Consider the following 65,900-nt stretch of genomic DNA (forward strand, 5'->3'; position numbering starts at 1 on the left):
TGTTTGTCGTACAATGAATTTACATTTTTCGATTATTTTCAATGTAAGCGTTGTACAAACGTAGTTCTCTCTACGTTTACGGGTATCAATTTAAATGCAATTTTTATAAAGTATATATTTTATTGGTCATCTCTGTATATTATCTTAAGTTAAATTTTAAAGATAAAATTAAAATTATTGTTTAATAGACTTGATATGCACGTCCTATAATAGAAGTTTATGTTGTCACACCCGTCTGCTCAGACGCATACAATTACGAGAATTAAACAAAAAAGAAGGCGCAACAATGCAGGCGTCGTCCTTGGATCCCTAACAAAAGCCGAGAAAGGGCAAAGGAACTCGTTTTGACCAACCTTGGGACTTTCACTGGCTACCTACGCATATTTAGATGTAACTAGAAAAAAAAATCGATGACTTCCTTCCTGATTTGTTCAATTATATGTAAATCGTTAATCTAATATTTGAAGTTCAATTTATGCTTTAACATTAAGAAATACTTTCAGTCTGAATTCAAGTAATGTCGCGTTTAACTTAAAACAAAATAAGCTATTATTCCTCTTTATGATGCATAGCAATCAATCTGAAGTCTGAGTTTGAATTAGCTACTAGGGCGTCAATTATAATAATGCGACACTTACACACACATACAAACATTAGTGTTGTGGGTGTGTAAGCGGAGGCGAGTATTACCGTTATGGAGGCACATACCAGTGACGTCAACGAGGCCTTACGCCTGCGACGCTACACGAATACGTTACAAACGAACAAGAATAGACATTGCTCAGTGACTTGTTTTATATAAAATAATTATTAAAATCTTAGAAAAAATGGTTAATTATAGTTATATTAACGTGTGGTTTATTTTCTGTTTCAGATCGTGACGTATTTGGTGAAAATCAAAGAGAAAAAAATGCTCAAGAGCGACGTACAAAAGAACCTAGGCGATTTATATCGTCAATTTTAGGAGGAGAAATCCCATATGGTAGCCACAGGGGACATGTACTGACGCAAGCAGAACGAAAGCAATACTTACCAGTGTTTCTCGAAGATAAAAAATCGGAAGGCAAACCCTTAATAAAGGAAGAAAAAGATTTATTGGAGAGCGAACCCGTAGTTCTTCCTTCTAGAAACTCGCCATCCCCGGAATCAACACCCTCTCCTGGTATTGACAATAATGTCACCTGCCAAAAAGTTTCCGTTATACAAAGGACACCGTCACAATCACAATTTCGTGATAATAAAAAAGATTTATCGAATGTCACACTCCCAGCCACCTTACCCACTCCTGAACCTGAACAAGATCAACCAATTGATTACGCTATTGCAAAGAAAAGAGGAGAAACTGAAGATGAAGAAACTGAAAAAAAAATTAGAGAGCAAAGAAGAACAAGCAGTTCCAAAATTGCAAATGGAATTTTAGCTAGGCCCGTATTAGTTTTACGAAATCGTCCTGGGAACAAAATTCCGGGAATTATTAATGCAGCAGCTGGTCATGGGCGATCTACTGGTGGAAATGGTTCAAATGGCAACTCACAAAACAGTGGAGGTTCTGGGAGTTTCAGTTCCGGTACCGGTAGTGCAGCCCCATCATCAGGCGGAGGTGGAGCTTTAGGAGGCGGTTCAGGTAGTGGTGGCAACGGCCGTGACGGTAGATCTAATTACGGGCCAAACAGTCCTCCAACTGGCAGTCTTCCTCCATTTTATGAAACCTTAGGACCTTCATCTAAAAATGGTCAAAACACATACAATGCCAATGGTAACTTCTCAAATGAATTTAATATTATCAATGGCTTTAACATGGACTGTGAAAATACTGAGAATACAAATACTACCTTCCCGGAACAGAGTAAACAATATTCTTTAATGCAGAATGCTCATTATGGATTGGCTCTTAAGGACGAAGAGATTGATTATGAAAACAAAATAGAAAATCTCGGTGCAATTGGCAATTATGGTAGTAACTTTGACGATTCTATGGTTGTAGATATGGGGGAAGATGTTATAGATAATAATCAATTTTACACTACATTGACCTTTGCACCAAATGAAGGTATATTGGGAAATCTTTCCGATTCAACGGAAGACTTTGCTAGTTTACTTAATAATCATGTTGAATCAATAACGGATACTGAGTTAAGAGAATCATCATCAATAACACCCGACTCCGTTCATAATGCTGTCGATATTGAATCGTTGGCAGAACATGTTAGTCTTAGCAGACAGTATTATGAAAAAGCGAATTACTTAGCATTCGCAAGTCAAGATCAAAGCTCTACTTACAACTTCGCTAAGGAACGACCAGACTTATTAATGCAGTTAAATCCAGCTCTTCTTCAACACAATGAAGGTCAAATGCAACAGCTTCAAATTCATGTTCAGCTTCAACAAAGGCAACAAATAATTTCACCGGGATTTCCATTTTCAAATCACGCCTTGGATTTGGATTCGCCAACAGGAGTTTCACTACCATCACCGGGAGGAAACAATTCTTTGGATGGAAACAATCACATCGAGAACTCCGCTCTCAGCCCTGCTGCTGCTGTAAGTCTCAAGAATGGCTCTGTCAACGATAGCAAAATTCAAATCTTGCAGCAACGGGTAAGCATTATTTGATTTTAAGGCGAAGCTTCAATTAAATTTGCCTTCAGTGTCATTCGAAAATAACTAAAGAATATTGATGACACTGAAGACAAAACTTACAACGTTATTATGTAACGCTGAGCCTGAATCAACTTTTGCTTTCACCTATTGCAATTTCATGTTCTTGTTCTTTATTTAAATAGATTTATTTATCATTATAAAAATGTCGGAGAGGACAGCTACATTTGATTAAGCTCAGCTTGTCACATAAAATATTTAGTTTTTCTTGCTAATATTATTATGTTTTTCAACTGGCTGTCCTTTATGAGAATGAAATACTTATTTCTTTTTTTTTTTCTTTACAGTTAGGACTGCCAGCTGAACTGCCATTAGAATTTATTAATGGCGGACATGGTGTTAAGAATCCGTTAGCGACTGAAGCAAATGCCAGGCAAAGAGAAGAAGAAAAGAATAAGCAAGTTCTGGTTAGCGAAGACGACCCGACCAAATTTGTTTGTCGAGTATGCTCGAAGAACTTCAGCCTTCAAAGACTTTTAAATAGACATATGAAATGCCACTCTGATGTAAAACGATACCTTTGCACTTTTTGTGGCAAAGGTTTCAATGATACTTTTGATCTTAAGAGGCACACTAGAACACATACCGGAGTTCGACCATATAAATGCAACTTGTGTGAAAAATCTTTTACCCAAAGATGTTCTTTAGAATCCCACTGCTTGAAAGTACACGGAGTTCAACATACCTATGCGTACAAAGAAAGGAGAACTAAGGTAACTATAATATGTATTTTAATGTAATTCAAACACATTGTTGTATGTGTAACGATATATTTCTATAATGACTTCTACGTACATAATTAACATGGGATATTTTTTTTTTTCAGATGTACGTGTGTGAAGAATGCGGTCACACTACATCAGAACCTGAGGAACACTACATGCATCTTAAAAAGCAACACCCTTATTCTCCTGCTTTACTAAAATTTTACGATAAAAGACACTTCAAATTTACAAACGCATCCTTCGCCAATCAACTTTTGGGCCAGTTGCCAATGCCAGTTCATAATTAAGAAAATCAGTTATTGTAACCTATTTTGTACCGTTTCAAAGAGTATTTACTAACCTATTACTGTAACTGATCTTTAGGTACAAAATTTGGAAAAAAAATAATTTATTCCGTCCGCATGAAAAGCAATTTTGAAAGGGTTTTAAATCCCAGTGTGCGTGAAATTTGAACTCACGCAATTAATTTTTATTATTTATCGAATACGCTGTCTTCCAAACTTAATGTAGGTATTAACTCAATTTGTAACCCATCTGCGATTTAGGTTCAAATGAGGAACACCGATCTTACGTTCCATAATAAAATACCTTTTTTTATCAGTCAAGAAAATCCACTAGCCTTAATAAGGAGGCGCGACTGCAATTAGAAATCAAAGTATCGGGTATTATGTGCAATCTTTGGTGATGGTACGGGATTTATTTTAAGTTTAGGCATAATATTAGTAATAACGATTAACTTAAGCGGATAAACATTTGTAATGTTAATAAAATTATTGTGAGTTTCATTTCAAATCAGCGTTAATTTTATTAGATTGGCTTGTCGGATGGTGCTAAATATATGTATTCAAATTATCACTGACTTGAAACGAAACGATTATGATTCGGATGACTGTTTTTGTCCAAATCATAAATAAATCAATGCCAATAAGGTCTTGAAATAACTCAATAAGGAATAAGGAATCTCTTTCCTCGTTTAGTGATATTAGCTTCTAATCGTCTCTCAAAATAATAACACAAATCATGTCACAAGTTTAATGTGTTATGTACTTAATGTTATATTTTGTCTTTGTTGGTACTTACGATGATATTTTTTGTAAACTTTGCGATATCCTCCAAGGGATTGCAACCAAAAGTCGTACCAAGTTTAAATGCATTTTTAGAGTTATTTATATAATTTAAATTATAGAATTGTTTGGATACAGTCTGTGCTGTGAGTGTGTGTGAGAATTATATAATTGTTTAATTAAGTTATTATGTGCGTTGATTGTTACAGCATAACTAAACATCGAGGTAAATATTGTGAATCGCTTTTATTCTGAAAGTAATTTTTATTTTGTGTAATACTACTATGCTCAATTTTTTGATTAAATTGCGCTTTCACAGCGAAGCTTGTGGGTACAATGAGAAATTGTAAATATGTCTAAATTAGTGAGTAGAAGTAAAATTAGTAAAAATAATTTTATCTAAATACTTTAGTAGTACCTAATTAGTGTATATGAGATTTTAAAAAAAGTTAAAATTGTTATAGTATTTTTTACGATTGGATAGGAATTGAGAGATCTGAACGTTTATTTAATATATCGGCTTATCGTATGATTTTGTTCCATGATATTGTGATAGCGCAATGCCTTGGTTTAACCTACACGTCTTTTGCATTTATTAGCATTTTGAGTCCAATCTCAAGTTGTAGTTTCATGTTTTTTGGAAACTCTCTTGTTATTCTGTACTGATAAGCAATATATACAAATTAAAACATTTCTTTTTTGTTTTATTTTACGATTCCAATCAAAATAAATTTGACTAATGTGAATGACGAAATTTAATATGATTAATTATACTTTGTCCGTTGGTCGGATAAGTTTTGTTTAAACATATAAACATTATTAAATAATTAAATCACCTTTATAAAAAAGAGGTCGTTCTTATATGGGATGCTTCATTGGATTGTCCACATATTACTAAATTGATATTCCTTTTAAACTTGTAAAATATTTTACTAATTGCCACAAACGCAATTTTTTGCAGCTACAGTAACAATCTAAATAAATCAGGTAGTACTAACCACCTATACCTTATTACATGTATTGTTACATATCATTTAACATTTTTTTAATGAATAGTACGTTATATTTTTTATTTTAAGGCAATACCTACATTAATTTTAAATGTAAGATTAAAGTACATTATTAAATCATTTCAATCAGTAGCATCGTATACTTATATAACGACCGAGAGAGCCGAGTTTGTAGGGATCAGGAACAACCTCTTGTATATAATTTTATTAATACCTCTCATACTCGGTCGATCTTGTTTCTGATTAAATACGATAATAATATAGGGACTTATACAAATTTATTCCTTATTACATATTATAAAGAATTCCTTATAACCAGAAGCAATAGCAAAAGTCTCAATATCAATGGATAGAATATGAAAAATGAAGATAGATGATTTACGTGTCATAACTACCGATCTTCATATAATTTTACTTACAACTTGAGTTTACAGAGAGAAGTCTACACGTAGAGTATCTAACAACTGTAATTGTACTCCAAAGTTTTAATACAATCACTATTAACCTTAAATTAAACTATTTAATTAAATAATAATTAAAAAAAGTAACTGTTGATTATTTTGTTCACTGTGCCTTAAAAAGTCTAGTGAAAAGTCTGATTCCGCAATGAATAAACCATTGAATCTAATTTGATATGAAGCTCCCTAAATCGTAAGCAAAACCCCGAGGAACAACTAAAGATACATATAAGATAAATTGAATTTAATTATTATTATACAAAAAAAATAAAAAGTAACTACTGAATATCTTGCCAATACTTCTAAGTAGAATTTAAATTTCGACACTGTAGTAACTTTTTTATTTTTTTCTTTCCTCATATATAATACATTTTTAAATATAAAATACAAACATATAAAACATATTTAAAAATATAAAATACAGAGGCCAACCAGTGGCGGGAACAGGGTCCAAGCCACCGGTGGTCAGGGCTCCAGCGATAGGTACTTCCTCACAATACGCGCCGTGCCGAGGAGTACTGCCTTCTGCATCAGGCCCTTGACCCAGCTGCCTAACGAGAGCCTCTTAAGGTGTTGGTCGAGACTCTTGGCCATTAGGCCATTCGCTGAAATGACTATCGGCACAATAACTGCTGTATCCACTTCCCATATGTCGACAACCTCGAGCGCTAAGTCAAGATATTTTCTTTGTTTTTCCTTCTCAGCTTTCACGACATTCTCTTCATGAGGGATGGTGACTGGGACCGATCTATAATCACTGATAGAACTGATATAGTGCTGATAGATCGGTCAGAGCGCCGCTCGATAATTGTTGAAAGAAAGAAAGAAAGAAAGAAAGAAAGAAAGAAAGAAAGAAAGAAAGAATTTTTATTTGTAAGCATCGTTTTGATACATCAGTGACATAAACAATACAACAAAAAAAAAACAAAAACTTAAAATAACAATACAATTAAATAATATCTAAGAAAGATTTTAAAAAGAGGCATAAATAAATAAAAACAAAATGCTGCCTACATAGCAGTACGATGCCACAAAAAGGGAAATCACTCAGCATTTGCTGTCGTCCTAGGAATTTCACACACAGAAAAAAAAAAAAGAATAACAATAAAAAAAAAAATTACGATTTAAATTATATAGTTTTTATTTATTTTTTTCCTATACTTAAATTAAAATACAACACTACTTATAACTTGTAACTACATCTCGGTGCATATCCAAGTCAGTGTGGAGAAAATACTCCCTGAGTTTGTTTACCCCACGGTTATGTAGGGTTTTGGCATTTAAAAAGCCACGGCCACCACATCTCCGTGGGATAAACAATCTCATCACCGAAGACCGAGGATGATGCATTCGATATGCAGTCAGCAGGACACGGACTCTCCTATCCAAGGCGTCTAGTTCTTTTTTAGTCCACTTGAGTATGCCGAAAGAGTACATCATGACCGGCATGACCCAACCAATGAAGGCGCGAACCTTATTGCCACCTGATAAAAGACTTTTGAGTACTTTTTTCAGTTGACCAAAGAAATGCTCCTGCAATGATTGTTTCACGTCGGTCACATTGATGCCTAACGCTTCCGACATACCCAAGTATGTATTTGTATGATTCGTTTGCGGACAGTGATTTAAAATTTATGGAATCTGACATTCCATAATCTCTCCTCGCTTTACATGCATAACCGCGCATTTGTCAACTCTAAATTCCATTCTAATAGAATTACTAAAAGTTTCTGTCACCTATAGTAACTCCACTAGTTGTGAATCTGAAGGTGAAAAGAGCTTTAAGTCATCCATGTCAAGTAGGTGGGATATTACTTTACCTCCACTCCGCAAATGATAGCCCAGCCTTGAACTCTCCAACTTACGAGTACTTAGCGGGTTCAAGGCTAAACAAAACCACAATGGACTCAAACTATCGCCTTGGAATATTCCTCGCTCAATCCTTATCGGTTAGGCCTTCTTGTAATCTATCTAGCATGTCGACAGACTCCTTCGAAAACGACGAACCTATTGGCTAATGGTCATATCAATGAGAAGTAGCTCCTTAGTGCCTCGTGATCCACCCCTACATCGATTCTGAAAGACAGACAAAATACTATTATTTTGTATGTGACTATTAATCTTATCTCTCAGATTGGAGGTATGGAGGTTATAGACCGTCGGTAAACAAGTTATCGGTCTATAATTTTCAGGATTCGTTGAACTACCTGACTTATGGAGCACCTGCTCCATAAGTGAGGGTGACTCCGGTGGTAAGGAAATGTGGTAGCGACGCAGACTCTAGAGCTGACTGGAACTGGAATGTCAAGCATTCATGCGAGCTGCGCAGCCATTTTAGCCAGAAGCTATACAGCCCGTTCAGTCCCGGAAACTTCCAGTTAGGAACGGATCGAACTGCAGCGGCTACATCTTCAGAAGTGATGGAAATTTTTCACTTCCAAAGGCTCGCACCTTTGGAAGTGATGGGAAAAATTTCCACGCTTGACTGACCTCCAGCATCCAATCACCTTCAATGTGGTCGACGGGCACCGACCAGATATTGCGCCAAAATGTATTCGTGGCATCATCATCTGTGCGACACCCATTGCTCACACCCTGGTTGAGTCGCTCCCACGTTCTGTACATCCTTTACACACTGCACACGTTCTTTGCACCTTTGATCGCTCTGGAATATGCGATTCAAGTAATAACGCGGATGCGGCTTGCCCATGCATAAACTTTTTGTTTTAGGAAGTCAATACGCTCCACGACATGGGACGGATATTCTTACGCCTCGAGATTTTCACTGCTCTCGAAATAATCTGCGAGCAGTGAATCCAGAATACACACTAGGTCCCTATTCCGTTTAATCATAGGCAAACGTGGCAACCGTGCCCTAAGCTCAGCGGGAGTGATACGATACTCCCGAATCGCATCGCCAAGTGCGCTCCTCAATTGATCACTGTATTTACTTGTTGTAATAGCCATGCCACCACCGCCCTCATCATCATGTTCTGGGCCCTGTGGTATTGCAGGAAGTGGTTCCTCAACCACGGGCATTGATGGGCCGGAAGTAACACCGCTATTACACGTTTCTGAGTGAATCCGATCAAGCTTGGTGTCACTCAGCCTGTTGTTACGTTGAGCCGAAACGTTGATAGCTGGTTCAAGCGCCTGAAATAGAGAGAGCATCCTAACACCGTACGCCACGAGGTCAGTTCCCCCCTCTATAGCCCCATAGTATGCGCGCATGACATTTTCATTAATGGGTTGTGTCCATCGCATGCGCTGCACACCACCAGTAACTTAAGTAGTAACTTTATATTTAAGTTAAATAAATTACAATACAAAAGCGGTTTTTTATTAGATACACGTTTAAAAAGTATTATAATCATATTTAAACCATATGATTTATTCTATTAAAATATAATATTCATAGTAATAGTTCCCAAGGGACTATTATAGATTCATTAAAATTGATACTTATCAAGAAACTTAACGATACCGAGCAGTATTAATACAGCTTTCAAGTCCGTCACTACGTACGAAAATATGAACCAACAAAAAGAAAAACTTGAAAGGGAGTACGAAAATAAAATGAACAGCGCTTATCTAATGCCGTTGAAAATATCGGGATTATTAAGATTCCACGCCGAAAATGGACATTTCTTTCCAACAAAGATATCGAGCATATCTTGGACAGCCTCATATTTAATTTTATGGAACTTCGTCGGTTTTTATTTGTACTTTAATACAACAAACTTACAGCTTTACAAAGTTTCTGAACGTTTGATTATGTTAGTATTGATATTAACGCAAAACACGGTTTTGATAAATACCTCAGTGCGAAACCGAAAGTTAGGAATTAAAATTTTTGATCGTTTAATAGACATTGATGTTCTTTTGAGCGTAGAGGAAACAAAATTTATGAGAGACATTGTCACGAAAGTATACATTGCCACCTTTTTTATATCAGTGTTTGTTCAAAGTGCAACATTTATGACTTTTATCTGGTTTTTAATAACAGATTGGGTCAATAGACTTACCGCATTTTGTTTTATTTGTTTAACCTCACTTTTTCACTACTTCAGTATATGTATTATGATGATTGTATCTCTATCGATGAGAGTGCGGTATCTCAATGTGGCTATTATAAAATTAGCTAAATTAGACCCTGCTTACTTCCCAAAGCACCTTTTCTTTGATGGATTATTTTGGTTTGAGATGTTTGACAAGAGGGTTAGATTTCACAAAAGAGTTGAAAACAAACATTTCACAGAGGCTTTAAGAAAAATCTTCTTTCAACTACGAATTGCGGAAATATATTACAGATTTCCTGTGAGTATTTTTACTGTTTTCGCGTCAGTTTGTTTTTAGTAATTCAGTTAAGCCTGTAATTCTGAAGCCGTAAGGTGTATATACGAATATATTGAAATTTTATATATATACCTCCCGGCTTCAGTTCTTCACTCAACGCTCATAACTCCTTTATACAATTATAATATTATATAGAGAGTTAATCCAGAGCACGAAGCTATTTTAGTAATATATGTTTTTATTCAATAATATTATTAAAGGTGCTATATAAAACAAAAAGCCAAGTGCCCAGGAATGATTGTCCAGAAAGTGCGATACAATTTAACGCACGCTTAGTTGTGCTTAAAGTTCATTTTGTGTCCAGAATATATTTGATATTGAATCGTTTACTCATAGCTCATCAAACAAGCGCTTCTCCTTAATAAGCTATATGAAAATCCTTAATAAGCTATATGTTGTTTATTTCAAATAATCTGTTTCTTATAGTTACTTGCAAGTGTATTAGCAATAATAACAGCTACATTGATAATGGTGCAGACATTAATTGAACATTATTTATATACGGTAAGTCTTTTTTTTTTCAATTCTGTTTTATTTGACGCTTTATCAGCTTGTTCTAATAAAATAAACAATCATCTTTTGTCGGAACTTTTAAAAGATAAGTCTTGAATTTGTGAATTAAAATCAAAAAGATTTTAAATGAACATGGTTCTTTTTATTACTAAAGGCATTCATTTCGGGATATTTACCATGTCGTGAACAAGACATTCGTACATGTCGAAATATCGAGCTCCACCGAACAAAAATAAAAAACATGGTATATATCCCGAAATTAATGACTTTAATAATAAAATCAAAAAATTGCATAAAACCGTTTAAGACTAATTTGGTGTGCGTGTTTGTGTGAAAGTGTATTTTATTTCATACAATGTGTTTAATTGAACAAACTTTTATAAAATTGTATTTTCACGTTACAGAGTGATAATGAGATGAACGGGTCCAACATATATTCCCCGTATTGGGTCGTTACTTGCTGGTTATATACTTCTTTTGGATTTATACAATTAGACATATTTTATGAAGAGATAGAGAGAACTAAACTTATATGCACATATATATTATTAAAGAATTCGTTACCTCGTAAGTTAATCATATACTTTAATATACATGCCAAAAAACGGCGATTACAATTAGCTCTGTGGACCCTTATTTCCTTAAAATACAATTACTCTTAATAATTCGTATTAATAATTTGCAGCAAAAATCATACAGCTTGCTGAAAGCATTCTCATGACAATAAGTACAAGAAGTCCCACCATTTCTGTTTATGGAATGTTCGAAGCCACGGCCGGGATGTTTATTAAACTTATAGCAGCACTGATGATCTACATCATCATACAGTTGCACATTTCAGTGTCTACGTCGAACAACAACCCGCTAACTTTTAATATTAGTACAATAAATCAGACTACTGATAACTGCTGAACGGCAGTACGATATATTTATTTGTAGTCTATATTCCACTCAGAAATTGTAACTTATTTGCTGCTTTTATTGTCTAATGTGATCTCCGCATGCACAATAACGAAATTATTCGCCAATCTACCAACTAACTATTTTAATAACTAATTGGCTAAGACAGACATATGTATTTCTTTGATCCTTAAAAGTGATATTTTTTTTATATTTATTAGAAATTTTAATACTTTTACGATAAGTTTTTTAATCTTATGTTGTAATACAGACACATTGTCTCAGCCCGTCCCAAGTACAAAGGGTAGTAATGAAAATCAGTGTAAGGCTTTTATACACACTTAGAAGCTGAATGGTACACCTATTTGAGGCACTTGCAATTTTGTTATTGTAATAAAATATTTTCCCTTTATTGTATTTGTTTTTATTTTTAAATAAACTTTTTATATTCCTACCTTTTATTTTGCACAAAAAATAAAGAAGAAACAAACAAACTCACCAAACTTAGTTCAAAGAAGATAGCTCTTAACTATCGATTATAAAGAAGCATGGAAATATGACACTAAATATCTAAAAGTCATCTAAAAAAAGAAAGATAGACAAAATGATCAAATCGTCTTTGTAGATTTTAAATTTAATTAAATAGTAAAGTTACTTTTCAAAGAGGAACAAAAGTATGGTTATGAATAAACAATATACAATATAGACTATAAAGAGGCTTGTTTAGGAAAAATGACGTACAGTATTCATCTACTAATTAAATTCTAATTTACGTACATTTGAACAACTAAGCTAACAGTAAACGTACACAAAAATATTATTGAATTTTATGAATTCCAAGATTAATAAAAATATATGAAGAGATGTTTTTTTTTTATGATCTCTAACTGAAAAGTTCCAGAATAAGTATTTGGATGTTATAATATATAAGCCTTTGCAATTGAACAAAATTTAAATTTATACTTAAGACGTGATGAATGTTATTCTATAAATATATAATATCGTGAAAATGACTACTTAATTTTATATACCAATAACAACTTATTTATTCAAGTAACAGTAACTCATTTACATTGTAACCAAATAAAAGAAATATAAACAGAGAAATTAACATTAACAAATAGATGGTCGCTTCTGCAAATCTGCGTCACTACAAAATTACCAACACTGAGCTGACTCATCCACGTCTCGTAATGTAAATAGCAGCACATTTAAAAATTTAATATTCGATTTACTTCTGATCATATGTATATCGTAGGATACCGAGTAAAATGTCTTACGTAGTCAAGAACGCTCTACAATGCTATTAATATAACTATCTGAATGTTATATTGACGACCTTCATGGTCATGTAGTGTGTACACAGGTTTTCACGGGTACGCCATTCACAAGGTCCCGGGTTCAATTCCCGGCCGAATCGATATAGAAAAAGATCATTAGTTTTCATGTTGTCTTGGGTCTTGGTGTTTGTGGTACCGTCGTTACTTCTGATTATCCATAACACAATGATTTACATTACCATGTTGTCCAATATTTATTTATTAAATATTACTTGACAAGCATAAAGTTCGGTATTAAATAAAAATTTAATGGATTTATTTAAAGAAAATTATCAGAAATCGTCGATCTTGTATTACAATAATTGGACACTTTCGTTATCAAATGACAGATTTCCGATTTTAGATACAAGTAATGAACGTTTATCTACGAACGGGCATCTAAACATGACTTTTAAACACGGTTTAATTGTTTGATTCGACATATAAATCGGCATTTATAAATGATACTCGAGAGAGTCGTAACAATGTCCCATGAGAATAAATCAAGCAAAAACGCTTTTTCAATATAACTATTGTTTTTATCCAATATGCATTACCCCGCAATGTTTTATTCTACGATTATTTGGTATTATATAAAACACAATAATTGGTACCTACTGGGAATTTGTACCTACAAGCTTGTTACGTAGATAATACACGTTAACAACATTATTGTACCTCCCAACAACAATGTGTAGTACTTTTGTGTTTCGGTTTGAATGATGATTAAGCTAACAAATATTTTCAATAAATTATTTAAGAAAATGCAACGATTTAATTCAATGAAATAAATGAATCAGTTTCATGAATGAATGAATCAGTTTCATGAATCAATCCAACGGACAAACATATTTAATTATGCGAAATAAACGCAAGCGTAAAATAGAGTCATATTATTTTTAAATTACATAAAGTAAAGAACTGTTTTTGACTAGATTCCTATAGATCTCTTATAACATAATTAGCCAATAGTTTTGGAAATGCTGCTTTTCTGTATGTTTGTGTGTTAAATATTTTGTAGAAATCGAGATGTATTCAAAGGAAAATTGGGGCCGTAGATAATTTTATAACTAACATTGGCATATGGAGAAAATAAAGTCAGTATGTAAAGATTAGTAATACGAAATATATTTAAAAAAAACGTGATATTAATTTTCAATGTTTACTTAAAGAGTAGAGTTGGAAGGTACGTTTCGAATCTTACAAACACACGTGTATCTTGCGTCCATTAAATAACTATGACGGTTTTTAAATGAAAGATACGTGCTATGTTGACGGCTTAGCATGAATCCAAATAATAATTTCCAATTGTTCAATTTAGACTGTGTATATATTTGCTCAGTTGTACACACAACGGCTTTCCATATAAAGTAACATACAATTTTGAGCTGGTTAGTAGTGTAACAATAATAACCTGTGAAACCGGTAAAGTTTAAACGTAAAATATGAAAATAATCGCGTTATTGGTTTTAGTTGCAGTTTTAAGTGAACAAATAGTAAGAGTTTTTACAGTATTACATTATTGTTATTAATAAACCAATATTATACTAAATATTGATATCTTTTTACAGTTTGCATTTCCAACTGCTGATGCTGATGGTAAGCGATTTACAATACTACAGAGGATTTACTTTAACAACAGATAAAATATTTTTAGGCATAAAAAAACAACTTCAAAGTGCTGTGTTGGGTACTTGTGCTACTAATTAAGTACAAAATATTTAAATTTTTAAAAACGTTAATTGTAGAATATATTGTTGATTTTTTTTTTCACTACCGTTGTATTGTTTTGTTAACATGTAAGACGAACCAAAGGGGTTTTAAAAGGGCTTTTAAGATTTGATCTTTCCATTTCCTTTTCCTCATTAGGAGGTCTGAGGCACAAAAATGTTCGTCGTTATAGGATATGTATTTTTAAAAGTATCAATTATTGGTCAGTGTTATGTTTTATATTATAAGATTAAAATTAAATATTTTTTTCAATTAAAAGCCGCCAAAGATGCCGCCAAAGATGCCGCAAAAGATGCAAGCAAAGCTGCCGATGATGCTGCAAAGGAAAAGAAACCTCTAGACGGTGAGTGAAGAAAAACACGACTCATTTCCCATTATATGTAACGGTACCAGATAGGCTTAGGCCACACGGCGAAATCTCGTCGCCTGATTACTTTTCTGGTGATTTGTCATCCGCGTACTATATCTTAATTTAAACCCAAACACGCGGTCAATAAAATTCGTCCCGATTTTTAAAAGGTTTGTGCACGGTTTAAAGCGCCCGTCTTGTGCCATTTGATTCTTTGCATAAAACATACGTGAAAATTTAACGAGCGCTTTATTCTGGAGCAAAACTTTAATGGGATTGCACGAGGTTTTTTGTCGCAAGTGCTTGCTTTTATCTATAATCAAGCTACAAGCGGTTATAGCTTGATAATAGATAAAAATTAATTATTTAGCGGAATACTACGAGATTAATTACGAGATTCTTAGTCCACACTAAGTGCGGACTAAGAATTTAGTAACTGCCGTTCCAGATTTTAAGTCATATTACTAATAATTTAATGACTAATCAATACACGATAACATTCCGAATAAGATTTAAGTGATATGTTCATAAAAACAGAAATATTACTTTTAGATGCTAACATGATGAGGATTTTTTAAATAATTATAATGTTTTGTTTCTAAAATCTCAAGTATTGTGTTGTTTTAAACCTTTATGTTCGGATATTTACATTGTAACTTATTAACAATGACAAATTTTCTTGATTATCCATCCCATCCTTTTCCTTCGTGTCTTATCCAACTTACGTGACTGTCGACTCATCCAAACACCGCAGCCATTGGTCAATAAACAAAACTTTATACTTCACAACCTAATTCAAATTGCACGAATACTAATTCTAGCCCTAATATGTAAATACAAATAACAATATAATTTTATCGAATCGAAATTTGTTTAAAATTAAATCATTATAATAAATATAAACCTTAAATTCTAGGTATTTCTAATTCTGTTAATATAATAAATGAAGGAACCATATTTATTGAAACCATAATTGCTGCTGTTCATAAATTTGTGAAAGATGTGATGAAGGAATTTAGTAAGTATTGTTACTAAATATTCATTTTCATACATGATTTTTTTTATTACTAAAAGAAAAACAAAAAAATTACGCAAATCAAAAAAAAACAAAAGGAGTTTCAAATGTATTTCTTTTTACTTCACGTCGAAACAAGGCGTTCCTAATATCCTTTTAAGAAAAAAAAAATATCCGATTAAAAATCCCAAGAACCAAACATCCTAAGACTACATACCGTACAAAACTAATAACTTAAAAGCCAGTTAAATGACTACGCACGTTTTGATGAGTACAGTCGTTCAGTATTTATAAAGAAATACTGTAAACCAATTTTAATTTTAAAGACTTTACTCTGTTTGAATGTTTCACACGTTCCTCATTCGAAATAAAAAAAATAAATAAACACAAATATTTTTTTAACTATAATACATATACACATAATACGTTTTTGTTTCGTGCAAGTATAATATTTTTATGCAATGTTTATAAGGTTAGTTTAAGCAACAATAGATTTATAGTTTAATATACATATTTACCAAATAGGTGCTGGTTCATCCGTACCTGGCATGGACAGTTTTTCAAAAATGACTAGTAAGTACATTTTTTTTTAAATTGACCTAACATATAATGCTAAATGTGGACTACCCGTTATTGATGGTGTCCTAAAATATTTTCATATATTCTGATGATAAAAATATCAATTATGTGCAATGTATAGTACGACACAACTTAGATGTCGCATCGGCAAAATTCGTAAAACCGATCACATCCGAATTGAGTACGCTATCCCAAATTATCAATATTTTTTTTCATGCGAATATGATCTTTGCATAAACGTAATAACTTGTAATATCATGTGACCTAATACATATATTCGTCAATTTGACGCGTCGATTAACATGACTTGCTTTCTCTGACGCGTGAATCTATAGCGACGAGTAGCGTCGAATGGCGCGATAGGGAGCTTTTTTTTTATGTTATTGGTTGGCGGACGAGCATATGGGCCACCTGATGGTAAGTGGTCACCATCACCCATAGACAATGACGCTGTAAGAAATATTAACTATTCCTTACATCGTCAATGCGCCACCAACCTTGGGAACTAAGATGTTATGTCCCTTGTGCCTGTAGTTACACTGGCTCACTCACCCTTCAAACCGGAACACAACAATACTGCGTACTGTTGTTTGGCAGTAGAATAACTGATGAGTGGGTGGTAGCTACCCAGACGGACTTGCAAAAAGCCCTACAACCAAGTAAAGCTATTTCTATTGGTTGTGTAAATCGGCAGTAATCGGTTTTATTTTCATTGCATTTTCCGATGCTACATCCAATTTGTGTCGTACTATAATTATCTCTTATTAAAATATTATAATTTCTTAGGTATGTTTAATCCCGCTGGAATGATGGAAAAAGGCAAAGAAGTAATGGGTGCATTTATGAAACCGCTAGGTAAGTAATCTTTCATTTTACATATTTTCTATGGTAAAATTAAGTACATCAGTATTAAATATTCTTAATTCCACTATTCTTTTGAATTACAAAGTTATGGCAGTTCAATGCACAGTTACATTAATAATTTTTCCAAAAAGTCAATAAGTATAAATATTTACTTTTATCGTTTAATATTGAAAATATTTATCACTGGCAAACCAAGATGACGCAGTAATGAATCCGTGAACCTCAACGGCTGACCAATTAACGAACTTTTCGTGTGTAGGTAATACAATAAAATATTAATAAGTTTAAAATAAGAAAAGATCGGATCGGTTTAAGAATTCTGCTTGACTAGTACCAGACTCAGATGAGAACCATATTGGTCCTCATGTGAGTCTTGTCATCACTGTATTTTTTAAATAAGAAATATTTTTTATATAATAACTATATCATTTAAGGTGGCGCAGAGTCAATGTTCAAATCACACGATCCACGTAAGTACTAATAATATAATTACAAAACAAATAAAATGGCATATTTTGTACGAAAATTTAGCAAAAAAATGATATTTGCATTGCAATTATTTATATTTTAAAAATGAAGCATAAGTTATTAAATTTCCTTTCCAGCTAAAAGCGATGAAGGTTCGAAGTTAGCAAGTAAGTTTTTACTATACATTATAATTTAGATTTAATATAATATATAATATGAGGCGAGATGGCCCAGTGGTTAGAATACGTGCATCTTAACCGATGATTACGATTTCAAACCCAGGCAAACACCACCGAAAATTCATGTGCTTAATTTGTGTTTATTATTCATCTCGTTCTCGGCGGTGAAGGAAAACAATTTGGGGAAACCTGCATGTGTAAAATTTCATAGAAGTTTTGCCACATGTGTATTCCACCAACCCGGATTGGAACAGCGTGGTGGAATATGTTCCAAACCTTGTCCTCAAAAGGGAGAGGAGGCCTTAGCCCAGCAGTAAGAAATTTACTGGCTGTTGTTGTTGTAATATATAATTTGATTGGATTTGCATATAAATATTTTTACCTGCTTAAGTGCAACAACAAAAGTTAAGGAAATAACCCTTAACTGCTTATTATACTACATACTGATTATTATTACTCAGTCATTTGGCATAGAGCCTAGTCATACACGCCTTCTGGCTTGCTGTCAATCATAAAATGAATCAAAGGCAATGAGATATAGAAAAAAATATATGTAGTTAGTCTCTTTTGATATGTTTTTCAAAAAATTGAATCTTACTTATATTATTCAAAAATAATTAATAATATTAGTCATAATTATATATATTATAAACTACATTACAAAAAATATAAAAAATGTGATATTTATTTTAGGTAAAGATGACAGTAATAATCCGATGGAAATGGCAATGGATTTTTTCAAAATGGGTATGTTATAAATGTTTTAAACAAGTTTAAAACTATATATGCTAACTAACTTAATTCATAAGTTTTTACGTTCAAACCCAAGCAAACAACGCATGTTCTATATAATTTATCTCATATTCAGCGATAAATGAAAACATCGTGAGGAAACCTCGCATATGTCAAACGGACTGCGACAAGTGTATAAATAACCTAACCAAGCTAGATTAAGGTAGCGTGGTAGAAGAGCCCTCTGGTTGTTTCTTCTTTTTTTTATATAGACTGATAATTTCTGATACGCTTATTATATTTATAAAGGTCAAAATATATTAGTAAATCGTTAAAATACTTAAGGAATTTTATACAGCATTTTTTTTGTAGCCAGGCTAGCTAGAATACAGCATTCTGTGGCCTTGAGGCTAATTACTATACCAACGAATATCATGTCTCTGATTAATTAAGTAACTAGCTAATCTAGTTTTTTGGACAAATAATATGAATCAATAATTATCATCGAACAAATTCCGTTTTACAAAAACTCTGCAAACTCAAAGGCTACAACACTATCTACCGACCATGTAACTAGCCATATAATCTAACCATCTGTAAGATGGTAATAATATTTTTTGTAACTTTAAATTCATATCCCTTGAATATATAAAGTAGTAAAAGTAAAATATATAATTTTTTTACTTTCTCCGCATGAAACGAAATGGTGCGTTCCTTGTATATTTTTCATTTACAATTTTTAGCCAATAGAGTATTAACATTCCCACCTCAACTAATAAATAAGAATTTATTTTTCTTTATTAGTAATATTATGTGCCTTTTGTGTTATTTATGTGAACAAACTTTTTGTTTTCAGGTTAATAACATGAAGACCATATGCACCAACATTTCTATTGACACAATGAATAATTATATATAATAAAACATATACATATCCATTATAGTCACTTATTTATGATACTCAACACACTCATTCTCATACATACACTCACACATGCATTTTGGAGAGGACATTTACAATAAAAGTTTATGTAAATTATTAATATTACTTTTGTTACTCAGACACTGGATTTGATGCTTCTAACTGAAATACAGGTCTCCTAGTTTGGCTACAGATACTTCAATCATTTTATGAAGATATTGTTTTATGGTTAATTATTTTGTAATATTGTTAACATGTTTTGGAAGATCAATTATAATTATTTATTATTTGGAGCAAATAAAAAATTACATAAAAAAAATATGTTTTATTTTTATAAATAAATTTTATAAATATATAGCATTTATTTATTAATTTGTGCATAACAATGTTATTTTTTTAAGACATTACATATCACTTTATATACGAGTATTTTGCACCGGATTACTAAAATTATTGAAATATATAATCTGTACATTAAAATAATAATAAAGTCAACAACAAGGTACTCGTAAAATTCAAATAAAACAATCATTTTATTTTCTAATTATGTGTTAAACTTTACCGAAAATACATACTAGTAAAAATGAAAATCAAGTAAAAAAAGTTTAATAAATCAATAAACAGAAATACCCTTACATATCTACAACCAAATTGAAAGCAATACACTAATAATTATATACTTAATTCCAAACTACTACTACGTAACGTTACTTATTTCAATGACAGGAGTAAACACAAAAATACAATTTTGATATAAAGCAATATCATTGGTCTAAATTTAAAAATAAGTGGAAAAAAAAGTTGACAGTTGAAAAAGTTTTAACTTACCTTGGATGTCAAATTGAAGTGGATATAAATAGTTTTCTATAAAGCATTAAGCATTTTTTAATTAAGAACTATTTGTAGTGAATAATATAGCAGAGAGTCGAGATGGCCCAGTGGTTAGAACGCGTGCATCTTAACCGATGATTGCGGGTTCAAACCCAGGCAAGCACCGCTGATTCATGTGCTTAATTTGTCTTTATAATTCATCTCGTGCTCAGCGGTGAAGGAAAACATCGTAAGGAAACCTGCATGTGAGAAATTGCATAGAAATTCTGCCACATGTGTATTCCATCCACCAATCCGCATTGGAACAGCGTGGTGGAATGTGTTCCAAAACCTTCTCTTCAAAGGGAGAGGAGGCCTTTATCCCAGCAGTGGGAATTTACAGGCTGTTGTTGAATATAGCAGAACTAATTATAAATGTAAGTCTATTTGTATATCTTTACTCCGTCGATTGGTATAGATTATATTATAACTTTTGTATATTGTTACGTGATTATATTCAAATAAGTACTCCCTTCCTGTCTCTTCGCATATTAAAGTGTGCCGCGATATTTGTGTTGGAGCCTGAAACCTCTTGTACTGTGGTAGACTCGTTTAGTTTGATACGTTTGTCTTTAGTCATTTGTGCTACCTGGAATCAGAGAACCATTATGTTATCAATTGCTCTATTGAATATTATTAACTTCAAAAATATACAATGATGGCGAGCATTTTCAACGAAATGTACTAGCCCGTCTTGGTAAGTACTACCACCATTGTATATTCTACCGCCAAGGAGCAATGCGTAATCCAGTGCAACTACAGGCACAAGAGACATTATGTAATATACTACCTCCGTGGTCGAATGGTGTGTACACCGGTTTTCATGGTTACGCCACTCCGAGGTCCTGGGTTCAATTCCCGGCTGAGTGGATGTAGATTATCATTAGTTTTCTATGTTGTTTTTGGTCTGGGTGTTTGTGGTACCGTCGTTACTTCTGATTTTCCATAACACAAGTGCTTTAGCTACTTACATTGGGATCAGAGTAATGTATGTGATGTTGTCTCATATTAGCTTTAGGTGGCACATTGTTGATATAAGATATGGTCACTATTTTTATAGTACTAACGTCCATAGGTGGTGATGATTATTATCAGGTGTTATATTACCGATCTGCTTCTACTTTATAAAAACACGTACGGCATCGTCGATAGTTTTAAACTGCCAGTTCCAGTGCACGCGGTAGAGGAAGGGCCGATGGTCGAAGCGATTGTCGTCGGGACTGTACGTCTCAGCGTGGTATGATGGAGTCAGCACCGTCATTTTATGGCGGTTGATGGCGTAGCAGCGGAAGAAATGTTTTACTTTCTCCGCTACCTGAAATAACAATTTTCACGAATTTATTAATTTATTAATGAGCCGAGATGGCCCAGTGGTTAGAACGCGTGCATCTTAACCGATGATTGCGGGTTCAAACCCAGGCAAGCACCGCTGATTCATGTGCTTAATTTGTCTTTATAATTCATCTCGTGCTCAGCGGTGAAGGCAAACATCGTGAGGAAACCTGCATGTGACAAATTTCATAAAAATTCTGCCACATGTGTCTTCCACCAACCCGCATTGGAACAGCGTGGTGGAATATGTTCCAAACTTTCTGTTCAAAGGGAGAGAAGGCCTTTGGCCCAGCAGTGGGAATTTACAGTTGTTGTTGTTATTAATTGTCTTAAAATATTGTACTAAGTATATAGACTTGATGACTATAATAATCAATGGAATAGCATATAAAATTTCTTGCTGCTGCAAATGGTATTTGGGAAAGCGTATTTGTACAGTTCCAAAAAGTAATTAAAAATGGCAACCAATGATAGATAAACACATAGACTAAGTTCGTCTTCCTTTAGTTGAGTGGGAAATATAACTTTAAGAATATTCATTTTCAGTATCTAACCCAGAACTTTAGGCTTTTTTGTCTCACTATTATCTATCCACTTCATACATTTACTAAGTATTAACCTACTATACTAAGCAACCTAAGCTAGCTTGTAAATTACGCACTAGAAAATCTTACTATTTCTAATGAAAGCTAATATATTTTATAAACATAAGTGTTTGAATATGACTTAAATCGAAACTAGAAAGAATATCCAAATACATTGGTGAGGAGAATAAGTGCTTTTGATATAAATAAACACGAAATATTTTATGCAGTGATATTACGGACGGCCTCCGTGGTCGAGTAGTGTGTACACCGGTTTTCATGGGTCCGCCACTTCGAGGTCTCGAGTTCGATTCCCGGCCAAGTTGATGTAGATTACCATTAGTTTTCTATGTTGTCTTGGGTCTGGGTGTTTGTGGTACCGTCGTTACTTCTGATTTTCCATAACACAAGTGCTTTAGCTGCTTACATTGGGATCAGAGTAATGTATGTGATGTTGTCTCATATTTATTACCTCCTGTGGAGTACACTTGTTACTCCAAACATGTACGAGTTTCTGGAACATACTAAACGGTCCGCAGTGGAACGTTTTTCTAAGACGCCCAAACTCAGATAACTCCGCATACGTCATTCCCATATCCTGTTCGTCGGTCTGAGTGATTTGGCCGTCCGCTAACGGTTCCAACTCAGCTGTCGGTGGCGCTTGTAATATTTCAGACAGCGATGGCAAGAAGAAACTAAAACACACAAACAAAAATTGAAGATTAAAATTTCCCGAATTTAGAGTTATATATTTAAACGAATTAAGTCGCCATTTTTTGGACAGTCGTAATATCTGGTCAATGCCGAGGGTAGCGGGCAAAAGCTTTGTTGATAATGATATTGTCAAAGATTGTATTAACCGCAGTGCACATTCTTTAAAATATATGATATAGGTATACAAATTGTAATTCAAATTACTTTTATCAATAAGTTATTTGTATTGGAATGCATAAGCCACGCGTTACACGGGTGAAATAAGATGTACTTATTTAAATTAAAAATTAAAATGATTAAGACAAAATTGTTTATTCGACTTCGTCTTATTATTAGGGGATAAATAAACATCTAATGAAACATCTCAATAAAGGAAATAAAACAATATCTTCTCCTACATGTTTCTTTTCTGATTTTATAAATCCAACTCCCCCCCCCCCTTTATTCTTCATAAAGTGTAAAGAGGAGTAAATATATAATACACGTTAACGAAAAAATCTCACCGGCTTTTAGCATAATGCAAGAAAGACTTCAAATCGGTTTTAGATATTCCACCAATAGGATTGACGTCCGCACTTGAGCAATCGTACTTGGTCATATATCCTCGTAATGCCTCGTCGACATTCGAAGAGCCCAACACAAGTAAACCACCAGGTCTTCCTCGCACCCATAGCATCAACTGTGCGAACAGATACGATAAAACCATTCGAAGTCGAGCCTGAAAAATGTCAAATTGATAACATTGGTCCCATCGATTCAGCAGCGGCCATCCTTTAGAGACTAATTAAGTATAAGCCTAGACTCAAACACAAATGCGCATACTTTTCCTTTATCTCATAACACCTCTTAACATGACACTGGATTTCGAATGGGAGACCAATCGCTTTACGTGATTACTGTGACATGAATGTTAAAATTCTAAGTCTGATATAATATATAGCATATAGAGATTATATAATTTCCCCAACCTGGGTAATGTAACCCTATTCCTTAGAAAAATCTATATAAATGTATTATTTTCCAAACCGGTGGTAGATTTTCGACTATCAATAAAAAGTGTAAACACTTCCATTTTGAATAAAGGTTTTTGACTTTGACTTTGACTGAGTCACTAGGCAAACGTGTTAGTAGAAAGTAATATGGATAAAATTATAAATAACTAGGTTTCGAATGAGAGACCAAACGCTTTATATATTTACTGTTAACATGAATGTTAAAAATTCTAACCCTGAGATGCTATAGAGAATATGTAATTTCCCCAAGCTGGGGAATGCACCCCTAATCCCTATAAACAAGTCACTAGACAAACGTAGTAGTGGAAAATAAATTGAATAAAATGATTGTAATTATGCACTGGTCATTTGATCCATGATTAAACATTTACTTGGTGGCAGGATTTTGTGCAAGCCCAAAGGTTGATAGCTCATTGGTGATTTTATGAATGCTGACCGCTTACCATCAGGTAGGACATTTGCCGCTATCTGAATATAGGTTATATTATGAAAAAAATAAAAGTCGGTCTAAAATATTATCATCGTCATCTAAACCTACAATAACAAATAACAGTACTCAGTATTGTTGTGTTCCGGTTTGAAGGGTGAGTGAGCCAGTGTAACTACAGGCACAAGGGACATAACATCTTAGTTCCCAAGGTTGGTGGAACATTGACGATGTAAGGAATAGCTAATATTTCTTATAGCGTCATTGTCTATGGGTGATGGTGCCCACTTACTATCAGGTGGCCCATATGATCGTCTGCCAAACTATAACATAAAAAAAAACCATATTATCCCCAATCAATTAGACGCGATTGTACGGTCATTATACTTTTATAACTATAATATATACTCGAAATAAATAATTAAATAAGCCCAAGTGAAGTCAACATCAATCAATAAATATAGCCAGAAGGTTTTCTAGTAAGAATATTACTTTCCAGTTAAATACATTATCACTATACTTTACCTGAATGTTCTGTAGGGCAAGATTTTGTCGTGGGCAGCCTCCCTTACTTCTAAATTTAGGTACAAGGCCCGTTGCAGTTGTGAATATACCAATAACGGCACTTACTGCTGAGTCTATCACGATAGGAAAATGATAACTACCTATTTCATTGGCAAGCTGAAAAATATACAAATTTTAACATTTTAAAAAAAATGTCTTTACTATTGCATCAGTAACGTCCTTAAGAAGAAAACAAATAATTTATGTTAAAATGTTGTTACCTGTGAGGCTCGTTGCTTAGTCTCTTGACTAGAATTCTCTGAAGCCATATAGCAGGTCACTAGTAGTCTGTTGCAAAGCTCCATTGGATCAGATGGCGTGTAGTCAGATTGACAGAGAATCTTTCTTACATCATACAGAACTTGACTCTCTGTGAACAAACATAAATCAGCTCAGTCTTATATTGATACGAAACAATTACACATGTTCAACGAATTTTCTCACGCATACCTCCTTTCTGAACTGCATCACAAATCTGTGTACACATGGAGAAAACTATACAAGCTGTGCTAGTCGAATCAACCCCTCCACTTAGGGGAAGGAAAAATCCTCCCTGACCTGATCTTCGTAAATAATCCCATAGCCAACAAGCTGGACCTAAAATAAAAGATATGTCATTTAAAAACTAAATAAATAACCATCAAACACATTATTAAGATAACTAGAGAATCATTATTAACAAAAAGAGGCTTTATCTTCAACTTGGATTAATAGCAATAGCTAATGCAAATATAAGCAGTTCTAGTAGTACCTAGTTCGATTTCTTCTTCAGGGGTAAGATATTTGCATTCAACGGGTGGACTGATTGTAAGATATATATCTTCGTCATCTGACAAAGCAAAGTCAACAGATATTCGAGGAAATGGAGCATTTGAGGCAGCTAAGTGCGATCGGGAACTAATTTGTGTACGATAGGAACGTATATCTTCAAGATCTATCGTAGCAGTTATCACTTCCTGGAATTTAAAATGTCAGATTAATTTCACGTCAAAAATCTTATACACAAATAAGTCAAAAACCAAAAGTAAAACTCACAACATCGTGTAGTGCAAACTGCTGTCCTCGACTAACGATCTCTCCGTTAACGGCCACACAAGAACATCCATTGAAATAGATTCGTTGTCCGTCGCATCCTCGCAAATTACTAAACAAATAGGCACCTCCACTTTTAAATGTAGCACTTTTAACGAGGTCTACGGTCACATATGCTTTACGCAATTCCATGTAACTACCGGAACCATTCGAAATTATTTCTACACCATCCAAACTTAAAGGAATATGGCGACTGAAAAAAAGTTAACATGAAACCCTATTCTTGTCTAATTAAAAGAACGTTTTAGGTGATTTTAGCAACCTTTGAGGATTCCATAACTCTTCACATATTTCAAATCCAATGCACGTGTCTCTAGTAGAAATAACTGCATCACCAATTGGTACTACTGTCTGATTAGTTATAGATGTGATCATTCGAGGTAAATAATAATCCTCTACCTGTCGTTCCTGTAAAAAATAATATAATACATAAATAGACGGACAAAAAAAACATAATCTAAATATTTAAGTACATTCTAAATAAATCTTTGTTCATCAAATCATTTACTTAAATATCAAAAGACCAAATAGAGTCAGATCAGATCAGATAGACTCAATCAATTGAGTCTAATATTTAATGGTTTTAAAGTTAACATGCTCCCTTACTTTAGTCCAACAAGAAAACCATCGAGTCTCTCTATAGTTTCCATCTTCACATAATATCATCTTTGGTCTAATAAGTAAGATTTTTTTATTAAGAAATGCGACTCGGCAATTATATGATACATTTCGGTGCTGGACTGGCATGCCAACATCTACAAGTATATCCTTGCAAGTTGCAGATTTAAGCAACTCTGCTAGCACTTGCCAGCTATGGAGAAAAGTGTCTGGCTCATGGAAGTGATCCTCGCAACTATATCCACTACGAAACAAAAATCACTTTGAAGTACAATACATTCTCAACAACTTATTATACGATAATACATAAATAATACTACTACTTCTACATCAATATTGTACTACTATTTTTACATCAATATTAAATGTAGTATGCTCTAAATATTGAATGCGTACATTTCAAAACAATACACTTACCATACTTCTAATTCAGGTCCTGTTCTATAGAGTGCGCCCATCTCTTTAGCTTCTTGAATAGACTGTAAGATTCTATTTAAGTTTCCTTCAAAATCTAATGCCCATTGATTTAATGTACATACTGCTACTACAACTTTCCGACCCATTTTTAATGTCTCTAAAACAATACGATATTTAAGCAATTAGCATTTGTAGTAGATTAATTAATTAAAAATATCTATAATTTGCAAACATTATTGTAGGAATATAAAAAATGAGTTTTATTTGACCTTTACATTATTTAAGCAGTCGTTGTATTGGCAATAGACAATTCAAAATATTAATTAAAATTTTGAGGATCCTGTAAATTTCATGGGACATTGAATACAATAGTATTCATATAGAATAGCCAATTAATCTGATAAAGAAGAAATTAAATAATCGTAAAGAAGATCGCTTTAGTTATGTAGTGAGCAACAAAATTCATTTATTACTATATAGCTTGAACCACTTAGTTCATTGATGAGTGACACACGACAAGAGGATAGTCTAACGAAATCGATCCGTACCAGTCCGTAACCAGTTCCGGCCAATCACCCCGCCCTATGCCCTACGACCCCAACAAGAGGTCTACGCACCGAAGGAATGGAATGCGAACGCAACTTAGCACTAGTGAACGATTGAAACGTACTTATCTTTGACACGCACAGGTTTTTGTTTCAAATTTCGTTTTTATTTTCCAAATTTTCGAATCGAAATCAAATTATAAAAAATATATAAATAAAATGCTCAGGGATTGAGGTATTAATTCTATAATAATATATTCTTAAGATGTCAAGATATTCAAATCAAAATCCAAAGCATATACAATTTAAATACATCTACTAAATGTAAATTAAGATGAAATACCAAACAGTAGGAAAATAAAAAGAAAACCAAAATAAACCTTTCCTGCAAACTACTGTTGACAGTCAGTATACCTTAAAAGCTTTGACTTTCTAATTCAACCTCGTGGCAGCACAACAACAGATGTTTTAATCAAAGAAGTGAACAAAAGTTAAATTAAATTGCAACGAAAATCTTTTACCCGTACCAAGAAAGTGGATTTTTCTTTTAAGACACGAATATTACGTAGCACTTATCGACTTACTGGTACTGTTTCCTTGGCAACTCATTTCTATACGTAATAGTGTAAAGTTTGCATGTATAGTAACATTTTAGGGGTGAAAATGGGAACGACATAGTATCAAACAATACCAAGGATTATGGAGAATTATTTAACTTGCTGAAAGTTAAGAATTTAATAACAGAAATTGTATGTTTGTTATCAAAAAACTAATAATTATTATAAATACTTGTAAGTAACTATATATGTTGCTATATCGCAGCCAAATCACTGAATCGAATTTGATGAAATTGGGTATAAAGCAAGGATCAAGTCTCAGGAAGGGCCTAGGCTACTTTTCATGCTTAGCATCAGACGAAGATGCGAGCGACAACTAATTCTACAGAATATTTTTCATTTATTTTTTTTAATATTTTAACTATAGAAACAAATATTGCTTCCATTGTTAATTATGTAATATAAAGTTCCGTTTTATCAATCCATCGTAACCAACGTTAAATCTTATCAAGAATATAATATGTGAATTTGCTATGAATCTGAATAATAAAGGTACATAGTTTACATTATCAGATAATGAATAAATTGAGCATTCATTCATTTATTTCAATTTTAAGGAGAAACTTCATTGCATAATTTATAACTTCAAATCATTAAAGCGTTCGTTATTTCTGTTATAATTACTTCGAAGGATTATTTACCAAAAACCTTTGTTGTAGTGTCACGAAACAGTTTAAGAGCTTTATCGAAGCTACTAGCGAAGTTAGAACGTTTATTCATAAGTTAACACATTACGAGGAAGTGCAGTCACCTTTCAGGCTTTCGTCGAAGCGTAGAAAGTTATAATTTCTCGGAAATGTTAATTTTCAGTCAGATTAAAGCCATGTCTTAAATTAAACAATTTAAAAAGTATGATTATACAGAAAATTATTTTTTGTTAATACTTAAGCGGCTGTAAAAATAAATGTATAATTTTAATTGAAGCTTGAAAACATTAATCAATAAATTTGAAAAAAATATGTACCGAAAATTTTAGTAATCATTTATCTTCTCATAATAAAGGTGTAAATATAAGATAGTTATAGATAAAAGATAGTGGTAATAATGCATCTAGACACTGATAAGATAGACAAAGAGATAACAAGAAGAACTGGTAAAGGTAAGTTTCATGGAATGAATTATTATTGATATTAATTCAGTGCGATGTTATAATAGTCCCTTATCAAAATTTGAAAAACGGATAACAATATTTCTCTAAACAAAACGTTAAGTAATAAAAAGAGCACGAGCAAAAGCTTTAAAGACTCTTAAAAATAAAATACACAAATAATTACTATTACATTTTACTTTAAATGATAAATTTCATTTAGCTATTTCATCGTTCCGTCGTCGCTTCGATTTCCTTATATATCTAAATGAGTATGTATGCATAAAAGGTATCGTTTACTAATGTAACAATATGAGTATTTATAATATTTTTCGTGACTTATATCATATAATGCTTTCGCTACATGGTCGTATAGCCAGACACTCGCTTACTGTATGACGTCAGGGATCACTTGATAAAGCGTTAAACGATCGAAGCATGACATCAGTAAAGCTTTCGTCTCCGAATCACAATAACTTTTGGCCTCAATACGAAAACTTCAGTGTGCTTTCGTGCGCCGGTTCATTCGCTAGTTTACACGCAGTTAAAAATCTGTCGAATCTTATCAATCAATCTAAATAGCTTTGCAGCCATGGAGACAGAATATTTAATATAACTTAGATTTTGATAATCAGTATGCTATATGTAGCTTGGCAACGTCGATACAAAATAAAATTAAAAACTTTTCTAAAATGTTATGGTGGAAACAACTTGAGTGTGCACAAGAAAACGTTATGATGATAGAACAAGAGGAACAGAGAAGAGACTACGTTGATAACACGACGCTCACTTTAACGTTACCTACTAGGGATCCGGTATTGCAAGATAATTTATTGATAGCAAATATAGATCAAGTGAAAACATTGCAAGCTACTCTTTTTCCCATTTGTAACAGAGGTAACATAATTCACCAAAAGTAATATGTGAACTTTTCAAACACGATTCTTTGATAATTATTGAACACACGCACACATAGTTTATTTTTAAAATCGACTTACTTATTGCAGGAACTTTCATATCTAACTTTCTTCAAAATAACATAAAAACAAATCAATTAGAAATAAATACTGACATTAAGACTTTCAAAACAACAGCGAAACTGAAAGAACCACGAGATTTATTCGCGCTTCCAAAAGAACTTGATTGCCCACAGCAGGCACCACGTTGGCCATCTGAATGCCAAGTAAGGAACACAATAATGTTTTCTATGCATCAATATATTTTCATATATTCAATAAATGACTAATGTGTAATAAAGGTTGTAGAGGAAAGAATTCAGCACATTATGTGGAGCCCTGCATCACCAGAGCCATATTACGTATCAACTGGAAAAGAACTTAAGCCTCAACCGGTCGGTGAAGAAGCAGGAACAGTAATTTTTCAATACTATCCTATGAGTGCTGTGAATTATGTAAGTTCGCAAACAAAATATTAAAAATGTTTAAATACATATTAAAATGTTTTGCTGATAGTAAGTGACAGTAAGTTTAACTTTTATTTGTAAATTAAAAACAGATCTATAAACTGACATTAAGAAGAAAACTTATTATCATGTAAAACTATTACAGTTTAGTCGGTCATCTGTGGGAGGATCTCGTCTATATTTATCGGCATGTACAACTGCTGGAGGTGAAGATGAATTGCGATTTGAATCACGTTTTGAAAGTGGAAATTTAGCTAAAGCAATTAAAATAACGTCTGCTTACTACGAACTACACCTCCGTACTGATCTCTATACTAATAGGCATATGCAGTGGTTCTATTTTAGAGTGTCTAACACTAAAAAGCAAATGATGTACAGGTAACAAATTAATACTTATATCATACGTCATTATTTTTAATTTATCTGAAATTCATAATGTTATAATTTCATGTTTTTATAATTACCGTGCGCTGTGCGCTTTTTTTTACTTTACTTTTATGTTTTTATAGGTTTTCAATAGTTAATTTATCAAAGCCCGAAAGTCTGTATAATGAAGGCATGCGACCTTTGCTGTATTCAACGAAGGACGCACAATTGCATTCGATCGGTTGGAGACGTTGCGGAGAAAATATAGCCTATTACAAGAACGATTCCACGTAAGCAATATATTTAGAATAGTTATTTATTGAAAATATTATTATGATTTAAAGGTTTAATATTTATAGGTGCGAAGAAGAAGAACAGAGTCCAAGTTACACGCTGACATTTAATTTAGAATTTCCACATACAGACGATGCTGTATATATTGCACATTGTTACCCATACACATATTCGGATTTACAGGAATATCTTTCTAGATTACAAGCACATCCAGTTAAATCGACGTATTCAAAACTAAGACTTCTGTGTCGAACTCTAGCTGGTAACAATGTATATTATCTGACCATAACTGCACCTAACCTTAACGAAATGGAACCAAAGGTAACTTTTCATTTAAAATTGTAAATAATATCATATGATATTGTAATAATTACATAATTTAATGAATTAGATTATTCAACATTAACGCCATTATAAAATATTTGAAATTAAAGAAATTTAATAATTCTTATTAAAGAAGAAAAAAGCTGTAATTATTACGGCCAGAGTTCATCCCGGCGAATCGCCTTCATCTTGGATGATGAAAGGTTTTATGGACTATTTAACTGGAGATTCAAATCAAGCTCGAGAATTAAGGGAGAAATTTATTTTTAAACTGGTGCCAATGCTTAATCCTGACGGTGTAAGTATTTTTTATTTAACATAATGCTTAATACAATAAATTATAATGTAACGTAAATATATATTTTTGTAAGATACATTAATATTATACAGACAGCAAACATATTTATGGCATCTTGCTATTTCAATAATATGATTTTTAATCTTTTGGGAAACCGATTAGCCTTCCTATCCTTCTTAGAACAACAAAGTATAAGTCTAACTAAGACTTACTTTACCAATACTAATCCGATAATTGTCATGTTAGAAGATTCTTCCTACCCGAAGCCCGATTTAAATATACGCTAATTTTATTTATTATCATTCAGGTTATTGTTGGTAACAATCGATGTTCGCTAACCGGAAAAGACTTAAATAGGCAATACAGAACTGTCATAAGAGAAACATATCCTCCTGTGTGGCACACAAAAGTAATGATACGAAGGTAACAATAAGTTTCAATAAAATCTTTGTAGCAGCGTGTATGTTCTAAACCTAATTTAGTATAGGTTACAGGAAGAATGCGGAGTGGCAATGTATGTAGACTTACATGCACATTCTAGAAAACATAATATCTTTATTTACGGATGTGAAAGCCGAAAAAACTCAGACAAACGTTTACAAGAACAAGTATTCCCTTTAATGCTACATAAGAATGCTGCAGATAAGGTAAATATTAAAGTATTTGAAAATAGACAATGACAATAAATCATTTTTAAATATTTATTCTCAAATTTTATTAGATTGTAAACAATAATTGAAAGAATATAATTTATTGACCACAAATCTATATTTTAGTTCTCATTTGAAAATTGCAAGTTCAGAATACAACGTAGCAAAGAAGGAACTGCTCGAGTTGTAATATGGATGTTAGGAGTGGCAAATAGTTATACCATGGAAGCTTCATTCGGAGGATCAGAATTGGGTAGCAGAATGTCAACACATTTTTCCGCTCAAGACTACGAGAGCCTTGGGCGTACATTTTGCGAAACTTTACTGGACTTTTACGATGAGGATCCCAGCAAAGAAAGATTAAGAACAAAAATTGTTACACGCTTGTTAAAAGAAGGCTCTAACGCGGACGAGCCAACAAATATTGATCTTTCCGACTATTCAAGGTATGTATATCATGTAATCGTAACTAACACGAATATTGAGTTCGCTGGTGCGTTAATCGTACCTCTAAGCCTCAATGGCTAAATCAGAAACTACATATAATAACCAACAGAGTTCTTATTCGACCTCATCGTGAACGCAAGCGACAGCTATTTCAAAATATTTTTTTATATTCCACAACACAGTGACGAAGGCGATACATCCAGCAGTAGTTCTGAAGCTTGTGTTCCGAGAGAAACTTCAACCATTGCACAACTCGCACCACCACCGTCCCCAATTCTGCCCGATATCAATAGAAATACAATTGACGTAAGTTTTGAATGTAAAATAATTTTAATTTTAATGAAGCTGTTAAATTTAATAAAGAAAAATTTGTTTTGACGTAGAAACCTAGGAGACAAAGACAAATATTGGAGAAAATAAACAGAACTGAGAAGAAAAAAACAAAGAGAGAAACATTACAGGTATGAACCCATGAAATGTTGATTGTAAAAAACAGTACTTAGTGACTTTTTGAAAAAACATTTTACAGGTATCAAGGGCTACGATAGACTTAACATCGGATGCGATGACCGATGCATCATCCGATTGTGATTCATTTGAAGAGAATCTCAGTCCTATAAGAAGAGTTCGTAAACATTTACATTCGTCCTCGAAAACGAAACCGAGAAGAAAGAAAAAAATGCCCCCTGAATTAAAAATTTTTCCAGCACCAGTAATCATTTAACTGATATTCACTTCATTTCATTTCATTGAAAAAGACTTAGTGTAATAAAATTTGCTTATTTTACAGACTAGTGATTCAACATTTAATTCTGACCGCGAGAAAAAACCATCAAAATCTAGAAGACCAAGAAGTGTCTCAATGGTAACTGAACCATTTAACAAGTCACGGCTAAATCCTGCTTCATGGCATCAGTTTCAACATTTACCACCCCCTAAGTATAAACACTCTTTAAACATATGATTTGTAGAAGACTATTGGTATGAAAATTAGCAATATATTACAGGTATTTATCTGAAATTAAAGGCAGAAATATGAATCAGTCAGAACTACAAGTAAAATTAAGTACTTTGAGGAAAAATGTTTGGACGGGGGTGCAAGATGAGGAAAAAGGTCCACTGTCATGGGGAATTTCCAGCTTCGCCATGAATTCTTATTTCACAGACAGTGAAGCTTTACTTAGGTATTTACTCATAAGACTTTATTATTTTTACTATTCTTTAGTAATAATATAAAAAGAAAGTATGTAATTCGAGAAGGTTATTTTTTTTTACTTATCATAATTTAGTTGTCAATATATTATAAGCTTACATCAAATTTTTTGAGTAATAACTTAATGTTAGGAGTATGTAATACTATACGGCTAAACACTTAATCAATATGATTTTTGGTAGAATCTTTCATTTGTAATAAAGTTGTATATGAGGTTGTGATAAATTTTATAACACTTTCTATATATATATAAATATTGTCACAGCAGAATACATAAAGGATATAAACTTTATTTAGTATTTACTTTAATAATCACATTTCAATTGTTGTGATCTTTTTTATTTTATATTTAAATTATAATTTTCGTAATAGATCTTGTTCAAAGAAATTGGAAGAATTAGAGGGTGAAAAAAGGAAACACAAAAATGAAAAAAAGAAAAAGAAAATCAAATCTAAAAAGGTTTTAGTCAAAGTGCCAACTTCAGATGAAATAATTGAACCAAATAGTAAAATCACTAAAACAAATAAAAAGAAAGGAAAGTAAGTATTTAGACATCATCTAAAATTACATAATATGTAAAATGTGATAGACCTAACGCAGGTATAAAAAATATTTTTTCAGGTTAAAACATACCAAATCAGATGTCTCCTCACTTATAAACAACACAAGTTTTACAGATATACCCAGGAATGCACCACCATTACCACAAAATAAGGTTCCAAAGTCAACCTTTAGAAAAAGTGCTTTCGTAGCTACGGCTATTCAAACTAAAAAGTCTACCCGAAAAACAATTCAGAATGTAGAATCTGACAACTCTGATTCTGATGAATCTATTCGAACAACAAAAAAAGTCAAGAAAAAGTCCAAATTAAATAAAAATAAATTGCAAAAAAATTTAACAGAGACTAAAATGAAGAATTAACATAAATAATAATATGAAGACTATGATTATATTGTATACCAGTACATACATTAGTAAATTATATATATTGCATTAGTGAATAAAGTAATTTGAAATTATGTTTACTTAAACATTTTATTTTTACATTCTTAACATTTGAAACATTGAATAAAATAAAGAAAATTAATTGAAACATAAGCTATATCAAAACATTTGAAAGTTATAAATCCTTAGCGTGGATATTTTTAAATGAGTACATATATAAAGGCAATGTATCCTAAAGGCCTACCATACCAGTCCCAAAGCAAAAACAAGTTATCTTAAGTAGGTAAATAAACATGGTGAATGTAAGAAAACAAAACTATGCTTAGCGTTTTTAAATAAGAACATATTCAATCATTCATTAAATAAGTCAAAAACAATCGGATCTCTGCAGATATTTAAGAGTAAATATGATGTTAATAAAAATGTTAATTGGATACTCACTCAATAAATTGTCAATAAGTTTAAAGAGTAAAAGGTTTTTGTATATTGATAAACTTGATTTCGTTATAAAATAACATAAGAATTAGATTAATTAATAAAAAAAAGAAACTCAAAACTTTTGTACTTTGCGGTTAGGTCGTTTGTAATTGAAAACTGACATTGACAAATGACATATTATTTCAAAAATCTAAATTTCAAGTTTTTTCAGTAATACTATCAAAACTGTGACGGTATAGTTTATAAAATAGTACTTTCGACAATTAATTAAAGGCTATTTCGCTAAAAAAAATCCATATTTTTGTAAATTCTTGTCTGAAATTGTTTTCATTTATTTATTAATCAATATATTTTTAAATCAAAAATATAAATATACTTTGATATTAAACTGAACTGTAACTACTTTTAGCTTTATGACTTATAGAATACCGAAATATCATAATTATACTTTGCTTACAAATTCAGCTTCTTTCGTTTCGAATTTCATACACTGTTGTTCTAGTCAATAAAGGATTCTTGTAAATAAAAATAAAAAGCTGGACAGTTTTATTTGCATTTGCAAGTAAATAGTTTTATGATTGCAATATAAAATATTATTGACTCTCTTCTTGTTTATAAAAGGATTAGTTCGGGCGCATGGCTTTTCCTTCGAGTTAAAAAGATCCATTCTAATATCACTATAGTTAGTACTTGACAAACACTTCTTCTTCTATATTATCGTATATGGATGGAATTTTACATTTTAATTGAGTTCCGATGACAATTCATTTTATAAAATGCCCTAATTCACAATGCACTCGTGACAACGAAAATAGCGATCAATGGCTTAGAAATTTTGTGTATAAAATGTTGCATTTATTATTTAGTTTAAATATAATAAACAAACATAATTAAATTATTTTTTTTAAAAAAAAGTTAGGCAACTTTTAAAAAGCTTTATAGTCATATGATAAAAACTTAACATAGAAGTTGCTACATAATAGTCATAAACTTAAAAAATTCAATGTAAGAATATAGTAATAGTATAGTTAAGGGATGTAAGGGGGCGCAAACTACACCTTAGTGCCCCAAGCCAACCTCACCTGCCCGTGGTGCATCCTGCCGACCAGCAAACGAGGCTCTGGCGACCGACTGATGGCGGTATAACCATAAACATAATAGGCGTAGCTAAATACCACAGGCCGGTGACGGGCAGCAGCGTCACCGGTGCGAGAAGCTACGCCCTGCGATCGCCAACCCGCCTGCCCAGCGTGGCGATTATGGGCACAACCTCCACATACAGCACACACGCAAGCCACGGCCCCCAGTTCCCGGCAGCCCCGCTATTCCTCGTCATGGTGGCGACGATGGTAACGGCGGGACGGGGGGTGCTAAGAATCACCGGGCTACGGGAGGCCACCACAACCGACTGACCCTTGCGACGTACAACGGACGCACGCTACGGCTTGACTCGCATCTAGCGCAACTTGAGGTAGAACTTGGGAAAATTAGGTGGCACATATTAGGGCTATGTGAAGTCCGTAGAGAGGGAGAGGACACCGTAACCCTCGAATCAGGCCACCTAATGTACTTCCGAGAGGGTGACCAACAATCCCAAGGTGGCGTTGGGTTTCTGGTAAATAAGTCCCTAGTTGACAACGTGGTGGAAATCTCCAGTGTGTCGAACAGGGTAGCGTACCTCATTATAAAGCTCACCGAGAGGTACAGCCTCAAGGTGGTGCAAGCGTACGCACCGACCTCGACACACTCGGACGATGAAGTGGAAGAATTATTCGATGACATATCGAGGGCCCTCCACTTCACCACGAAAACCCACTACAACGTTGTCATGGGGGACTTCAACGCTAAAGTGGGAGTACAGAACTGCAGCGAATCGGTAGTAGGACCCCATGGACTTGGAAGCAGGAATCATAGGGGGCAAATGCTTGTCAACTTCCTCGAACGGGAGGGGCTCTTCTTGATGAACTCCTTCTTCAAGAAGCAGCCGCAAAGGAAGTGGACGTGGCAAAGCCCCGACACTATGACGAAAAACGAGATCGACTTCATAATGACGGACAAGAGGCATATATTCAGAGACGTCTCAGTGATTAACAGGTTCAATACCGGTAGTGATCACCGACTCCTCCGAGGCTCTCTGAATATCAATTTTAAGGCCGAGCGCGCCCGTCTGATGAAGTCCACGCTCCGACCAAAGCTGCTCCAAACCATTGCGGGATCTGAAACATTCCAGTCAATCCTGGAGAACCGATTCGCTGCCGTGGAAACCACAACGGACGTAAACCAGAACCTCGAAAATGTAGTTCGAATTCTCAGGGAAGAAGGCACGAGATATTGTGGCATGCAGCGTAAGGGCAGGAAGTCGAACCTTTCGGAAGAGACTTTGGGGCTCATGAAGAAACGACGTGAAAACCCACCTGTCACTTCGTCAGAGAAACGGCAATTAAACCAAGAGATCAGCAGGCGCGTACGACACGACCTCCGGTGCTCCAATACTCTTGCAATAAAAAGAGCTATTGAGCAGAATCGGGGGTCTAAGGTGTTCGTACAATCTCTTGGAAGGAGCCACCTGACGAAGTTGACCACAGCAAGTGGAGAAGTCGTTTCTTCTAAGCCGGCAGTACTTTCGGAAGTAGAGGACTTCTACGGCCGGTTATACGCATCGCATGCATCTCGACCTGATCCCGAAAATGAGGATCCTAGAGCTACATTAACACGCCATTTCTCCGAAGACCTGCCTGAAGTCAGTATTGGCGAAATCGAGACTGCTCTTGGACAGCTTAAAAATGGAAAAGCCCCTGGAGAGGACGGCGTTACCACAGAGCTATTAAAAGCGGGAGGTAAACCGGTACTTAGGGAACTTCAGACGCTTTTTAACTCTGTCCTCTTCGAAGGGAGAACTCCGGAGGCGTGGAGTAGGAGTGTGGTCGTCCTGTTCTTCAAAAAGGGAGACAAAACCCTGCTGAAGAACTATCGTCCCATATCCCTACTGAGCCATGTCTATAAGCTGTTTTCAAGAGTGATCACGAACCGTCTTGCGCGAAGATTCGACGAATTCCAACCCCCGGAGCAGGCCGGGTTTCGGACCGGATACGGCACCATAGACCACATCCATACAGTGCGGCAGATTATACAGAAGTCCCATGAGTATAATCGGCCCCTGTGTCTTGCATTCGTGGACTATGAGAAGGCCTTTGACTCGGTTGAAATCTGGGCTGTTCTGGAGTCCCTGCAGCGTTGCCAAGTTGATTGGCGATACATCCAAGTGATGAGATGTCTCTACGAAGCTGCCACCATGTCCGTCCGAGTACAAAATCAGCAAACAAATCCCATACCATTGCATCGAGGAGTGAGACAAGGGGACGTTATTTCCCCCAAATTGTTCACTAATGCAATGGAGGATATGTTCAAGACGCTGAACTGGAAAGGACGTGGCATTAACATCAATGGCGAATACATCTCTCACTTGAGATTCGCAGACGACATCGTCATCGTGGCAGAAACGCTGCAGGACCTACAACAAATGCTGAACGAGCTGGCTGATTCTTCTATGCGTATCGGCCTACGGATGAACTTGGATAAAACCAAGGTCATGTTCAATGAACATGTTCTACCGGAACCGACTACGATACACGGTACCGTTCTCGAAGTTGTTCAAAAATATGTCTACCTCGGGCAGACTCTGCGATTAGGTAGAAACAACCTTGAGGACGAGGTGAATAGAAGAATTCAGCTGGGTTGGGCAGCGTTTGGGAAGTTACGTCGAATCCTAACATCGTCGATCCCACAGTGCCTTAAGACGAAAGTCTTCAATCAGTGCGTCCTACCCGTCATGACATACGGAGCCGAAACGTGGACACTCACGACAAGGCTGGTCCACCAACTTAAAGTCGCTCAGCGTGCTATGGAAAGGGCTATGCTCGGCGTTTCTTTGAGGGATCGCATCAGAAATGAGGTTATCCGTCAAAGAACCAAAGTCATCGACATAGCCCACCGGATTAGTAAGCTGAAGTGGCAGTGGGCTGGTCATATTTGTCGTAGAACCGACAACCGTTGGGGAAAACGTGTTCTAGAGTGGAGACCGCGTCTCGGCAAACGTAGTGTAGGACGTCCTCAGGCACGGTGGAGTGACGATATACGCAAGGCGGCAGGCAGGAGCTGGATGCGAGTAGCCGGAGAAAGACCACAGTGGCGTGCACTGGGAGAGGCCTATGTCCAACAGTGGACAAAAATAGGCTGTTGATGATGATGATGATGAATAGTATAGTTTATTAAGTTCGTCTATATAGGAAAAAGGTATCTTACATTAATTAGAGGTAAAAAAATTAAAGAAATATATTTGAACAAATTTTTTATTCAGTTTGCATTGACATTGATATGTAATCTCAATAAGGTCGGACTTCCGGATTTTAGATGAAATTCATTAAAGTAGAAAAATATTGGAAAGTGAAGAGAAAATAAAATAATCAGATTAAAATGTGGTTAAGAAAATATTAACATATATTTGTAAGCCAATTTGTTTGCGTTAAATTAGTTGAAGTTGAGCAAAATGAAGTGGAAACAGGTGTTGCAGTCGAAAATGCTAAAACTCTAAGTTCTCCAGTTTCGGAAAACTGAAGAGCGTTACTGAGTCTTAATCCTGACGAAGTATATCCTGGTGTTTGTGGATCTCCAGTAATAGGATTAAATGTACCACACCTTGTTTTAGCAAGAATGCATGAAGTTACATTTGTGTAAAATCTTACATTATTACTATCGATTGTTATATTTACACCAGTTCTAGCTTCTCTCGTGCATTGAGTTATCTGAAAATAATTATCCAAATATATTTATAAAATTAAATTACATATAAACATAAAAAATATATTTTGTTATTGTACATGCTTACCAAATTAATAGAATTAATTCTTCTCAAGCATCGTGCAAAATCACAATATCCCATATAACAACCTGAAGGCTGAACGTTTAAAGCTGACGTAGATAATGCCTAAAAAAATATTTAATTCAGAGACCAGATGGCTTAGTGGTCAAAATATGTGGTTCCTTACCAAAGTTCACTTGTTCTTGTTTGTGAGTAAACTGTAGTAGCGTATATGTTACAGTACCCGATATACTTTGATGCTCTCATATCTTATGATACGCCTCACGACGTCTTTTTTATATGTTTTTACTAATATTATACAATAGGCTATTTGACAATGCGAAAAATAAATTGTGAATTATTGTAATCAGTGTATATTATGAGTTTAAAATGGTTATTTACTAACGAAAGTTGAAAATAATACTTAATTTATTCAAAAACCCATAAATAAACATGCATTTTTTCAAACGTTTGTCACGTGACACAAAACGCTCTTGATTGGCCGGGCTTATGATGAAGTCACTTTCTTGTAAACTTTGCTTTTCTACTATATGTACCACAGATTAAAATACAGGAAAGTGACGTCACCGACTCCATTGCAGCGCTATATTGTCCAAGTAGCATTTTTGCGCGCTATTTAAATATGGATTTTTTAATGTGATATTTTTCGGCAAACATGTACTAGAAATAAAAAAGGGGACAAGTGCGAGTTGAACTCGCGTGAAGAGGGTTCCGTACGATGTTACCTATCATGTTTTTTTAAATCTGACCTTGTGGTCATTATGGGCTAATTTTTTTCATTAAATAAAAATAATTCATCTACAAACCGATTCAACAAAACTTAACATTGGAGTTGAAAAATATGTTATCCCACTTACATTTGCAGGTGGAATGACCTGCAAATGTAAGTTGGTACGCACAATATTGAGTGATTTACCATGTTATTTTAATATCATGGACTTCTTATAGGTTTTCCTATAATCTATAAGGAGAAAACTAATTTCTGCATTTTTTTCAAAATTTTAGGTTCAGTAGTTTCGGAGATAAGGGGGGGGGAATGGTCAATTTTCGTCTATTTTCTTGAATAACTTGGAAACTATTTAATTTAAAATTACAAAAAAATACATTTAAGATCTTCTCAACAAGACTTTTCATTTGATATGCCACACGATGCAGTTTTCAGAATTTTTTTTTTTAATTTTCCCCTTCCCCCCCAAAAATGACCCCCCATATACAGATTTCATCTGCTCACATCACACCTCTGTATTTGGGTTACAGGAATTGATTTGTGTACCAAATTTCAACTTAATCGGTCTAATAAATTCGGAGATAATTGACTGTAAGCGACGGACGGACAGACACACGAGTGATCCTATAAGGGTTCCGTTTTTGTATTCAGACGTACGGAACCCTAAAAACACAACTTTTACTGGGTTCCTTAACTTCTACTAAATAAAATAAAATGCATTTTAAAAACCAGTCAAATAGCCTATTCTTCAAAGTACATAAAGGGGTTATTTTTACTCGCAGAATAATTTAAAATTAGTTATATTAATTTGAAATACAGTTATCAGAAAGTGGGTCAATATGTGAGGGTAATGTAACGATGATTTTTTCAAGTTTTATAAATAATTTTATAAATTTTAAGTACATCGAATTTTAATAGAATTTGTTTGTTATTCATATTAAAAAATAAGATAACATTCAACATTTAACTATCGCAGGATTTATCTCAACACAAATTTTATAAAAAATTATATTATAAGTATATGCATGATTTACTTACCATTAAATTTGTCGCACAAGTTGCATATGATGTATTCGTAAAATACTGCACAGCACAAACGCTTAAAGCATTTAACTCTTGGGGTCCCTACATTAAAAAAAGGATGTTAGCTTGAATTATTATTTCTTTAAAACTATTTATAATATTTTTTGATTCACCTCTGGCATTGAAGTAACTCTGGAAAAGCATGCTATGCAAGCATCACGTAGGGTTACATTGGTAGGCTGTGCGGTACTACATGCGAGGTTGAGTAAATTTTGCAATCTTACTCTGGAACCAAAAAAATATCAACTTAATATTGATTTTTCACTCTTGTTATTAGATTATGAAAACCTACCCATTTGACGGACAGAGTGCGGCAATTTTTTGAGATTTCCATTGGAGAATTTTGTTTTTCACATCACTTAAATCGAAAATTCCGTTTGTAGACACTCCGACCTATAAAAAGAGAAAACTGGTGGGATTCATAAAATATCCACATTTCTTTGATGTACAAAAGGTAAATTAAAACATCTGACCTCGCTAAAATTTAGCAAGTTATTCTTCCATTGCAAAATATTTTTTTGCACTTCGTTTAGATCTAAAATTGTACCATAAATCCCAATCTGTTGAAAATAATAAAAAAAACCAAAAGAGTATGGTTTTATAACATTTATTTTATTAATATTTCGACAGTGTTATTATAAAGAATACTTACAAGAAGTGTTAATATTATACCGTAATTAAGTGTTTTTATCATTTTATTAAAGATGTTATGCAAGCAATGAAGCTATTTTATGTGACTTATTTTACATAAAATAAAATTTTGAACAGTTGTTAATAATAACATGCAACACGCATAGCATAAGTGGAAAAATATAGAGCACCGATTTGAAATTTTATCCATGTCGCAGTGATTCCGTAGTGATTTTATTTTGTTTATGAATTAAAATACACTAATATTAATAATAATAATCAATGAATTTTTATTCGCCATAATAAGTGACATTGATACTTTCTACTTCAGTGGAGGGGCGATTTATCTATCCAAGTTTCCTTTGTGCAGGAGACGACTACCTCAGCAAGACCGATCGCGACGATCTCGATTACAAATAAGCTATATACTTAACTATATTCTGTAGTCGAGAGTAACGTTGATTTAGAACTTCTTTACTGAATTTTCCAATCTTATTTGTTTACCACGAGTACCTAATCCAACTATTAATACAAAAAGCACTAGATTTTATAGATAACAGTTTGACTTTAAATGCCGGAATGGCTTCGCGTTTACGTTTTTTGTATAACGTGGTGTAATAATATGTTATCCATAATATGATATGGTGGTCACGGGTGTTAAGATTAAGCACATATTTTGCTGTTGTTATTAAAATAGTTATGTTTTATGAGTAAATTTAATAACAGTAGTCAACTAGTATATATTTTTAATGTACTTACGATGTAACTATAAGTTAAATTTCAAAAGTATTGGTTTCTTAGTGATATCAGGGGATTCTAAATTTTACATTCACAAAAATAAAACGTTTATGCTATTATAACACTATCCCATTCATGTTCACTATAGCGTAAAGTGAGAGTGGTAAGTAACAAAGCAACCAAGCAATTTATATAAATACATACATATATCTGATTCGTTTTTGTAAATTTTTGAAGATCTTCCTAATTATAAATGTTTTAGAACACTCTGGAATAATATTCCTAATCGGAAGTTTTAAGTTCACAATTCGATAAAGGACATGAGAATATATTTCAATCATTAAATATGAGCGAGTATCAATGTTACTGTAATAATACTACTACTGTTTTTATAGTAGATTTACATCAATTTCTGTTCTATTGCGATTTGTTCCTGTTTTTTAAAGCTAGGAGCTAAGGTTATGAATTTTGTGGAAGGACAGAATTATCATCAGGCTATCATTTCCAATCAATAAAGCGCGTGATTGACTTTTTTAAGCGGTAAATCTGATAATTAATGCAAAAGGTTTACCAAACATTTGAAATAAACGAACGTTATGCGGTATTTACTCGTTTATAGGTACCGTAACATGATGTTCAAAGTTTAAATAATTTAATTAACTCGCAGTGTTCTCAGGCCAGTCTCAATCCAGGTGCTCGAGGTGCAAATATGGTCAAAAGTTAAATCATCATTAAGCTTTCGGTTTCTATCTACTTAACGGATTTAAATGTGGTTTTTACAAGTAGAAAGACTATCGAGGAATGTTTTTTTTTTAAATAATTAGTTAATATTTTGTAAAAAGAAACTGATTTCGTACGCTTACATAGTTAACGCAGTAACGTTAAAAACATTAGAAGTCACATCAAACGGAAGTACTTTAAAGTTCGAGGTTTTCAAAATGTCTACAGAAAAGTTCGCGCATATTTGTATATGCGTATACATATATAGTTTATTTGCTAAGCAATTTTCGCCAATTTATTATTTCTAATTGTAATAAATATTTCAATTACTTTGGGCATTTAGTATTTGTCTTTTACATTAGTGCGTTCAAGTGAATAAGTACTTCAGAAAATATTATCGTTTTCGAATGATGTGCAATACAAAAATCATTCACTGTAAAATCGATGGCTGAATAATGGCCCTTAACAATAAACCTTGGTAATGAAATGCATCCAAACTTAAGCTTTAATATTGTGGAAATGGGCTTGGTAAAATATAAGCACAAATTTATATTTATATCCCTGATTGGAGACAGTACCTACTTAGATAAAAAATAAATATAAAGTATACTATTATCATTCAACAGTCATTCCCTTGAAACGATAAAAGAATTTTTAACTTAAAGTACTTGTTGACGTTTGTAAAGAACAAGTAAAAGAGCACATTTCTTAAGTAATTGTAAAATCAGCCAGGCAAATTTTTAGTCTTCATTCTTTAGCTCTGATTTTTTCAAGATCTATATGATTGATAATATATTGTTTATTCGCTCTTATTCCTCCTTTGACTCATTCTGAGCATACGACAGTCAGTAGTCGGTAGAATATTAACTAAATTTGTTGCTGGCAATAGACGAAACTTTTAAATAAAAAAGTAAAATTTAGACGTAAATCTAGTCTATGGCAAAGCAAAGACAATTGTTTTAATCATTACCGAACAGGGTTGCCAGATTGGGCGATTTATCGCCATTTGGGCTACCTCGCCGACGAAACGGCGATATAAAAATATGAAAAATCGCTTGTCGCCCAAATGGGCTACATGAGATTTTATTTTGACGATTTTACCAAATATTTTGAGTGGCAAAATTTATAACTATTGTCAAACAGATGATCAGTCGATAAGGAAGCAAGTTACGTTTGTTACGCAAAAAACAATAAAACAGAATTTAGATATTCACGATTTCACACAAAGTTTTTTGAACAATTATTAACAAAATAAAAAGTTCGTTCCAAATTTTAACAAAATCCGATCGAATTCACGTCGATTTTGGGCTACTCTGCATTATCGTATGAGGCAGCGATTTTGGGCTCCTCCCCACCCTGGGTTCTGGCGACTACCAAACGCAGACGTCTGGCAACCCTGTTACCGAAACGAATATCACGCTTAGTCTTTGGATTATTGATGAAAGTGATAGGTCAAATTTCCTCGTTTTAATTTTATTTTTATTTTTGTTTTAACTCTATAATGATTGAAGGAAAAGCTAATGTAAGTATTTAACATTTAGAATCGGTATGCATCAGAATATACCAATATTTCATACACTACTTTCTAAAAAAAAAATTATTAATTTTAACCTATTTTCGTTTTAGGAACTACCCGACTTTCAAGTGTTCCGGACAGTAATAAAATACTGTTTGTTCATTATTATTGTACCAGTGCTATCATTCTTCATAGTCAAGATTTTGCTTTTCGATAGCCTGTTGCGTTTGGAGACTATAACAAGCAGCGTTTACTCGGCTGTAGTAGCAGTAATCGTCTTACATGTTACCTTAGGTCTTTATATTTATAGGGCATATAGTGAAACTGACAAAGTACCAGCTAAACCTGTAAAGAAAGATTAAAAGTACTTATTCCCTTCTAATTAGTTTTAAGTCTAACAAAATGGACAATCTTTACATGAAAGGTGAACTTTTGCAAGTGCACACAAAAAATAGCGAAATCATTGAAGGCCGATTTTATAGTATTACTAATGACAAATCGAAAATATCACTTTATGAAGTAAAAGAGGTACCTGAGGGTGAACAGAACGATGGAGTTTGCCATTATTATGACTCGGAAGTACGAAATATTGTTAAGTTGCAAGAAGATAATCAGCAAGCTTATTTAAAGATACCACTGAAAGAATGTGAAGAAATTATAAAAACCTCGAAAAAGTATATTTATATAAACCAAGTTGATCACGGTTTTCATGAGGCTATTAATGATTTGAATCAAAACAGTTATATTGCTGTTAGTACTGATGGTGCAAATATGGGACGAAAATGTAAGATGCCTTTCTTGGTTATTTCTACACCACAACAAATATATATTTTTGACATACAAGTTCTGCAATATCATGCATTCGAAGCTGGTTTAAAGAAAATACTGGAGAGTGAAAATCCTAAGAAGATTGTCCATGATTGTAGAAAACTTTCTGATTGCTTATACCACAAACATAATGTTAAGCTGAACTCAGTGTTTGATACTCAGGTTTGTTATTAAAATTATATATAGGTTAAAATTTAATAACGCTTATCTAAATTATCTAATTAATTTTTTTGTAGGTTGGTGATCTTATCATATCAAAAAATAAAACAGGACGTTTACCTAATAATGTTAAAACTTTTTCTGAATGTCTTAACAGTCATCTTGGTTTGAAACAAAACAATATCCAAGAGAAAGTAAGTGTACATGGTTTAAAAAAATTCTAAAGTATATTTATAAGGAAACATATTTTATTTTTAATCTATTCTTTTTTCAGTTGGATATAGTACAGTGCACAGAACGCCCTCTATCAACTGGTATTAAAGAAATTCTTGCAAAGAATATATGTTACTTACATCGTCTTTCTGAAATGATACATGATCAAATGATGTTACCTTTCCTACGAGGTGTTGAGTGCTTTGTAGAGAATCTACGCTCATGTGATGATTTCAAAGCTTGGGAGCTTTGTGGCAAGCAATATCAGTTACCAAAGGATTTCAAGAATGCTATAGAGTATTAACATTCCACAAAAATAAAATGTAGTATTAGGCTTTTTTCTTTTTTTTGCCCCTATTTTTATTTTGACATGAGTGAAATATTTATATCACTAAACATATTCACATGCAATTTAAGCTTTTATATTAGATAGCCACTACTTTCGAAGTAAGCTATTTGAATGTACCTTAATGCATCAAATCACAATGGTAGTGCTAAGATTTCATATTTTTGCTAAGAATTGATAATAATTTATATGCTCTTGTAATATCAGTATTCTATTGTAGGTTAAATATTTATACTTCTAAAACTAAGTCTTAAATTATTCAAAAATTATTAAAGTAGTCAAAATTATTAATATAATTTGTATGTATATTTTGAATTGAAATTATACAGTGAAAAAAAAAAAACAATCTATAGTTATATCTGTGATTAAAACAAATATGCTTCTTTCACTAAAAATAGATGTTATTTTTATACAGAATGTAAAATTTCTTACACATTTATTATTGTATTACTATGTGGCTTAAATGTCTTCAAGCTAAGCTTTTGTAGGGTAAGATTGTTCTTGTCTCTGTAAGGATGAGTATTAAGAATGAAATATTTTGGGAAATGGTTTACAGCCTTGATCAATTTTGTGTGAAGAAAGTGTGGCTTTGCATATTGGATAGGCTTCAACAAATATCTTGAAATAGGTTAAGTGTGAACTATGCTTTTGTGGTACAGGTAATTTGCTAACGAAATATATTTGTGCTTGAAAATGAAATGTTTTAATTTATATTATAAAGAAAACAACAACTTTAGATAAAATATGTATATATTAATAGTAATGTTTAATTATACTTTTGTAAGAAACATGTTAGGGTAAAAAGCTAAACCTTCAATTGATTCATCCCGACATGCCAAGCCTAGGCTTTCAGTCGTAAAGAGGCGCTCGCGTGCGAGTAGGACGGAAACATTTGCTATTTGAGACAGCTTCACTGGAGTAAGGAATCCATTTTCTTCAAGCTAAAATGATGTATATATATTGTAGTTTTGAAAAGGCTATAATTCAAATTGATAATTACAATAAAATGTAATGAACAAAACAAATTACCAATTGACTAGTAGCTTTTGCTATTTCTTCATCTCTGTTACTATTAAGCTGTAGTACACAAGCACCACTGGGAAATTTACGTAAAGACATGGGCGAGTCAACATTTTGTAACAACCTTAAAAAATACACATGTTATTTAGTAAATAGCAAATGAGCATTGGAAAACAAGTAACCAATGATGTTCTAGTAAAAAGATATGTCATTAACGCGCAAAAAGTGAAGACTAGAAAACGTCCTAATTGGGACGTTTCTTCATAATTATGCCAGTAATACGTTATAATACATCATAATTATGTAGTAATACGTTTTGCGTAATTAAAACATCTAGTTATCCCTTTTACTTATTGTTTTTATCAAGCTATCCTTTTTACTTGTAACGAAATGTAAAATAAACGGTCCCCGGCGCGGCACACTTTTTTTCTGTTGTTTAGTATGGGTATAACATGTCTGTTTATTAGAATATCATTGCAAGTAACATAATAAGGCAATATTTTTAATAACAAAAGATCTGTTAGGTGAATGATCCTATCATGAGCATCACCTAGGCAAACAATATTTAAATGTAATGAGTATTTGTCTCCCTCATCCTTTCTTTCTGAATCTGCCAAATACTTCTCAGTATCAGCTTGGAGTCTCTAAGTTGGCAGTTTTTACACCTACACGCCTCTGTAAGGGTAGCTGAGGAAATGGGGAGTGCACTTGTCTTTGTGCTGATAATTGTGCGTTATAATGTCTAACAAAGATTTTTAGTTAATTTATGGCAAGAACACTGTTTTGTATATAAATTGCAGGTTATTCATAAAATACCAATATACAAATTAATTCTTACTTGCAAGCATTCAGTAAATCTTCAGGTGATATAAGTTCCAAACCTCTTGCTCTATTTACTCTGCACCATACATCTGCTAATGACATTATACCACCACAGTCCTAAAATAAATGTATAAATAATGTAATATACCAAATCTACTTAAAACACAAGCTGAGTTACAAATAATTTATGCATATATGACTACTATGCTTATGAATGTAATTACATTATTATTAAGATTAGTCTGTTTATTTTATTGTTTTATGGACTTACAATTAAAACTGCCACCATCATATCAGAGATCTGTTGCGCTAGGCCCATATAATATTCCGAATCTGACCTGAATGTATCTCTTGTTACAGGATCATCAATACCTAAGCTCATAAGGTATGATTTAAACCTAACAGTATCATCTTCAGAGATATCTCCTTGTTTTTCCTGGTTAAATATAATTACACATAAAAATGATAATAATATAACAATGTTTTCAAAACATTTACAAGAATATTATCTATACCCTTATTTTTGATGAAATTGTTTTAGATATGGTAACCATTTCCTTAGCCTTTTCCATTAATTTTTTCAAATCCTGAAATGCCACACTTATACTCTGATCAGTAGCTCTGTGTTGTTCTTCTATACTTCTTTCTATACCAACAATGCCTGAGCGGATTTTAGAATTAATTGGTGTTACAGAAGGCTTGGGAGTTGAATCAGATGCAGGCAAGTTACTTGAAGTAGATACTTGCTGGGCTCTCTCCCACGCTTTAGCAGCTACTGCTTCACTCAGGGCTTTATAGAAGGCATTATCAATACCATCCTTAAATGAAAATTTTATAAAATGGTATGGGCTCGCTACTGCTGGGCCTGGCCTCTTACCTTAAATAAAATTATTTTAGAATTATAAGCAATATCTATTGTTATATCTATTGTTAGGGCTATAATATATAGATAATATTCAAAATATTTAATTACCTGGAATTGTAGGTCCTAAATGTAATATAATTCGTTTTGGACCACCTAGACCAAACATTCCACCACTTTCTTCTTCCATACAAAATATGTAATATAAATGTAAAGACAAACACACTAATCCCTTAGGTATGTCACCTGGCTTACCCCAAAGAATTCTGTGCGTCGTAAGCACTACTTCACCATCAACGAATTGTGTCTAAAATGTTAAGGAAAACTGGGTTATTTCTTATTGATATAAAATAAAATTTAACCAAACGTATTGTTACCTTATCATCTCCATCATAGATTTTAACATTTTTATCACGTTTAAGATAGTTTTCGCCCTCAAATAGGCGCGCTTCTATATACTCAAATCTATCCATAGCTTCAAAACAAATAGGTATGTATTTTAGAATTATTCAGGTACTATTAAATGTTTAAGGTTTTCAATGTATACACCAAAATATTACATTATTATAAGAAGCGTTGAAATTTTAGATTTTCGTAAATCTTTTATGATTTTTTTGATTAGATTAAAGAAAAGAATAAGAAATAAGTCCCTAATTTTATTAAAATACTAACTTAAGGTCATCGCCTACATTCATAGTTATTAATATTGACATTGAGATTTTTGATTTTTGACAGCTCTAGTTAGGTTTTGAAATTTACTATAATCCGAATCTAAAGACTATTTTATCATATCGAACTATATTGCCTTTTTATTTTTTATTTATTTTGTATCCAATTTTTGTTTTAATATTTTTAAGAAAAACTAATGTTGAAGTAAAAATAAAGATAGTGGTTTATGTATATAAAGATTTATTAACATAAGAATTAACAACATTAAATGCTTAAATATATATATACAAATATGAACTAAAACTAGTTACTATATACTATAGATAAATCTTGACCGCATATATAAAGTAAGTTTAGCAAAAATAAAAATGTAAATGCTTTTATTAATAAATATACTTTGGTCTACGAAAATAAAATATTTTTAACTCAGAATCTTTAGAAAAACCAGTCGTTCTTAAATAGCCTTGACATTTGACAGTGACACAGTAAGTACTTGACACTCAAAATTTTGTGTCTGCGTCTGACGTTGAAGCAATTTTTTACATAAATGAAAGGATAGACTGTCTTGAGAGGAAAAGTTAACCTGCAATTATTTCACAGTTAGAGCACTCGTAGCATTGCATTTACTTCAGACATAGCCTTGAGTATAGAGTGATTGTTACGTATTAGTTCAAATATTTCTTACTTATAATTATGGCTGATTCTCAAGAAACTCTATTGCTAAAAATTAAAGAACAAGGTGAACTTGTAAGAAAATTAAAAGCTGCCAAGGAATCAAGTGAAAAGGTGAGTTACTAATAGTTTATAGCAGACAGTTGAATTATAGTTTATTGTAAGATACAAATTGCGTCATGTAACTAACGTAGGTAATCATTTTGTAGGTTAAGACGGTTAAAAATTCTTATGGAAATCTCGAAGAAATAAATAAACACCTCTCGCAATTTAGTTACCTAAGTGGCCACATGCCCAGTAAAGTTGACATTGAAATACACAATAGATTAGATTGTAATGTAGACTTTCAAAATTATCCTCATTTAAAGAGATGGTGGTACCATATGCGGAGTTTCAGTGACTCTGAGAGATCTTTATTTCCCGAGAGTTATCACTTAAATTGTATGGTAAAAAACTATAATGGCAATGATAAAAGTGTTGATCAGCAGGTTGGTTGTTTATTATAAAAATTTGATATCAGTATGCACTTATAAATAGAAGCAAGTAGATTAGATTTTGAGATCTATGAACCTCCACATATGGTTGCTTGTTACCACAAAGTCATGTACAAGTATAAAATATGAAATTAATGTATACATTTCTTTTTCGGTCCTAATTTTCGAATAATACAGTGGTGACGAGGAATCATATTGTAGATTATTTGAAGCTGGGAAATATTTCAAAGATGTTGCGTAAAACATTGAGAGTTTTAGAAAATAGAGCAACCAAGCTATGGTTACACAACTTGGTTTATAGAAGCAGTGTCAAAAAAACGATTACAACAACATCTTATTGCAAGGTATTGATAGTGATGGCTTATAAATGTAAAAATTGTTAATATATGTTTAAAATCTATGTTTGTTTATAATATCCTTGTTATTGTTTTGTTTTCATTGTCAATTTGCATAATGGATATACAAATAGTATACTAATGAAAAACATTCATTGTTTTTTTTTATAAACTGAATATTTGCAACATTTTTTTATATGCATATTTTCTATGATTTCATAAAGTAGATCACAGGCACATGTGTTATTTTCTGTACAGTTGTAGATGTGTAGAGAAGATTTCTTTGCATACTAAACTTCACCACAATTGATGCTTTCTTCCTTTAAAACCATGACTATATATTTGTTTATTATTACATCTTACTGTTTTTAGATAAAAGAAGAGGTATCAAAGTTGTTAGCATTGAAAGCTCAGTTAGGGACTGAAGATGCTGCTCCTCAAAAGTTTGTACTCAAGACCGCAAAAGGTACAAGGGATTATAATCCTCAGCAGATGACAATTCGGAATAATGTCTTACAAAAAATCATCACAGTGTTTAAGAGACATGGAGCAGAATGTATTGATACACCAGTTTTTGAATTAAAGGTATGTATATCTTTTAATAAAGATCATTGTTTTATCTAGTTAATTTATTTTGTCAATAAATAAAATTTTATTTCATACTATTAAATATACTAAAAATTTTTACTTTAGTTCCGTCAAAAACTTAATCATAATAAAAAACTATTCTATATGATTCTTTATCCATATATTATGAATAATTTTTGTATTATTCTATATTATTTATGATTAAATTTACAGGAAGTTTTAACTGGAAAGTATGGTGAAGATTCTAAGCTGATCTACGATTTAAAGGACCAGGGTGGTGAGATACTATCTCTAAGATATGACTTAACAGTACCTTTGGCTAGGTACCTGGCAATGAATAAAATAAATACATTGAAAAGGTACCACATTGCAAAAGTGTACAGAAGAGATAATCCAGCCATGACAAGAGGGAGGTACAGGGAATTCTATCAATGTGTAGGTATATTCTATTATTTTACAGTAAAGATTAATTAACGATCTGTAAGCTTCTAAACTATAATTGGGGTATAAAGACATTTAAATAAACTTAAAATATTATTTTAATTAAAAGAAAAAAAATATATATTTTCAAGTTTATTTAACAATTCGATACCAATTATAAAATATTTATATATTTTAAACAATACTTGCAATCTCTTTTATAATGATATACAATCATTGAATTTTGTTTTTTTTTACAGGATTTTGATATTGCTGGCCAATATGACTTGATGGTACCGGATGCTGAATGTCTTAAGGTGGTTACAGAAATATTAGATGCATTAGATATTGGAAAGTATGTCCTTAAAGTTAATCACAGACGGTTACTTGATGGCATGTTCGAAGCTTGTGGCGTATCAGCAGATAAGTTCCGCTCTACTTGTTCCACTATTGACAAACTTGACAAGGTAATTTGTAACTATTTCGTAATTAACTTTGCCATTTGCTGATTTGTTTGCATTTATTTATTAAAAGAGAAAATTAAAATAAGTTTTCATTCTTTTGGAACAATTTACTGTCAATTTTCTTAAGTTGTTTTCTTTAAGTTTTGTTTAAACATTGTTATTTACTATTACAATAGTCTACATGGGATGAAGTCCGCACTGAAATGATAAATGAAAAAGGTGTAACACCAGATGCAGCTGATCGTATAGGAGAATATGTAAGATTAAACGGAGGCATTGAATTAGCAGACAAACTTCTGCAAGATGAAAAGTTGTCTAAATCGAAAGGAGCAGTGGAAGGTCTTGAAGGAATAAAATTGTTGCTCAATTATTGTGAACTCTTTGGTATCAAGGACAAGATATTGTTTGATTTAAGTTTGGCCAGAGGCTTAGATTATTACACTGGTGTTATTTATGAAGCTGTTTTAACGCGTAAGTATTTTAAACTGTAACTTATATAAACTAGTAATTTTTTTATTGCTAAATACTAATATACTAAATATTGACCTATAAACAAATCTGCTTTGACAACAATTTCAAAAGTTTTTTTTTTTTAATTACAGAACCAATCAAAATAGGCAATGAAGATCAAACAGTCGGATCAATAGCCGGTGGGGGAAGATACGATAACCTTGTTGGTATGTTCGACTCGAAAAACAAACAGGTAAAAAAATTGCTTTGAGTTGTTAGCCGTTAATTTAAAAAAAAATTGTCCATGTATTTTAGTTTATCTTGTTGATGTTTTTAACTTTATGCAATGATGTTCTAGTAAACAGATATGTCATTAACGCGCAAAAAGAGAAGACTAGAAAACGTCTTAATTGGGACGTTTGCCTTTAGTCGTTTTCATCATAATTATGCCAGCAATACGTTATAATACATCATAATTATGTAGTAATACGTTTTGCGTAATTAAAACATCTAGTTATCCCTTTTACTTATTGTTTTTATCAAGCTATCATTTTTACTTGTAACGAAATGTAAAATAAACGGTTCCCGGCGCGACACACTTTTTTCTGTTGTTTAGTATGGGTATAACATATCTGTTTATTAGAATATCATTGACTTTATGTCATTAAGACGTAAAAAACAATTGTCAAAATATTTGTATAATTAAAATGCCATAGTAATTATATTACGTAACTCAACGTCTATAACAAAATGAAAGTCATTGAGTTAACGTTTTACTTTCTAAAATAATTACGCGATCATTCATTGTCTATTTTGTCGATATTTGTCGTCGAGAAACGACTGCCATCTTGTTTTTATAAGGAATCAGATAAAAATAGTATAAAAATCATCATATAATTATGACTTATTTTTATAATTTGTAAGAAATATTAAACATTCTATTCACATACCATGCTCAACCCTTTGGATTTAAGATGATACATCTTCGTTTCTGCAGTTACATTGGTTTACTTACTCCCTTAAAACCAAACTCAAACTGAAATGGGTGCTATGTATTAGGGACTTAAAACGTTATATATAACGGATCTTACAACGATCCAATAACGCTGTAATGGTGTCGCTACTTCAACCGCCACATCGTTTTCAATCTTTTGTGTGACGTTTTACGTGTTTGGGAACAAATTTGTGACAGCAATATAATATTTATATAAAAATAAAAACGATATTTTGCAAGCCTATTGATTTGCAAAAAAGCGTAAACCCGCGCGAGTCACAAACTAAGATCCTAATGTCACTAGATAACTTGAACAAGGAGGTTAGTAGGAGAATTAGATGAAAATTCCAAAAACGGACTCATTTTTCTTCTCAACTTCATCGAAATGTGAAATCTAAGTTAGAAAGAAGCCGCGATATATTTCAACCATTATGAAATAAAAATGTAAAGTCATAGGTAAGAGCAGAGATGGCCCAGTGGTTAGAACGCGTGCATCTTAACCGATGATTGCGGGTTCAAGCCCAGGCAAGCACCGCTGATTCATGTGCTTAATTTGTCTTTATAATTCGTCTCGTGCTCAGCGGTGAAGGAAAACATCGTGAGGAAACCTGCATGTGACAAATTTCATAGAAATTCTGCCACATGTGTATTCCACCAAATCGCATTGGAACAGCGTGGTGGAACATGTTCCAAACCTTCTCCTCAAAGGGAGAGGAGGCCTTTAGCCCAGCAGTGGGAATTTACAGGCTGTTGTTGTATGTGAATGATAATGGTGTCAGGTCCCGTGCGTGGGCGTGAGTATCGGCGTGGAGCGCGTGTTCTCCGTGCTGGAGGCGAAGCTGGCGGCCGGCGACATCAGCGTGCGAACCAGCGACGTCGACGTGTACGTCGCCTCAGCGCAGAAGAACTTCCTCGACGAGCGGATGAAGATCTGCGCTGAGCTGTGGAATGCGGGCATTAAGGTAACGCACGGGCTTTACGGATGTACCCAGGATTAGCACGACAGTATGTGAATTAGTCATGCTTATTGAGTTATTGCTACTTAGTATCATGTATAGTAAGACACAAATTAGATGTATCATCTAAAAATGCAATGGAATGAAATTAAAACCGATTACTGCCGATTTACCCAACCAATAGAAATAGCTCCCTATCGCGCCATTCGACGCTATTCGTCGCTATAGAATAACGCGTCAGAGAAAACAAGTGCTTGTAAATCGACGCGTCAAATTGACGTGTTCGTGTTGTGAAATTAATTCGGATGTGATCGGTTTTACGAATTTTGCCGATGCGACATCTAAGTTGTGTCGTACTATAAAGTAGTCATGCTTATTGAGTTATTGCTACTTAGTATCATGTATATATGTAGGTTTTTGGGCTAGTTATCAACGGCTCTATGCTCTGGTATTTTTTAAATAGGTTTTCTTTGTTTTCGTTCACGGTTAGAAATACACATGCCTTTTATATTTCTTTGTTATATTAAAAATTGTAAACAATTATAAAACTAGAGAAAAAAATTGTTGAGTTTGTGTTGTTAGTAGATTTTAATTGAACTTGAAGTTAAAGTGGGTTTCTACGAATAAAGTAATTTCAATTTGAGTGGACTACAACAGCTTATCTCGAAGTTTGTATATTTCCAATACTTTGTGCATAGATTCTAGACAAGAACTTAATATGGAAAACTGTCATATCATAGTTGTCAATAGTATACAAGTGAAATAGCATTGAGATATGTATATTGTGTATATTAGTTTTTTATGAATAGTAGGCATAATAATGATTTTATATGAATAATTTCTTTTCAATGATTTGTTATGTTAAATGAAAATAAAATTTTCTGTACTTTTTTTACAGACCGAGCAATCTTACAAAAAGAACCCCAAAATGTTAAATCAGCTGCAACACTGTGAAGAGAATGGTATACCATTGGCCGTGATTCTCGGCGAATCTGAACTCAAACGTGGCCTAGTCAAAATACGTAATATATCAACTAGACAAGAAGAAGAAGTGCCCAGGGAGAACCTAGTACAAGAACTAAAGTCGAGAATCGAACTTCTAGACATCAAAGAGATGAATGGTCCCCTAGCTAAATAATACATACTATTGAAATATATATTGTTTCCTCCAATGATATTCTAATAAACAGATATGTTATACCCATACTAAACAACAGAAAAAAGTGTGCCGCGCCGGGGACCGTTTATTTTACATTTCGTTAAAAGTAAAAATTATAGCTTGATAAAAACAATAAGTTAAAGGGATAACTAGATGTTTTAATTACGCAAAACGTATTACTACGTAATTATGATGTATTATAATGCATTATAACGTATTACTACGTAAAACGACTAAAGGCAAACGTCCCAATTAGGACGTTTTCTAGTCTTCACTTTTTGCGCGTTAATAACATATCTGTTTACTAGAACATCATTGGTTTCCTCTTAATGGTAGTATATAATTTATCTGTATAATTTTTTAAATAAAATACACTTTCGAAATGAGTTTTGGTCTCAATCTCCATCAAATGGCAGATATAGAAGATATCACAAAAATACTTTAAATTTTTTTTTAAACATAATATTTTGTTCGTATTAATAACTTATTTATTCGGCATCGTCGGGTATTATTTGTGTCTTTGCTTTTTTTTTTTTATTCCTTGTTTCATGATTAGGTATTTAATATATTTTTAATCTACGTGAGCATTTGGTGTCAAGCTTTTGCCAAGTAGCATTTACGTTTCTTTATAAAAAACAGATAAGATATTTATTCAATTTCTAATGTTTCAATATACCCATAATTAAGAAAAGGATTTTAATTAAGTATTTATTACTAAGAAAATGAAAGATGGCTTTGATAATATTTTTTAAAGGTGTGAATTACACTTTACACGAAAATAAACAACTTAAAACAAATACTTGTCTTTGTTTACGTATTAATTACCTGTTTCCCTTTACGATATTTATGTGTATTATACAAAGTTCAATGTTTTAAAGGACTTTACTACACGAACCTTTGCGAGAGGCCATGTGAATGGCACAGCTATGTTCTTGAACCTTCAATCACAATATAGCAAAGCAAGCTACCGACCGGGGCATTCGAAAGTTAAAACTTAAGAAATATAACGACCTTATATTGTATCTACTGTTACTTGATAAATTCTGATTATATTCGTTTCAGTATTTTTATAGAAAAAGATTTACGCATCATACAAGGCTGTGTTGCCGTCTCGCCAAAAGAAATATGTACTAATAAAGGCACCGATTTGGAGTAGACATTGAAGTTATCGTAATTTTTTTTATAAATTTAGTTTAAATTTATTAACGATGTAAGTTTTATAAGTAATAATGACATAAGTAATATTTACATATTATCAGGTAATAATCAGTTGTTATTATTTAAACCGGATCGATTTTTTTTAACACGCAATTTTATAATAACTAAGATAAGGTGACGTAAATAAAAAATAATATTTTCGTAAAAGTAAGTTCTTAATTTATTCTTGTAGGAACTATACGAATACAATTTTGTAGTTGAAATTGTACAATAGCCTAGTATGTGCAATGTTTTAATTTGACCCAGAAATTGCGTTAAGTACTAAGAGGTTAAGGTAAATAAAAGCTTGTAAATAACCTTCGATTACTGCCTTTAATTTCCGATATAGTGACCTTTATTGAACTGAGGTACTCATTCATAGTCTTGGTTCAAAATCATCATGTCACGGACAGGGTATGTTGTTGTGGCCATTGTTCCCCTTCGTATTTCCTGACATTGTGTCCTAATTCACCGCGAAAAACCAGCACTACGTACTCTCTATATAAAAATGTTTTTATAAGAGTCTCTCTTATTAAACATTTGTATGCCATAGTGATAACATATTGCATTTAGTGTTATGCGATGAATTTTTCATTGAAATTTTACTTCTATATTACAATTTGTGTTTTTTTATTGACTGCGAGAGTTAATGCATCGGTGATTAAGGATGCGTTAGAGGAACATCTGAAGGACATAGCACACAATGAAGAACTGGAATCTATTAAATTGGAAAAAGATAAGGCAGTTAAAGATCATCATGTAGATAGTGAAGTTAAAGACAGTCATTCAAATCATTATACGAAAGCAAATGATGATACGAAATATCTCAAGAAAGATCTCGAAAGCAAGGTTTCCTCAGAAAATGATGCTTATGGCGGATACAATAATAAGCAAGATAAAAGCGAAGATAATCAATCAGATGGTTTTAAAAGGGGGCATAAAAAAGGTCACCATAAACAAGGTTTTCAAAATTCTTATCATAAAGACGAATCTTCAAATAAGAGTACTTATTTTGACGATATTAACGACGAAGGCGATCAAACCGGATATCATAGCAGATTAAATAAATATGACAACGATGGACGTAGAAGTTACGAAGGTTCCCATAATAATGGACAGGAGTATTTAAGAAATAATTATCGTAATGGGGGATCAAATCAATTTGGAGATGTCGGTAATAAACATTCAAACTATCACGATTACGGAAAGAAATACTATTTGGATGATTCAGAAAATTATAATAAATATCGTAAAGGACACGATTCTTACGACAGAGGAAAAATTCACGATCGCCATGAGTATCAAGCCCCCCATCATTATCGCGATCCAGGATGGGATTGGCAAAATTGGAATAATAATCGAAGGGATTGGGACAGTTCTGGCTGGGACCGAAATCCTGGATGGCAACGTGATTACAATGGCCCAGGATATTATGATGATCATGGCATACGTCATGATGGCGGCTATGGATACGGTCCCAATCATGGTTATGGTTATCGGTATGGAGAATCGAGAGCAGACCCAGTTGCTGAAAGACCAATAAACGCACCTGTGGTTGCACATCGGAAACAAACAATAACAATCTATGAAGACCCAAGATATGCAGGCTCCGAAAAAGGCCAATTAAGACGTGAAAAAGGGGGTTACGTAGAACTTGACTATCAACCGAGTTCGCGACGATATGCAAGCTATGATGATACCTATTATAGTGTACCTATTAGAGAACAGGGCGCAGAGACGAGTAAAATAAATAAATTAGTTTATAATTATAGACGACACTGAAATGCACGTGACTAACAGATGACATTAAAATAAGAATAATATAGTACTAATTTTAACTTGTTACTTAATATAAATAATATTAATTTGTATATTTATTTTAAGGTTAATTATCTACTTTTAAATAAGCATAGAAGAAGTTCGGTACCCTTTTCTCCTTTGTTTGACCACTGAAACTCTCCCTTTTTAGGACAACCACTTCCTACTTGCTCCAACAGGTTTGATTAAAACTGCCAATAACATAAAAAAAATCTTCCTTTTTCTTTTAAATCGGAGAGATATTATTAATTTTTATTTTGGATTAAATGATAAATAGGGTTGTAGGCAGAAACTTTATATTTTAGAAAATACAATGCTACAATCAAAATATCGTGTCAGTTTAAATAACGTTTTCTATAGATCTTTTAAAAAAAATTATGGTACGTTTAGACTATGATACTATACACGGTACACTATACATCGAATGTTTTTCTATGATCATATTTGATTGGTAAATTTATTGTAACATGATGATAAGTATCGCACTTTATTCATAAAGCGGCTGATGTCCAAGTGTTTAGTGTATTTGAAAAGTTTTCGAATAGATTTGACATTTAGGCTACACATGGAGAAGGAGACTTGTGTCCTTATAAGTTTTTGCAGAAGGACTACCAGAGCTTTGCACATTTAGTCGGAATTCTTTTGCATTCCCTCTTTCGTGATTATCACAATAGTAGCAATAGCGGCAGACGTAACGACGACGTTTACGACTTAACAGCTAGGTAGACAGAAATCAGTACAAGTTTGAAAAGTACAGACATTAATGTTGCAATTTTTGTCGAAGGCTAAAAGACCTTTATTTTCGTAAAATAATGTCATGTTGGAATTCAAATATAGTTCCGGTTTTAATCGAAAACGCTGTTATAATAATTTGTTTCTAGGCAAATTATTGTATTTCTATATTAGTCGTAGGTAAAGATAATTTACAATTTAGAATGATGGGAAAAGAAAAATCGATAGTTCCAATGCATTTAATAAAATACCTAATTGTGTTAATCTGAGTAATAGTTAAACATTGCAACATACAAATTATAAATATTTAATATTACCCGGTTTCAAACAGATAGATGAGATACATCACACGCATATTTCCTCACGAATAGGTATTTCTGAATATCTAATATATGACATCCATATTGCATATTTGCTAATATTCAGTGAAGCGTTTAGTTCAAATTCAGGTACCTACTTTGAAGAGAATATTCCTCGGGGCAACTACGTGACGGACAGACGGCCAGTCGGGTGACATATTTCAATATGATACATCTGTCACAGCTGAGCGGTTAGTTCTCTGAAGCGTGACGGATGCGTGCCAAATCGGGGTCGTTGTGCCAATATCAATCCATACCGTATAAGTTGCGACACTTGAGTGCAAGTAGGAATGATAATGTGGTAAAGAAAATCGAAATACCCAAATATAAACCACAATGAAAAAAGTTCGCTTAATATTTCCTTAGTTGTTTTAATGAGGAAAAAAATTTATAGACACGAAACGATGTGACAAAATAAATATCAAATATTTCAATAAAATTTAGCACTCAGATATCTACTTATTCTAAAATATCAAATAAAACCAATAGATTTATTTACTGAAGTGTATAATTAACAAAGTCTTTGACAATAATTTTAGTCAAGTTTTTGGATTATTTCTCTTTATTACCCCTTCCGCTTTAATTAAGAGAAGTCGTTATTGAGGCACTACCCACTCGTAGATATTTTTCAGTACTTTTATTTGTAATTTAAATTTTGCAACCCTTCGTTGTGGTTCTGTAGGGGACTAAACTAATTTAAACGTTAAGCTCTCGTAAAATCCTTTTGTATTATGTATGGTTTGAGGACATTTTAAAATTGGATATGAGTGCAAAATATATCTTTGAAAGACGTAACGTGTTTTAAACTACATAATATATTAAATAATTTAAAAAAAAAAGTACATTTATACATTTTAATTATAATCCCTACCTATTCACTTTTTATTTCATCTTATGATTAAAAATATAATTGATTTAGTTCTAGTTAATTTAAATAAAATAATGGTTGGAATTAATTCGATAAATAATGAATATTCAGTTAAATTTGGGTTGCAGTTAGTGAAGGATATGCATATTGCCTGCCAATCTGCAATTTCAAACATTCAACCTCTTTCGTTACTTTGTCTGAATGAGTAGTAGCTTCTATCACAAATTGTTTACTTTTTAAATTCGCTTTTCAATTTTGTAAATCAAAGGTTGAATTTTAATTTATGTAAAAAAGTTAAAAGCTTGATAACTTTATAACGCAGCTACTGTCATGTCGAATCTTTTAACAACAGAACACAAAACAAAATATTGTATGTTGTAAATAACAAATTAATTAGAATATATACAAAGAAAGATAGGTACATAATATAAGCATGTTCGAGTTTAGTACTTCTTATAGCTATTTCCTTTTTATTGAACTTACTAACGACTTATCTCAAAGCACTAAAGCAATTTCAAAACGACATCCGAATAACATGCCAATAATCGTTAGCAGCGATTGGAAAACAAAAGTGTGATTATAGGATATTATCGTTCGAATTTTGTCTCTTTTACTCGTATGAACTTGAGTATTTGCATCTCAGTCGTCTCGAAAGGGGAAGGGCGATAAAGTGACATTACTTAAACGAACTTTCGATGGGCCATATCGAGCAGGGTTGTCTCAGAAGACATAATGAAGATTGGGAAAAATTAGCCTCAATAAAATTTAATTTATCCTTAACTCAAAGCAACATTTAAGCAAATCGGTTCATTTTTGAAATGATAACAGTTTAAAGGTATCTTGGTTTGTGTTTAATATAATATTAAGAAGTTTATTTTAAGACAGGTGTTTAATATATGTAGTAGTTACTTGCTTACCTAAGGGATGCTATCAATCAAATCGGTTTCGTCAATTATACATTGTTGATCTGAATTATGCAATTTTTATGTTTTGTTCTATTTTACTCCTTTTTTAAACGCATGTGTCTGTATGAAAATCCAGGTAAGGAACAAATTAGTGTTTTTCAAATTGCATTAAAAACCACATTAAGCGACGGAAACTTATTTCATAAGCAACCGCCTCCCTGTCTCGATTCCCGACAGAACAATGAAGTCACAACTCGCTTATCTCGACTTTGTTTATTGTCTGGAGTTGGCTCGATGGCCGTTTTGTTACAGATTCCCCGACATCTCGGTTTAGATGAGCAAGTTAGTCCTTTCTTTCGTGATACCGTTTATATGATGCGATCAGACTTTAACAAGAGTAACATTTAATCTAAAACAAAACTAAAAATTCCTAAGAGATCAAAATAGGTTCATGTCATTATACTTGACATTTTAGGTATTTATTAATTTTTTTTATAGCATAACCTTATTTTTATGAGTATAATAACAATAATAAAATATCACACTAACCTTTTATTTAATAAACAGAATTTAAAGTATTATTTGTTATCACCTAAATGTCTTAATATGTGAACTGTTTTCGAAGGGGTACTCATTCATTCGCGACGAATCCATTGCTTGTAGATTAACTAATTGCTTTAAAAGGTACTGCTTGAAAGATGGATAAAGATTCCGAAACCTTCTTTATTTTATTAGTTACAAATAGTTTAAAATTTAAAATTCATAGTTATAAAAAATTATACTTCAAATAATCACTTAAACTTTAATATACAAGCACAACTCTATCGTCTTAATTCTCAAAAGAAAATCCTATTGAAAGAGTTTTTCTATTAAAATAAAAAGTCGAAATATTGAATTTTATGGCGGAATTTCTATGGTTTGATAAGAGAAGGGTTTCTTATTGTACTCTAAAATGTATAAAGAACGAAAGACAAAGAAGGTTTTGTTCCAGATATAAAATTGGTATCGGCAATAGGTACATAAAAATACCTTTAAAAGGAACAATATTATACAAATACAGTATTATTATTATCATTTACTCATCATTACATGAGTAAATGATAACAATCGTTTATGAAGGAAGATTATACAAATAATAAATATTGAGTAAAGTATTACTTTGTAAAGACAAGTTGAAGATTATGTCAACGTCAGAAATAACTTTAATAGTGATAATTTGTAAGTAAAAACATTATTACGTAATAATTAAATCAATCGATCCAGAGCTGTTATGAACGTCACAAACGCTCATAAGTTATTGGTACGTAGTGTTTGCGTATGGCGCGGCGCAATATGTTTCACAAACAGCCTTCAGGTAAGTTATGGCGGCCCTTGTGTGCAGTTTTGCTTATTAACGAGACCAACATGGCGGCCGCTTGATAAGATTTTGGTTTGTCTTGGCTGGCATTCGTGCCTCAAGGCGCTTTCGGAGCATTTGGAGTTGAGGCCACTAGGAAATTCTACTGGCAGTTTACTCTACACTAAAAATATTAAACATGTATTAATTCTTACAACAAAATTAAAATATCAATAACATGACCCATGACATGAAAATACGCATATCGTTTATTAATCTTATTTTTAATGTGTCATAAAATATGACAAAGATTCTCATATATGTATATATGAGAAACACGAAGATGAAAAAAATTGTTGTATTCGCTTTTGTTATTTTACTATTATGTTATTTCGCGAGCTCTATCTGTCTGTTACTTGATGAGGTAGGCGTATTAGCAAATGGACCACCTGATAGATAATGGCGCTGTAAGGAATATTAACGGTTCCTTACATCATCAATTCACCACCAAATTTGGGAACTAAGAAGATATTTTCATTGTGCCTATAGTTATACTGGTTTACTCCCCCTTCAAACGAAAGCACGACAATACTTAGTACTGCTGAATACCTGATGAGTCACCCACTTATCAGATGTACCTACCCAGCATGCCTAGCACAAAGCATTGCCACCAAGTAAAAGTTAAAAAGAGTTAGCAGGCATTAGTAAAGTAGTTAAAACTAATAATAACTTAGTAGAGTACACATCACGTCGTGCCAATCACAAATTTCCTTAAACCACGTAAGGCGCATAGTTACGAGCGGGGTACAAATCGTCCGG

General features: G+C 32.9%; 7 protein-coding genes and 1 pseudogene across 10 annotated transcripts in view; 5 read left to right on the top strand and 3 right to left on the bottom strand.

Moving 5' to 3' along the window:
* Positions 1-5,140, top strand: part of LOC124544274 (transcriptional regulator ovo-like) — a 12,447-nt gene extending 7,307 nt beyond the window's left edge. Inside the window, exons 2-4 of one of the 2 annotated variants that reach the window (XM_047122749.1) lie at positions 875-2,598; positions 2,946-3,371; positions 3,485-5,140. In XM_047122749.1, the coding sequence (XP_046978705.1) occupies positions 875-2,598; positions 2,946-3,371; positions 3,485-3,670 (2,336 nt within the window). In that variant the 3' untranslated portion in view covers positions 3,671-5,140. The remainder of the gene's footprint in view (positions 1-874; positions 2,599-2,945; positions 3,372-3,484) is intronic. The other variant, XM_047122750.1, reaches the window with a different exon arrangement.
* A 9,210-nt stretch (positions 5,141-14,350) lies between these two features.
* On the top strand, positions 14,351-20,082 carry LOC124544068. The gene is made up of 9 exons (XM_047122486.1): positions 14,351-14,499; positions 14,575-14,602; positions 14,994-15,077; positions 16,624-16,671; positions 17,464-17,532; positions 17,976-18,011; positions 18,147-18,176; positions 18,882-18,935; positions 19,777-20,082. Exons 1-9 carry the CDS (start codon positions 14,449-14,451, stop codon positions 19,779-19,781), a joined length of 405 nt encoding a protein of 134 aa, XP_046978442.1. The 5' UTR covers positions 14,351-14,448; the 3' UTR covers positions 19,782-20,082.
* A 70-nt stretch (positions 20,083-20,152) lies between these two features.
* Positions 20,153-36,291, bottom strand: LOC124544067 (glutamine-dependent NAD(+) synthetase). The gene is made up of 13 exons (XM_047122485.1): positions 36,126-36,291; positions 27,474-27,630; positions 27,045-27,300; positions 26,701-26,846; positions 26,382-26,631; positions 26,098-26,302; positions 25,797-25,943; positions 25,568-25,716; positions 25,308-25,463; positions 23,846-24,060; positions 23,101-23,323; positions 21,851-22,027; positions 20,153-21,301 (listed from the first exon to the last, which is right to left on the bottom strand). Exons 2-13 carry the CDS (start codon positions 27,617-27,619, stop codon positions 21,170-21,172), a joined length of 2,202 nt encoding a protein of 733 aa, XP_046978441.1. The 5' UTR covers positions 27,620-27,630; positions 36,126-36,291; the 3' UTR covers positions 20,153-21,169.
* Positions 29,724-35,696, top strand: LOC124544066 (cytosolic carboxypeptidase 2). Its single transcript, XM_047122483.1, has 17 exons — positions 29,724-30,619; positions 30,730-30,905; positions 30,981-31,133; positions 31,291-31,523; positions 31,655-31,801; positions 31,871-32,126; positions 32,263-32,427; positions 32,735-32,850; positions 32,915-33,074; positions 33,204-33,523; positions 33,707-33,830; positions 33,908-33,985; positions 34,054-34,236; positions 34,315-34,463; positions 34,532-34,708; positions 35,110-35,277; positions 35,360-35,696. Exons 1-17 carry the CDS (start codon positions 30,415-30,417, stop codon positions 35,658-35,660), a joined length of 3,111 nt encoding a protein of 1,036 aa, XP_046978439.1. The 5' UTR covers positions 29,724-30,414; the 3' UTR covers positions 35,661-35,696.
* A 4,321-nt stretch (positions 36,292-40,612) lies between the features above and the next one.
* On the bottom strand, positions 40,613-42,859 carry LOC124544009 (annotated as a pseudogene).
* Positions 42,860-46,300: 3,441 nt separating this feature from the next.
* LOC124544064 (piRNA biogenesis protein EXD1-like) lies at positions 46,301-47,949 on the top strand. The gene is made up of 4 exons (XM_047122481.1): positions 46,301-46,421; positions 46,526-47,405; positions 47,480-47,596; positions 47,677-47,949. Exons 2-4 carry the CDS (start codon positions 46,818-46,820, stop codon positions 47,917-47,919), a joined length of 948 nt encoding a protein of 315 aa, XP_046978437.1. The 5' UTR covers positions 46,301-46,421; positions 46,526-46,817; the 3' UTR covers positions 47,920-47,949.
* Positions 47,950-48,693: 744 nt separating this feature from the next.
* On the bottom strand, positions 48,694-51,374 carry LOC124544062 (vacuolar protein-sorting-associated protein 36). Its single transcript, XM_047122480.1, has 7 exons — positions 51,043-51,374; positions 50,777-50,972; positions 50,319-50,680; positions 50,075-50,239; positions 49,820-49,920; positions 48,991-49,105; positions 48,694-48,902 (listed from the first exon to the last, which is right to left on the bottom strand). Exons 1-7 carry the CDS (start codon positions 51,136-51,138, stop codon positions 48,732-48,734), a joined length of 1,206 nt encoding a protein of 401 aa, XP_046978436.1. The 5' UTR covers positions 51,139-51,374; the 3' UTR covers positions 48,694-48,731.
* A 442-nt stretch (positions 51,375-51,816) lies between these two features.
* On the top strand, positions 51,817-57,959 carry LOC124544056 (histidine--tRNA ligase). Of its 3 annotated transcripts, none has more exons than XM_047122456.1 (9): positions 51,817-52,120; positions 52,216-52,494; positions 53,208-53,420; positions 53,637-53,858; positions 54,104-54,310; positions 54,484-54,778; positions 54,910-55,010; positions 56,531-56,713; positions 57,606-57,959. In XM_047122456.1, the coding sequence occupies exons 1-9, from the start codon at positions 52,028-52,030 to the stop codon at positions 57,843-57,845; spliced, it is 1,833 nt and encodes a 610-aa protein (XP_046978412.1). In that variant the 5' UTR covers positions 51,817-52,027; the 3' UTR covers positions 57,846-57,959. The 3 variants fall into 3 exon arrangements, with proteins under 3 accessions (XP_046978412.1, XP_046978415.1, XP_046978414.1); XM_047122458.1 differs by lacking the exon at positions 52,216-52,494 and adding an exon at positions 52,678-52,844 and having other exon boundaries at positions 51,835-52,120; positions 57,606-57,958; XM_047122459.1 differs by lacking the exon at positions 52,216-52,494 and having other exon boundaries at positions 51,834-52,120; positions 57,606-57,957.
* Positions 57,960-65,900: the final 7,941 nt, after the last annotated feature.

The sequence above is a fragment of the Vanessa cardui genome, chromosome 4 (genome assembly GCF_905220365.1).
Source record: "Vanessa cardui chromosome 4, ilVanCard2.1, whole genome shotgun sequence".
In the NCBI taxonomy this organism is placed as follows: domain Eukaryota; kingdom Metazoa; phylum Arthropoda; class Insecta; order Lepidoptera; family Nymphalidae; genus Vanessa; species Vanessa cardui.

Coding starts and splice junctions, on each gene's coding strand:
- LOC124544068 (XM_047122486.1), top strand. CDS start 14,449: ATGAAAATAATCGCGTTATTGGTTTTAGTTGCAGTTTTAAGTGAACAA. Junction 17,533..17,975: donor TGCATTTATGAAACCGCTAG/GTAAGTAATCTT, acceptor ATATCATTTAAG/GTGGCGCAGAGTCAATGTTC. Junction 18,012..18,146: donor GTTCAAATCACACGATCCAC/GTAAGTACTAAT, acceptor TTTCCTTTCCAG/CTAAAAGCGATGAAGGTTCG.
- LOC124544067 (XM_047122485.1), bottom strand. CDS start 27,619: ATGGGTCGGAAAGTTGTAGTAGCAGTATGTACATTAAATCAATGGGCA. Junction 24,061..25,307: donor TTGCCCTACAGAACATTCAG/GTAAAGTATAGT, acceptor GACATTTTTCAG/GCTCGACTTCGAATGGTTTT. Junction 21,302..21,850: donor TTAAAACTATCGACGATGCC/GTACGTGTTTTT, acceptor CTCTGATTCCAG/GTAGCACAAATGACTAAAGA.
- LOC124544066 (XM_047122483.1), top strand. CDS start 30,415: ATGTTATGGTGGAAACAACTTGAGTGTGCACAAGAAAACGTTATGATG. Junction 30,906..30,980: donor GTTGGCCATCTGAATGCCAA/GTAAGGAACACA, acceptor TGTGTAATAAAG/GTTGTAGAGGAAAGAATTCA. Junction 32,428..32,734: donor CAATGCTTAATCCTGACGGT/GTAAGTATTTTT, acceptor ATTATCATTCAG/GTTATTGTTGGTAACAATCG.
- LOC124544064 (XM_047122481.1), top strand. CDS start 46,818: ATGGACAATCTTTACATGAAAGGTGAACTTTTGCAAGTGCACACAAAA. Junction 47,406..47,479: donor ACTCAGTGTTTGATACTCAG/GTTTGTTATTAA, acceptor ATTTTTTTGTAG/GTTGGTGATCTTATCATATC. Junction 47,597..47,676: donor AAAACAATATCCAAGAGAAA/GTAAGTGTACAT, acceptor TTCTTTTTTCAG/TTGGATATAGTACAGTGCAC.
- LOC124544062 (XM_047122480.1), bottom strand. CDS start 51,138: ATGGATAGATTTGAGTATATAGAAGCGCGCCTATTTGAGGGCGAAAAC. Junction 50,240..50,318: donor CAATTTCATCAAAAATAAGG/GTATAGATAATA, acceptor ATATTTAACCAG/GAAAAACAAGGAGATATCTC. Junction 48,903..48,990: donor CAAAAGCTACTAGTCAATTG/GTAATTTGTTTT, acceptor ACATCATTTTAG/CTTGAAGAAAATGGATTCCT.
- LOC124544056 (XM_047122456.1), top strand. CDS start 52,028: ATGGCTGATTCTCAAGAAACTCTATTGCTAAAAATTAAAGAACAAGGT. Junction 54,311..54,483: donor CTATTGACAAACTTGACAAG/GTAATTTGTAAC, acceptor CTATTACAATAG/TCTACATGGGATGAAGTCCG. Junction 54,779..54,909: donor TTATGAAGCTGTTTTAACGC/GTAAGTATTTTA, acceptor TTTTAATTACAG/AACCAATCAAAATAGGCAAT.